Source organism: Anas platyrhynchos, chromosome 21 (genome assembly GCF_047663525.1).
Source record: "Anas platyrhynchos isolate ZD024472 breed Pekin duck chromosome 21, IASCAAS_PekinDuck_T2T, whole genome shotgun sequence".
Classification (NCBI taxonomy): Eukaryota; Metazoa; Chordata; class Aves; order Anseriformes; family Anatidae; genus Anas; species Anas platyrhynchos.
In genome coordinates, this window is record NC_092607.1 from 11,706,905 (window position 1) to 11,778,993 (window position 72,089).

The window sequence follows — 72,089 nt, forward strand, 5'->3', positions numbered from 1 at the left end:
CAGGTCTCACAACAAACCCAACTGATGACTCAGGAAGCCAATTTATCATTGTATTTAGATGATGGGTGCTTACAGTGTCCAAGATTTCTAAAAGAAAGAGAGGTGATATATATTTGGCCTATTTTTTTTTTTTGTCCCTACTATCTCTTTGCAACTTTGCAAAGTGATTAGATAGCCCTTATCAGAAATAAACCACATCTTCCAGAAAATACCAGGCTGTGGCCTCCCTGCTGCTGATAGTGGGTTGGGTTTAAAGAGGACATAGTGGTTAATGTTTTTGCAGTTAGCATGTGACTTCAGCCAGAGGGGACACACAAGTAAGAAGAGAAAGGGGAGCTGTGTATCATAGGGCACTGCCGGGGTTGCCGAGTGCAAAAGGCAGAATCATTTCTGGCCTCATCTAGGCATGCTTGAACCCAATAGAAAGGAACACACCAATTTTAATGTTTTGCAAACCACCATTAATGTGCATTAAGATTGATAACAAACTTTACAGAAATATTGTTGTGTTGCGTGGGTGATGGTGTGCACTTCTCTGACACTGAGATTCATGCTCAAATAAAGGAATGGCCCCAGCTTAGATGTTAGGTCCAGGTCAGGATGAAACCCATGCACAACTCTTTTCACCCTGCTAATGATTTTCTTGAGGCATGGTACAGAAAGGAGCCATAGGATGTTCCAGGCAAATCTATTGTCAATTCTGCCCTGCAGTTTAGATGCAGCCTACAAAAATTACTAGTTCCACAGAAGAGACTTTTATTCAGAAGAATGTTTTCAAGAAAATTTCCTTCTTCATTCTGTAAATGAGTTAAAATAACTTTTTTTCTGGACATAGCCAAGAAAACATTGAATGCTGCAGCTAGACACTGAAAACTTAGCTTTTTCTTTTGAACAGCAAACACAAAATAAGAGCTTTGTTAAGTACCACTGAACTAAATTCATTTTACAAATGGCACTGGAACTGCAGTGGGTATGATTATCACACGTCACCATTCCTGTTGGTTTGCCAAAGACAGAGCTTGTATAAATAGAAGCTGGGGTTTTGGTCAAAAGTAAAAAATGAGCTTGAAATCCTGAGTCATAAGAGGTACAAGATAGGAAAGGTATGGGCACAGAGCTGAGACCTGGAGGTGGTTTGTAAAACAGGAAAATTATTTACCAAGTATTAGTAATAGCTTAAATATAGTGTCATATAAATGCCAGTCTTCGTAATGCTGGTGAGACATAGAGACTAATTTTTTTTTTTTTTTTTTTATTATTATTATTTTTAAATCAGGCTGGGAATTCTACGACTATCTTTATTGTATTTGTGGACTCTGCAATTTCATATGAAAACACTTCCAAAGAATGATCTTGATATCTATCCAGCTCTGTTTCTTTTGAGTTATAAATAACTGGTAGGAAGTACCAAGCGTACCATTAGTTTATATAATATTTAAACTAGGTCAGTGTGCAATGAACTCTTCAGGTAACGGAGTCCAGTAGACAATTATTGCCTGACACTTCAGTTTTCTATTTGGATAATTTGACCTTTTAATTGAGCACTTAACCTGAAAGTTTACACAGTTCAGGGCTGCTTTGGAAAAAAAAAAAAAAAAAAAAGTGTCACACCTCTAGTATATATATTATTCTCCAAATTTCCAATTAAAATTTAAAAAATTGGAAAAAAAAATTAACAGTTCTCATGTAACTGATGCCTGATGACAAAGCTCACAGGAAAAATCCAGGGTTTTTTTTTTACTTCAAGCAGAAGTGACCGTTTTCTCTGGCAGGGCAGAGTGGGTCACGTACTCACTTCAGTGTTGGGATAGGCTGCACTCTTTGGCCTCTTCCTTATCGTGTAAGAGATTCGTGCTGTGTATTTGTTCTGCATACCCACAGCAGACCCGGTGTGAGCTAGGTTTGCCGTGCTTACAACAAACAAGACAGCATTTCGTGTTTTCCAAAAACTTGATGCTTTCCTGGAAGCACCGCGTTCACTGTGTCTGTGCCGTCAGTTCGCTCAGCAAATTCCTAAGACAGGACTGGGAAGAGGGGCGAGGAGCACCTCAGAGCCTGCCTGCAGCCCACTGCCCCCAAGAAAAGGCATTCCCAAACCTGGGCTGGGCACTCCTGTAAGCGTTTCTGATGGTCCAGATACTGCCTGGAGTTGTAGGCTGAGCTGCATACCTAAAGCTTGAGACTGGTTGTAACAGAATTCTGCCGAAACGTTTTGTTTGTTTGTAAAGAGAAGCCACATCCTGATAAAATATAAATATTTCTTGTGTACTTTCTGGGACAGCTAGTTAATTTTATGGCCCTTATGGGCTGCCCAGCTGGTAAAACGGGCTGTGACATAACCAAGGAGCTAGCACAGGGTTTCTGAGGCCTCAAATTCCAAGTTTTTTCTTTTTTAAAATTTATTTCCACCTTGATATTGTCTAATACAAGATAAAGGTTGAGACGCAAACTCTTTTTCTTTAGATCAAGGACTGCTAAAATCAAGGGCAGTGCTCTTACTCATAAATAAACTTGATAATCCCAGTAAAGTCTCTCATCGATTCTCTGAATATCCCAGTTCAGATCACTCAGGTCATTGCTGGTAAGGAGGAGAGACAAACTTTTGCAATAAGTTCCTATGAGCTGGTAGTCAGTTTCTACTAGCCTTTTCTAGCTAGTTGCCCAAGAAAATTAAAGAAAAACGCAAATCAAAATTTCCACACTTCTGACTACCCCAAGATTTTTTTGGCTGCAACAAATCTGGGCTTGGAAAACTGTGTGCAACACAGAGATAAAATGGGCAGCAGGGAGAAGAATTGAAAATGTAAAAACATACCCAGGGCTTAGTGTGTGGGATTTAGGATGCTTCTGCTTTGGCTGTAAAACTGAGAAAGATGGAGGGAGAGAGAGAAAAAAAAAAAAAGAAGCTTGACAAAATCAGTTGTAGCAGAAAATACTAAGTGAAATTATAGGGGATTCAGGAAAAAATGCCTGTGGGTGATAAGAAAAAAATAGAGATGATCATTTCCAGCACAGCTAGCCATATCCCCTTTACCATCAAAAGTAGGAAAATAACATTATATATCTGGGAGTGTGTATATCACTATAAGATGAAAGTATCCTCTGAATGGAGACATAAGATTTAAACAAAATTAAATATAAAGAATCCTGTGGATCAAATATAGTAACTCTAGCCTCCTCCTGCTGGGGCTGGTGGCAACAACCACGTATATTTCCTTGTGCTTGATCAGCTTTCTTTAATAATAAACCATCAACTAAACCGTACATGGACAACAGACAAAATGACTAAAAAAACACTTGTCAAAGAACATCACGTAGCTACATTCCTTTTTTTCACATACCACTAATAAATAACTTACACTGACTTTCCCACTGGGAGTCAGGGTCCTTTGGGCTGGCTGAGGTAGGGGCTGGGAGCACTGAGGGGCTCCCAGTCCTCACCCAGAGGCTGAGGGGTTTTAGCAGCAGGACTGCACACCTCAGTGTGTTCTGCTCGTGTCACATGCCATGGTGCACCAGTCTGGTTCCCCCTGCTCCTGCCTTGCTGTCCGTCAGCCCCATGGGTGAGGGCTAGATCCACTCCTTAATTCAGCAGAACTGGAGGAGCCCCTACAAACTAGCAAGGGAAAGTCGTACTCTATGTCTCCAGCCTAGCCCAGAGACACAGCCACCCCAAAACGTGCACTCCCACTCTTTTGGCCTTTTCACCTTTACCCAAGTCATGGTATCTGTGTGCTCTGGCTGATAAGAGCTAGTGGAAACCTTGCTCCGAGAGTGCTCGTGAGAAAGAATGTGTGACTTGTCGGTGCAGGGAAGAGCAACAAGTCACTCTGTGTTTTTATTATTGGTGTCTTATCCTGTCCAATTTGAAAAAAAAAATAAAAACAAAAGATACTTTATTTCTTATGTGAACATAAATATGGATTGATGCCCCTAGCCTTACAGGAAAACTGGGGGTGTAGAGAGATCAAAAGGAGGGGAAATCCGCATAGGCCTAGAAAGATGTTGGTATTTTTTACAAATAAGCATAAAATGCAGCCAGATGATCAAAGTGGCTGAATTAGTTCAAATATTATTCTTGGAACAGAGTAGCAAACACTGCTTTTCTCTTTCTTCATTAACTTCCAAGTAAAAATACCATTAGACATGAGAGTGTCATGTGTATCTGAAGTAAATACAGCTTTCCTGGCCTGTTTTTTTATATCTACTATTTTTCCTCTTTTCTTATTAGGTGAGGTGGCTGCAGTGTGCTGGTTACCCACCAGCTGCTGCGCAGTTTGGTTTATGCATTTTTGGTTTACACATTATCTTTGTACAACAAGGTGTCTGTGAGTCATCTGGATCTTTTATCTCCTCTCGTGGTGACCTGCTCCAGCTCTTCAGACTCAAGCAAACTCCTAACAGAGCAACATTAAGAAGTCAAGGAAAAATTTGCAGCTGAGACTTGTAAGCTTGAATCTGCCTACAAAGGGCTGCTGAGGTGTGCCCTGGTGAAGGCACCCATCCCCACGTCCCCAGCAGGATGTCCTTGTCCCCACAACCCCACACCACGGGTTGAGATGGGAGCCCTGTGGCTGTTTGGCACCACAGTCCTGACTATCCTGGCTTTGGTGGTAGGGCCAGCACCATCCGGGGCAGGTTTGGCACCGGGGGGACCCTCCTTCCTGCCTGGGCATCCTGTCAGGGCTCTCCTTGTTTTGTGAGTGGATGTCAAGTCATAAAGTTCACAGGAGCAGATCGCAAAGAAGCGTGAATGTATTATCGTGCACCGTGAGACAGGTTACTTTTTAACGCTTTTTCTATTAATAGTAAAGCACCAGCAAGAGGTCAGGAGAGCAAGTTCAGCCAGTGCATTTTTCAACTGAAGGAAGCCAAAAATAGACACAAAAGTCCAATCCTGATAAAACTTTAATTTATTTAGTAAAAAAACACATACTATACTAACTCTGTGAACCCTGGAGGCACTGATCCCTGATACTAATTTGCTAGTTCTTTGGAAGCTATATAATAAATATGGTGTTAACAATGCAGGTGAGCATCACCTACCTTATTTTTAACCTCTCTTTTGGTAGTACATCCAAAATAATAAACATCTAAGTTTTTTTTTTTTTTTCTTCTACTTTTCAGCCTATAAGCTGAAATGAAGTTCAAGAGTGTTTTTGATATATTTTATTAAGTACAGTCAAAGTGAATACAAAGCACCCATTAAGTCAATTCTAAAATAAAATAATAATAATAATAATAATAAAGTGTAATATTTCAGATTCAATGTTATGAAGCTGCCAGTATTAATGCTGTGACTGCAGTAATCCCTGGTTTGGTATGTGCTGATGTAGCTGACAAACTAGCTGGTCCAAAGTATATTCCACTTAAGATTCAAACCAACATTTTCTGAACACTTTCAAACTCACAAGAAATTCAACAGATATTTTCAGCATTCAAAAAGACAAGATTAAACCCGGCAGTATACAAAGACTAACCAAAATATTGTTTTACATATCTGAAAAACAGTTAACCACAAACACAGAGAAAATAACATCAGATAAATGAAAGAGAAATTGCAATAAAGCACTCAACCCAATTAGCAAAGCACAATGAGGTAGTAAATTGTTGACATGAGGGAAGTCCTTCCTCCAGCTGGAGCTCAAAGCAGTTGCAGAAAAAGCTTTAGAGATGGCATTCCCAGATACATCTTACTTCAGGCCTTCCTTCACAGTTGGCTGTGAAGTTGACTCACTCAGCAAATGAGTTTTGAAATAATCCTCTTAGGACAAAAGAATTAAGCAGGTGACACTAAGCAGTGTCACAGGTTATTTCAGGAAAATTCTTAACACAAGTCAAACCAGTTTAGTGGAGAAGTCTTAATGGATGTGGAGGGATTTTTTTTTCCTGGAGAGGAAATGTACATCACCTTAACTCATCCAACCTTGCCTTATCACATGGGAATTATAAAGGAGCTGTCGTCTGTATCACTGGAGACATTCAGATAAGCTCAAAATTAAAATTGCATTGAAAAGAGAGTATTTTAGAAAGTTTAAATAACTTTTCCATGCAGCTGAGATGCACAGGTCTTTGGCTGGCTTTCCAGTCAGCAGCCCTTATCTCCTGTAAATAAGAATCCATGATAGATAGCCTCTCACCCAGTAATTAATGTCACTACAGCACCTTCTGTTTTTATTCAGTTGTAGACCATCCAAAGATATTTCATCTCAGTGGGAATTCTTAAATGTGGAGTCATGTCTCCATTCTCTTAAAATTCAGTCAAAAACGGGGCCCAAATCTAATGACTAAGAGGTTATATTAGTAGTAGTTCTCATACAACTGTTTCTTTTTCACCTGAACTTTCAGAGCTAACAGTGAACAACGGAGCTATATCTCCTGAGATGTAGCTAGGATGTGCTGAACAGCACAAATATTTGGCATAAGAGCTGCTCCAGATCTCTGGATCCACTCTTGATGGTTTTTTCTCCATGCCTTTTTAGAGGAAGAAGCAGTGTCCAAAACAAAGAGCAGAAAGGGCCTGGAAGGAAGGAGTCATGCTGGCCGTACCCCATCTTCCCCCAAGAGCAGCAGTTGCAAGGTATTGCAGAGATTATGAATCATCGCTTTGTCTAGACACATTTTGCTAATTTTTCTTCTCCCTGAGGAAGATCAAAGAGATTTTGTGTGGTGCATTCCTTTTTTTTTTTGCATCTCAGCTACTGGATGTCGCTCATGAATGGTAAGGTGTTCATACTCCTTCAGACACCAAGTTTCTTGGGCAATATCTGCACTAGAACAAGCATTCTGGTCATAACTTGATAGTCCAGTCATGGACATGGGCAGAATATGTTACCTCTGCTGCTCTGCCTGGTTTTGCTCAGCTTTCCTCAAGAAAAACAGTGCAGGCTGAAAAAGCAGCTGAGAGAATGCCAGAAAGTGGGCAGTTGACTGGAACAGGCACATGGGGATTGTCTGGGAGCAAAAGGGAGGGGGAGTCTGACAGGTAAGCACCGGTGGTGAGGATTGATTGAACCTCGATTTCTATCCAGTCATAGAAGGTAAAACTGGGAAGGTGCAGCATGAAAAGAGAGGATGATACTCTGGGGCAGAAGTATCTTACTTGTCAGCAGCAGTTAAGAGGCCAGGTTTCCCCCATGAATGACACAGTCTGATTAAAGTGTGATCCTCAGTGCCAGGAACCATACGAGCAAAGCCCCAGTTCTGGATTCACAACCAGAAATAACCCAGCCAGGCTGGTGTGCACACCCTAAGACAAGAGCATGCAGGAAAGGGAGCAATATTTCTGAAGAAGCAAGTGGTAGCCACACACCAAAGCAAAGTGCAACCTTCAACAGAAGTCTAGTGTAAGGTTGTCTGATGAATACCCTTACTCGGATCAGTTAATGTATTTTTTATATATATAGTATTATTTTTATTTTTTCCATCCTAACTCAAATAGGTTTGTGCGGAGCTTTGCATACATTTGCAAGCACTGTTAATAAATTCTCAGACTGTTTCACCCGAATCTTCTGAACCATATGAACAGAATAAAGCTTCAGAAGGCAGGCTCATTATCCAGTCAATAGAAAGTCTGGTGTGGATGGAACTAAACAGACCAAGAACATATCCATAGAGCTGTAAAAAGTACCTGCTCTTTCCACACACACAGTATCAATAGTTAAATCACCAAAAGTATAATTTTAGATGGGTGCCACTTATACTGCAGTCATTAATGAAGGAGGAAAAGACTGTGTACAGTACAGCTTGCAAAGATCTAAATGTCTTTGGGGGAAAGGTGTGTTCTAAAGCAGACACAAGGGTTTCTTGGACACTTGATATTCAGAGCAAGTTTATTCAAAGTTTTTACACAATCTCATATTCCTGAATTGTGCCCGACAACAGTGTGCCTGAAGATGTTTGGATGGAGCTCTGTTTAAAATCAAAACATTCCAAAAGATTTAGCCAGTTTCCATGAAATAACCTTTCAAAATGAAAATGAAGAGCTGTTGACACAATAATCTCAAAATCCACCAGTTAGGAGCCTGACAAAGAAAAAAAAAACATTGTCCAGGCATAATTTCCTGTAGCAGCCCTGCTGTTTCTTCAAAACAATCTTAAATTTTCTAAAAGATTTATTTTCTCAAACCATAATATTTGTATTTGTCCTGACGTATTTTCTCTACCCAAAACTTGATTTTGCTAAGAAAATCTTTCATTTCATTTCATTTCATTTCATTTCATTTCATTTCATTTCATTTCATTTCATTTCATTATCCAACTACAAAATAATTTCAAATTCAAAGATTTTTTTTTTAAATAAATAAATAAATAGCAAGCCTGGTTCCTATCCTCCCAGTCCGGACAGTGAGGTGTAAAGGCAAGGAGCTGTCAGCTGCAGTACACCTCACACTGAAGTACGACATAGCCTTATCAAGGACAGCGAGTGAATGAGTGTGAGCATGGACAGCATCAGGCACGTGGCTTTATGGGGTTGTATGGCCACTGCTGTGAAATTTTGAGCATGCTGAGAAACCTTTAGGGAAAGAGAGGGAAGAGAGAGATGCAGGTGCTTCAGATGGTGCATTTTGTTATGCCCATACAAGCATGCCCCTGTGCAGCTGCGTCCTGCATGTCCCAGCTCCTGAGCCATGTCCCCCATTGTGACACTGCTGGGTGCATGGCTGGGAGCTGCAGGAGCTGCAGGACTCGTGGGAGCTGCAGGAGCTGTGGGAGCTGGGTGGATGCTGCCCCACTTGCGGGCTGTGCCCCAACAGGATCACTCAGGCGGCTGGCTGGGGCAGCCAAACACAGTTCCCATTCCCTTTCATAATCCCCATCATTCTTGTACACGATTGCACTGTGTTGAGACAGGCGTGTTAGTGATTGCTGTGTGATCTGCCTGAACACCCTCTGCTTTGACTTCCCTTATGAGCATGTTATTTCCATTACACAGAATTCACGCCTTTGTTTATTTGCCCAGGAGCTCCATTTTTCCCCAGAACTGCCCGTTGCTCCTTCTATTGTTTTTTCCTGGATCCCAATGACTTCTGCCTATATCCCAATACTTTCCATGCCCTCAAAAATCTGTTGTTTTTTTTCCATTGAACCACTGTGCACCAAACACAGCCCAGGCAAGGCCTGGAGGAAGCAGTGGCTTCCCAAGGGGCTGTTGAGTATGCAGAAAAATGTGTGCTCTGCTTCTCTAAGGGCAACTGCCAGAACCCTGCTGTTGGATCAAAGCACAGATAAAATATTTGGCATCAGCCATATCCCCCTGCAACACCTCCACCTGCAGGTAGTATAATATGCTATTTTTAAATATTTGTTACATTCATTTGCATCTACACATAAATAAAACTTTTCCGCCCCACAGTGAAAGGTAAATGTCTGCACACTGTTAGCTCACAGCTGGCTCTTTGATTCCTCAAGCAATGAGCTGGTCTGGTTTCTCTTTCAATCCTGCCTTTGGGCAAGAGAAACTTTGCAAGAGTTATGAATCAACTCTATTTCAAGCTTCCTGGAAAATGGCCTTAAGCACATCTTCCCATGCATTCGCTGACAGACTTTGCTCTGAGTGTGCCTCTTTGTTGGAATTTTGTTTTGCCATGGTTCAGCAACAAGGACATATTTTCCAATTAGTTCTTTTGTGATTTGTTCAAAGCAAAGGGCAAGTTCCTGGAGATTCTCATGCATTCAAAGTGAAACTTTGTCAAACAGAAAAAAATAAATAAAAAAATCCTCTTCCATTTACTTTCATTTCACCCAAGTATTTAAGAACCTGAGGATCTGCATCTCAAATTGAGTGGCCCAGCATGTGTCTTTCTCTTATGACTTATCTGGAGAATCAATCCCTGAGTCATTCTGTGCCTACAGACACAGTTACCTCTTTCCTTTGACTTACACAAAGCTATACTATTGCTAAAAAAGAGTGGCATTGTCCTCTCCAGTGCCATGGTCTCAGTCCATAGGTACATGTTCATGCCACTTTGCTAGTGTTGACTCCAGCAACTTTGCATCCAAAAGGTGAGTCAGAGCAGTTCTCTGATCCTACTAAAACCAACCCTGCAAAAAAGTTTTTGTCTGGATCAAAGTCTCATGGTTGAGAGAGGTCAAGACACATTGTCATGAGAGGGGTGGAGGACAACAACCCATAATTAGCCTGTGAACCCACAAAGTTCTCTTGGGGTGCAACCTTCCCAGTGCTTTTATTGCAGGATAAATAACCACATACACAAAATTCACACTGCTCCCCTATCTATTAATCTGAACTTGTGTGAAAGGCTTCTATGGTCCTTTCCATTTGGGAAGAGGCTGCAGATTGTAATTCTGACAGCTAGTTAATGCTAGGGAAGCATGGGATGTCTAAATCAGTGGTGACAACATCATTTATAAAGAGGTCTCAAAAAAAATATAACCATATATAATATATATCCATATATAATATAAAATATATCCATATATAATATGGCCTTCATTCTTCTTGTAACTCTGCTGTGTTTTGTCTCCCTGAAGTGTCTTTTTCCATCTGCATTTAAATAGGTATTTAATAGGCAGGTAGGCTGAGCAGAAGCCTCCACAAAGATGCAGTACTGCTTCTAGAGTTAGTAAAGCTGATGAAGCCATATTTCACTTTACTACAAGTGTTTCCATCAGCCTGCATTCTTTATTAGTCCTTTCAATAAAATGTACTTATACATGAACTTTGAAATATTCAGTTTTTTTTAGGAAGAGCAAATGCCCAATATCTTATGGAGCTGAATTCCCATCAAAAGTCTTGAGTAACATATCTTTCAGCTTCCTGTCTTTTTTTTTTTTTCCAAGTGGGTTGCAAGAAAATAATATGGTTTTTATTATTTTAATTAACATTTCTTTCTCTTTTTCAAGCTTTGTAATGGATAAATTGTGTTTATTGAACTCTGGTACAGTGCGTACAGTGCACTGTTTTGAATTGAGCTGGTTGCCATCAATAACAAAGTATGTTTGGATTCTTATTTAGAACAGTATCTTCATTTCACTGAGTAAATCATTCTTGGCCAAAAATTACTTTTTTTTTTTTTTTTTTTTTAAGTTTAATGTTTATTTTAAAGCTTCTCTTCTGGGAGGTATACTTTTGACCAGTAATAAAATGTGACTTTTTGATAGATTTTTTGATGACAACCCAGAATTAATTTGCATTATCTAACAGATTTCCGTTCCTCTAATGATTCATCTACATTCTTCAAAGCTAAATTTCAGTCACAGGTTGAAGGGCTGAAAACCTCTTTCCTTTATAAAGTCAATGCAATCCAGTGGCTGATCTTTATTGTGTAATGTTTGGTTCACGGAGTTTCTTGAAAAAAGTCATCAGTGAAACACTCTTGTAAGATGCTACAGTAAATGCATGTTTGTTTCTGCCTGTAAAAATATTCAAAGAGAATGTTGGTTTCAACTTTATTTTTAAACAGAAAAAAATCTATTTTTACAAAGCGAGAAATGAGAGTTAACACCCAGAATTAATATCTTATTTAATATAGTAAAGGTATTCTATTGTTGATCAGGTAACATTAACAATTCAAATATGTGAAGTATTAAAAAGAAAAAAAAATGTAACAGTTAATTTTGTCATCTTTGAAGTTACTTAAAGATTTCACAACTCTGCAAGTTGCACAACCTGCTTCCATCCAGTAGAAAATCCAAGATACTTCAGAGTTTAGTCTTTAATGATTAAAATCACCTTTCTCTAGCATTTCAATATCTTGTATGTTTATTGTAAGGGAGAAGCTACAGTGGAAGCTGCCATATAATAATATGTCCAGGTTGTCCATTCAACTGAGAAATTTGAACCAGTGTGTTCAGTGACTGCATACAGAACATCTTCTGTTTTGTTCTCTCTCTCTCTCTCTCTTTTTTTTTTTTTTTTTCTGCCCCAGTGCTTTGGAGCTTTTCACTTGGATTGAAATAAGATCAATCTTTTGTGTGTCATGAGGAACATTGTATATTTAAAGCTTTTTGTTTCCATTGCTCTGACTTTCAACTGTAGCCAGAAGGAAGACGGGATTGCTCTGGAGTACCAAAACCTGACATCTCCTGAAATGAGCAAACGACATATGTGAGCTAAACTATCTTAATTTGTTCCTAAAGTCTTCCTTCTTCTGCTTATGTTCTGCAGATCCCATTCAAAATGACTAAAATTTGGATTCAAGCTGAGGATTTCTCCTATGTTTTATGACACATCATCAATTTAATTCTATCTCTTTGCACCCTCGACATAATGTGTGTGATGACAAAGTGCAGTGTGTATCTGCAGTTTGTAGCTGAATGTTCCTGGAGAGCCACCAAAGTAGCTCCCAGTTTTAGGACTGAGGATGCCCTTTGGCCATGGATTGAGCTGGCTCTTGGCTGAACCCTGATCAGATATGTGGGTACCTTTGCCCTGAAGGGAAACTGAGCTTGATGCAGGCATTGACCTCATAAACAAAACTATTTGTGATTTCCATTGGTGTAACTGAGATGAGATTTTTTTTGTTTGTTTATGGTAACTGTGTTTTTTTTTCCGGTCTAGACAAGTGTAACCCATATTGTCTGAGAATGCTTTTTTATTTTTTTAAATACTTCCTTCATTTTCTTCCCATTAAATGCAGAGAACATTTTTCCTTTCTTCACCTTGAGCAGTCCAGTGCTGCTGAAAGTCCATCTAACAGTGAGGATACCCTTTAGTTTAAGGTAAGCAAAATCTGCACCATGCCTCTGCTTCCCTCCTATCTCTATTTCATGTGGAACACAGTTCAATAGCAGGATGAATCAGATCATAACAGTGATTTATTTGATTTACTATCAAGTTTCTGGGCACCTAAGTTGATAGCGGAGGGTAAAGTATCAGGTGTGTGCATACCAATTTGGGAAGACCGGGGGGTAATTCTCATACTCAGAGTTCCCCTTTATGGCCTTGTTGTGTTGTGTTGCCTGCCAGCGGCTGCCTCTGCTGCCTTTCCTTCTTCTCTGACACGTAGTGCCTGGAGTTCATTCAACACACTTAACAATTAAAGGCAAAGAGTTAGAACTTGTCGGGAGGAACATGCCCAAGAAAGCAAAGTATAATTCATCCTGATTATAAAATGCATTCCATTCCACACTTGTTTTGACATTGTCCCTTGGAGAAAAATATTTTGTCTCATAAAGAAGTCTCATTGTTGCTTTCCTTGTCAGGAGGAAGATTGCTCCATAAGTGTTCAGCCCTAACCAAACCCTACAATGTAAAGATTTCTAAACCTCCTTCTGGAACGAAATACTATAGGTTAAGTTTTACTGTTTATGTTGTTTTATAGCCACAGAATTCTGATCATACAGCTGAGAGGAGAGAGATCAAAAAACTACGATCAAGAGAGGAAAATCAGTGTAGTCAATCCTCTGCTAGCACAGGAATATAAAGGGATATAGAATACAGTGTCCAGAGAGCCATTGTCTGAGGTTGTAGTGAACTTTCACATCAAGAAACAAGAAAGAGATGAACAGTAATATTCATATAGAGAGTTGGGTTGTCTTGAAACCTGTACACTGAAATACACAACCACATCTCAAGTGTGGTCTCATCCACACCAGTAACACTCTGCACAAAGCATTTGCAGGCACTGATTCTCTTGTGGCTGATACCAGTTTCATGCTTACATTTCTCAGTGTCAACAAATGTATTCCTGGTTTATACCTTGGAATGTGAAAGGGATGAAAGTTGTGCAATTGCACTGAACTACAGCACAAGAGAGCGGAGAACCAACAACACTGAGAGCAGAGACCTCAGGAAGGCCAGGCCACATGCTGTTTTTGTGACAAAACAATTTACCAGCAGTCTGTGATTTTTATTCTCTCTAAAGTTGATACTCAGAAATCCCATATAATAAATTTTGGTGAGTAATTATAATGCTCAGTTTCGCAAGGTAACATTAATACTTTTTCCCAAGACATGCATGGAAAGACACACCAAAAAAAATTGAATACAGACGCCCACACCATGGTATATCATTCCACAAATTATCATAACACACACAACTAACATAAGAGATTAATGAGACTGTTGCAGTTTCAACCTCAATAGGCTCTTTTGTTTAAATCCTCTGAAGTAAAAAGGCAGCATTTTCTTCTAAAGCTACACCCCTTACATGAATTTTCAATATCCTTGCCACAAATGACATGCTGGAAACTGTTAAACATCCTCCCCTTATAAAAAGTGATAATTACATCAAAAACCTACACATCCATATGCAGTCCCACAGAGGTCAATGTGATGTTTCGCATATTTAAAATTAATCATGTGCTGAATGGTCCTCCTAAAATTTATTCTTTAATAAACTTTAGCTATCAACAATTATTAGAAACAATTTCTCTGGGCTCGGCTTATTTTGCCACATCAGTTAAAGCACTGACAATGGCATTAATTCTGCCTCTAGTTGTTGAGAACAAATATCCTTGCCAGTATGGAAAAAGTCAAACTAGAACACATTATCTGTGGTTTAATCGGAGCATTGAAAAGTTGTATGTAGAGAATGACTCAGAAAATGCTATAGAATAGCTGGTTTATAACAAACAGAACATATATGAAAAATGCCAGATTGTCAGTCCTGAAAACTGGCATTTGCTCTCCCTAAAAAAGCACAGACTTGGCTCCAACTTTGTCTGTATCATTCCCACCAATACGCCTAAAGCCTGAACAGAATTAACTTCCTTTTGGATGTGTAAACCTAGTTCATTTCCTTGTTGAGAAAGTTAATGGGGAGGCCAACAAATTCAATTCATTTTATGATCCAACTACTTTCCTCTAAGCAGTAACTGTAACAAATGGTAGCAGTGAAGTAATATTGTCCTTGTCCTCCAAATTAGTAGTTTTGACAATGCATAGCATTTCAAAGAAACAAAGAACCAAGATGAATTTATCAATATTTAACATAAATAAATTCAATATCAATATTTAATATTTAATATCAACTTATTTAACAATAAGTAAGTTTCCTAGACATTTATTAATCTCAGAAACATCATGCTGCTTCTCACACTTCTGAAATATGAGAATACAAAGACCAGACATGTTCCTTGATGTGAAATTCTGGCTTGGTCATTCATTGTCTGTGCAGTTTGATAATTACCTATTTCCTAAGTAAATTGCTTTGGACATTTACTTTGAGGTAGCAGATTAATGAAGTTCTTTGAAAACTTCAGGAATCTGAAAATGCACAAAGCTTCCGGAACAAAATTTTCCAGATCAGTGTTTTTTGTACCTTTAGAAATCAAGAAGACAGCACACATTTGTACAACAGCTCATACAGTGCTGGTCAACACCTTACAGAAGCGCTTGTGTAGGTCTTTGTGTCCACTAAATCTAAAGAGTGAAATTAATAAGCAGCCCAGTAAACACGAACCTGCTATTTAAAATACAGAAGCAATAAAAGATTTCGAAATGCCTGATTGCTAGACTGTCAAGGTCAGTTCAATTTGATAACACCTCTTCTCTTTGGTTGTCTTTAAAGGTTAAATTAAAACATTTTAAAGCAATGTGATATGCCTCGAATTGAACAATAATCCTGACTTTCTACTAACACTTGTTTTATACTGGCACAGTTCCATTGCCTCTAATGAAATAATATTAGTTTCTAATACTATAAGAAGAGCCTTGGTGTATATTATTAATTCCATAGCAGCTTGGATAGATGTCCTACACGGACATGCACGTCAGCATGAGCTGCCAGCCCTATCGAGCAGTTGGATGAGCAGCTGTGCTCCTCAAGCCTGCCTGCCCCGGGCTCCCAGGCACAGTGCTCCCGGCTGTCACATTGGTTTCAGCCGCACAAACTGCACCCTCCGTAAAGTACACATTACAATATGGGGTTCAGAAAAGTGACATTTTCATGCAGCACTGTGCACTTTTTGTTACACCATCATTCATTCAACCAGAGGGAGGCTTAACTTGGCAAAGACAATGTGGTTTTGCTGACTGTCAGCTCTGCTCTTTGAGGAACCACCAGGCTGTCTGTCAGAGTGGCTTTTATTTTTCCCCCTATACATCATTTCTTTTGATCCTGCAAAGGTTCGAATTATTTTCATATTATTTTCTCAAAACTTTAGATTGATTTTATCTTGTCATAGCGCAAGAGAAATGTAACAACCTCATCCCTGGAGCCCACAGTGCTGTGCATGGTGGGGAGAAACGTGTTCAGACTGCAACGGGGATGCAGAAAGCCCTGTAATGCTCGTGTTCACTGATGCCTGATAAGATTACACCAAGGGAAAGGAACTGTAGGGAAGGAGTTACATTCAAGAATACCCAGCCTAGCCTGGACTGAAGGAATAGCAAAAAAATTAATGGCACAAGAGGCATTGAGCATCAAAGATGTGTGCTGCAGGGCTTTACCCATATACTTGCAACCTGGGATCTGCATGCCCAGGACTGGTCCTGTACCAGGCAGTGCCCAGCACCCCCTCCATCAGGAACTGGGCTTGGCAAGGGTGAAACAGGTCCTGGAGGAAAACCTAGACTGGAAGTTCTTGTGGGGTTAGGTATGGGATTGAGTCAGAAAGCTTTAATAGAAATCTGGGATATCATGGGGCACTTAAATGGTGCTTAAGATTTCAGTCTACCATGTTAAGAATCAAAATCTCTTGGAGTCTTTGGAGGCTATGGGGTATAGCTATAGGTAATGCACTTATCATCATTTAGCTATGTAGCCTTTGCCTTCATACACTGCTAACAGACAGAACTGAGCTTGTGCTGGAGCTGTGTTTGTTTCATCAGTGGTTGATGTAAGACTTATAGGCATGCAGATGTAAAACACCAGATGAACAGAGTACAAGTTTTCTATTAGTCTCACCCCAAGTTTTTTCTTGTGCTGCAATTATACCACACAAATCAAGCATTGAGCAGTTTAAGCTCAACGAAGCATGAGAGAGGGAAATATCATGGCAATTTTTTGTTCAAGAAGTTACTATGAAATACACATTTTTTTTTTTTTTTTTGTAACACAATGAAGACTTTTATTATAAAACTATGGTTGAATATTTATAGAAAATATTTTTATTACAAAACTGGCTGTTACAAAATTGTCTAGAAAGATTCAAATAATGCACAGATTGCTTTACACATACTCAAACATGTAAATGCATGAAAATATATGACAATAACAGAGGAAAACAAACAGGCAAACAAAACCACCCTAGAAGACAACAAATGCTAAGAATTTATATTATTTCAGAATATAACAAAGAAATCATTCATGGATTTGTATATAAACTGTCACTTGAAACTGCATCATAGGAAAAATACACTTGTGGCCATAATAGTTAATATACAGTATTGTATATGTAGGGCAGTGACAGTTTTAACCTTTAGATATAGAAATATCTGAACATTTAGGTATTGAAATCTCCACCAAAAAAAAGAAAAAAAAAACAACACTGGAAATATTTAGATTCCTTATTTCCTGTGATGCTTTAAACATGCATTTTATATTACTTATCTGCTGAAGGAACTATCCTGTTAGGATAATCATCATTTTATAGTGGCAGAACCCATAGGATTCCAGTGATTCCATTAAAGGATAAGGCCTCGCATACAAAAAATAATAAAAAAAAAAAAGATAAGGACTAAGCAAGTTTCTTTACCCTTAAGCTGACTTCTTGAAGCTCTTCAACCCTGAGCTAACAGGAACAGAGCAGTAGTGATTGCTATCCCCCCAGATTTCCTCTATGATACCCACAAACTGGAGATGAGCTTTTTTCAGGCTAGCCTACTGAACAGCTTGCGTCTGTAATAGTTTCCCTGTACACTAACAACCATATCTAACACTCTATAACTCACAGCAAACTCCGTCCTGCACAGTCCCTCCACTGCACTAAGCCAGTGTATTTGTGTAGGTATATGAATGTGCAGACTATTTTTCTTTCCTTTTAGCATTGCCAAGTACAGCTGAATTAACCACGTTTTCCAATAAAACATTATAGGAGCTTTTGTTGGTACTGTTTCTGTTGTTTGAGGCATGTGTGTTGCAGTTTCTCCACCAGTTACCACAGGTTTTGGCTTTCCCAGTCAATATATATTTTGTTCAGGAAAGGCAGCAGTAGAATTCTCATTTGTCAGTTTGCAAGCTGTATTAAAATGAAAAAGAATGTATATTGTGATCTTTTGCAGCACATATGTTTTTTTGTTAAAAGTAATGAAGAATGATGGCATTTAATAAGTCTCACATTGTGAGAGCATAGAAATACGAGTCTAAGTGAATAGATGACTTTAAATGAGGTTCAAAGAAAAGTCTCATTACTCAGGAGACTGTTATGCCCATACCTTATCGCCTGTGAAACGCAATGGGGAGCTCCCGGCTGGGAATCAGTATTCCTGAATGGAGTGTTTCCACTGGCTTATCATCCGTTGCCACTATTTGGTATTTGCGAATGATCTGAAACACAACCATTTCAGTTAGCATGTTTTAGCTTCCACATCTTCTGATGAGATGAAGTATAGAACAACCACACATTGTGTAAAAGATGTTATGCGAGGAGTATTTACCCAGCAAAGGGCCAAGTGAAGCTGCAGCTCTGCTAAGCGACGTCCAATGCACATCCGCTTCCCAATGCCAAATGGGACATGAGAAAATGGATTTATTGAGTTCTTCTGAAGCCAGCGCTCTGGTTTAAACTGAGTCCAGCCATTAAAGTATTCTTCATTGGAACCCAAGGCATGGGTATTTATCATTAGTACTGTCTACAAACAAAGCAATAGAGACAGTCTCAACTTAAAATTGGCTTAGAGCTACCAAGTGAATCAGCTTGTTAGTGGAAAAAAAGCAGCAGTGAAGGCAAGGCATTTTTCTCAGAAGGACTCATGCAATTCTCTGGAAATTAATCCAAACACGGGAAAGGTCATAGCTTCTTCAGAAAATAATTGAAAATTTTGGAAGAAAAAACCTGAAATGGAACACCAAAATATTTTTGGCCAAATAACAGTGCAGGCAGCGATAGTTTTCCCACTTAAGAGAATTCTTGTCCTGACTTTGTCACTTAGGCCTGATGCCAAAATCCATCCTTTGGCAAAGTCATTCTGGGACTGAAATTTCCAACTAACTTCAATTGTTTATAGGATAGTTAATTGATAAAATATTTTAATAAGATAAATTAATTGACTTACCCCTTTGGGTAGTACATAATCTCCTAGAACCATTTCTTTGTCAATAGTGCGAGTGGTAAAAGGTACGGATGGTGTTACTCTACAGTGAAAGAAAAAAATGGGTCAGATTTCTAGCATTTTTTCTTCCTATATGTATATTAAACAACCCTAAATAACGAGGCACACAAAGTTAGTATGCAATAGCTGGTAAAACTTTGTGGTCATGTTGCTTTCTGCAAGTTATTTGAGAATTTTACCTCATGGATTCTTTCAGACATGCTTTTAGGTAAGGCATATTTTTCAAGTTCTCAGCACTTGGACTCTCATTAGCAGCCAAAATACTCTGTATTTCCTGAAGAAGTTTCTGCTGAACATGTGGATTGCGTGAAATGTTGTACAAAGCCCACAGTAAGCTATTGGCCGTCTGAAACAAAACAAAAAGAAATGTAAGGTTTCCAACTAGTGACAGAAAAAAGAAGTTACCAGAAGTTCAAAGACACATTTATAGTTGGCCACTGCCTTACAGTATTTTGTAAACCTAATGGATTAGGAACCATCCCCCAGTCGTTCTCTAGGAATTTAGGCCACTGAAGCAACTGCAGCATTAGCTCACTCTCAGGTTTTGTGTTGGTTCAATTATGGAAGAAAGCAAGGACGTTAACTTTAAAAACTTTCTACAAGGAAGTTGAATTTACCGTTTCAACTCCAGCAATCTGGAGCTCTGTGATGGCAGCATACAGCTCCTTCCTAGAAAGCTGTCCTCCAGAGTAGATGTCGCACAGAAAATCCTCATGAGGGTTTGCAGAATGTTTTTCCAGCCGACAGTCAATTGAGTGCTTGGCTGAGGAGGGAGTATCAGGAGGTAATCAATGGAAAATAATAGTTAAAATACTACAAAAATTAAAAAATACATGGCTCACATGCAGGATTTTGAAAGAGGATACCAACATATGCTCTTTTTTTCCAATAAAAGAGCATTGTGCTGAATAAATAATGGTGTTTTCATTTAGACAAGTAGCCACCAAAACAAAAAACAAAGAAACAAAAACCAACAAAACAAAACACTGTGAACAGAAAGAGTTTCTGTAAGCTGCTGGGAGTTCACCATTCTAAAATTAGGAAAGGAAATCAGTGATGTGTGAAATGACATACTTAGCAAACAGAAATACAAGTCTGTAAAATTTATTGGCTTGGATTTTCAGAAGAGATCAAGGTGTTAATGAATCAAAGAACTTTTAGTACTTAATTTCCTGAGGGGAAGTGTAAGCTTCTCATTTACTATGGGAAGGCAACAATAGATTCCAAATGTTATGTACTTCTTGTATTTAAACATAGCAAACTAGATTTTACCCATCCTTTCTCATCAACACCCCAATTGTTAAAACCAATTCCTAATTAAGGAACTATTCATGCCAAGCAAAGGCAACAAACTTTTTTTTTCTGAACAAAACAGGTTTAAGGTGTCTTTCTTAACAGCCATAGACTAAAAAGCTATAAAACATGTGCACAAGTGGCTGGCATGACTAGAACTCCTGAAGTATCAATTACTCAAATACCTAAGAAAAATATACCTCTCAGCACTACAATCATCTGAGTGCCACATCTGAGTGCCAAAGTTTTTCTTAATCTTTAGCTAGAGCTATCACTGTCAAATATATTGACAATATCAGCTTGCTTCATATCTGGAGTTAGAGTAATTTCTGCAACCTTGGAGGCTGATTCATTTTAAATAGACAGGAAATGTTATCAAAAAGTCAAACTATACCTTATGATTTAATTTTTTTTTTTGTTTTAAGACTCAGAATTCTTTTCCAGGTTGCTCAGAAAATCTGTTTTTTCTTTAAGCAAACTGTTACAGGTAAAATTCTTGTTTCTCAATAGCAGCCTACAAGAATCATCCTCTTTATAACTTGTATACCTTGCTTTAGAGACATTTATACAGTTTCCAGTGATTTATGACAAATTAAACTGGGCTCTGACTTTACTGGTTTCCAAATTTCTGGGGGTTCCCTGTGGACTGGGTATTGCCACACAAACAGCACTAAGTGAGAAAACAGTGCTCCTATGCTTGGAATAGGTCTGTAGTTAGCTGCAGGAAAGGTGTCTTAATCTGAGCTGGAAATAGCAATTAACAGCATTATATGGCAGTAACAAATATGAAAAAAGTTAATTCCAACAAGAGGGAAAGAACAGAAGTCAAGTTTAAAGAACTAACCAGTTTTAAAGATGTCATCCCACGCTTTAGTATGAGCTTGCCAGACTTTTGTGTTCAGACCTTTGTGAAGCTCCACGGGGGTCACCATCATCATTCCAAAAGTAGCCATCATCTGTGGTGAAGAAAGTTTTTGAAATCTTTAAAATCTATTTGTAATGTGAACAAAATTAGACTGTAAAGTAGGAGGTAATTTTCACCAGGTAAATCCTACCTACCATACTACCTATTTTAGGCACCTGTTCCAGAAATGAACAAGCCACCCTTTGGCAGTGCCTCTCACCCTTGAAAACAGGTAGAGCTAAAAAACTAAGCTAGACCAGATGCCTCTCTTTTAGCTGGGTAAAAATAGGGCTATAAGCATCAGAGGCCAAGTTGCAGCAAGATGCACAGCAGCAAATCTGCATAATCCCACACAACTCCGAGTCACCCAACAAACAGCAGCATTGCGCAACAGGTGCCTCGGAGGGAGAGGAAAGTTAACCAACCAACCCGACTACTATATTTCTGGGATTACCCTGTTGTCTACACAACCGTTACCCATACAGGTTTAGGCACTTCATAAAAGGGACAGTCAGATGCTCAGCACTAGCTCTGCACATTCAAGTGTGGCATCAGGTGTACAAAGCTGCCAACACACATGTAACACAGAAGCTTGAGTTTCTTTTTTTCCAGGTGACCCATTTAAACCAATACCCCCACAGCAGCAGAAAAATCGGTACAGCCCCAGGTAAAGACTCATCCATACCGTTTTTACAGCCTTGATGAAATTCAGACTTTCTTCTTCTACATCCTGCTGTAGGAGACCAAACCTCTTTCCATACAGCACCAGGCAGATACCTGTTGTTAAGCAATATTATTATTCACCCTTTCACTTGTATAATTTAGTGTCCACCATTTATTTTCAGGCAGTGGCTTTGGTTATCCTTCTGAAAAATGTTCTCTGTCCTATGACAAACATCTGTGAGAACAGCACTCCAAAATACCTTCTGCACATTCGCCCCATTCCCAGAGCACTTTCCTCACAAATAGAATTCACCACTGATCTTCACACGTGAGCAGCAGACCATTCTGCCAAACAGGGGTGGCATATTTGGAAAATAAGCTATTGGTCAACCCTACTGACAAGAACCAAGTTGCAGGAAAAGAGGGGCTGAAGAGCCTGTCTAGTCCAGCATCTCCTAGTTCTTTCCACAGCCAGAAACCACTTGCTAACACTGGCAGCATCCCACAGCCCACCCGTTCCCACTCACTTTTAAATATAGTATTTTTCTGAGCCGTCGCTTCCTATTTTTCACTTTCCAAAAGCAGCCATCACCACTGACAGTGGAGAGGAGGGGAAAAATACCAACCAAACAAAACACTACACATACTTTTAGGAACTCATTACACAGGTTGCCAGATGAGCCAGCCACAAGCAGGCAGGTCTGGCAGAGCTCACTCAGTTAAGCACTTCTCCTGACCACCCTTCCTTGTAGAAACCACTGCTGCAGCTTGTCCTGCCCTGTCACTGCTGGCAGGAGGCTCCTTAGCAAGCTCTGAGAGGTTTCTGAAGATGAAGGCTTCTGTCCAGTGTTTCTCAATCTCAATGCAAAACGTTTTAATTAGGATTTTCCAATACTTGTCTACAATGAAGACTTCCTCGCTGTTATTGGGTCCTTTCATTGATCTTGTGCTGCTGACAGTTAACAAATATCAGACAGAAGTGGTCATGGGCTACCTGATCTCACTCTGGAGAAACGCACTGTGATACCCCCAAGTTTTGGATTTAAACCACTATTAATATTTGAAATTTCTTACAAGCCACATAGGTAACTGGCCAGAACTGAAGAGTTTGTGTAACAGCTAATGATTTTTACATATATTAATGATCCCTGGCTTTTCTGCAACATAATTTCCATGATACTTTAGTTTATAGTTTGGAAATAGTTAGTTTACAGTCATCACTAATTAGACTTCAACTGAAATGTCACTGCAGGTACAAAATGCATACTGTTCTCAGGCAAAAAAAAAAAAAAAAAAGACTTACTTTCAAATGACCATTTGTTGAATTCTGAATATACGTCTTCCATTTGTCCATTGTGGTTACAAACTTCATCTATTCTATACATGAAGTCCTCTAGGACCTTCAAGTGGTGGACAGAAAAGAGAAAGGAAAAAAAAAAAAGATAACACCAATAGATAAAAATCCTATTTAATTAACATTTCAACTGTGCCTTAAACAGATGGCAATCTTGCATAAAATACATGTAGAATTATTTATGTTTCCTGTTCCTTTAACAGTATTGTTTACTGCTGTGTTAATGTAGGTTTGGATTTTACACTGCTGATGCTATTACTGTCTGTACTTCAGTGAACTGAGCTTTCTTCCACAAGAACAAAATGCTTCAGTCTGACACTGGGATAATGCTGGAGCTTCACAATTTTAAAACAAACAAACAAACAAACAAAAGAAAACCACTTAAACTGTTTCTCACACTCAGTGAAGAATGTGGATATTAAAGAGGGAGGTGAGGTATTCCCTGGCAGGAGGAACCCAAAAATGAAGAGGTAAAGGCAAAAAACACTGAATGCATGAAAAGTAAACAAAGCCTCTGTTTGCAAGAGCCCATATAATTGTGGAATAATCTTACTATTCTGTGGAGGTGGTGAGTCTCAGCTATAAATTTGTGTGGTCTCACATTTGGTCAGACCCGATAATCAGTTTGCATTCATTATTCCCCGGGGGATTTCAGAGCATTAATTCATGGTTTTATCACTGCAGAGCAGATGAGCAGCAGCCCAGGTGAACCAGGCCGCTCGGTCTGCTTTGTTTTTCCCTAAGTTTCCAGGGCCGTGGGGGGAGAGAAGGAATGTGTCAGCACCTCATTGATCGTGGAGTCCAGTTTCACAACTTCGCTGGGCTTCATTAATTTCTTCTGGAAGGCACTTCTCACCCTCTGCCAGTCCTTTCCTTCCCTAGGAGGAAAAGGATGAATTAAATTCCCTGGCTGCATTAAAAACGGCCAGGCTGAAAAGAGAGAGAAATGATGCTTTAAAAAGAAGAAGGAAAAAAAAAGCAAGACGGATTAGAAGACACCCCCGCAGCATGTGCAACAAGGCATCCCCGGCAGCACCTTCACCGCAGCCACAGGCAGAGGAGTCCTGGGGGGGTCCCGGTCCCTGCGGAGTTTTGGGGGGACTCCCGGTCCCTGCCCACCCCGAAATGAGCCCCTCCACCACTCACAGGATCAGCAGCCCGTAGCCCTCGTCGCGATAGTCCCGATAGGCTTTCCAGGGCTTGATCTCCAGGCGCTGGGGGCAGGAGCTCTCCCGGCGGTACAGGGCTTCCAGCAGGCAGGGGGCTGCGATGTGAACCGAGTCGAAAGCCCCCAGCTTCATGCGGAAAATCTTCCCGAAGCGCCTGTGGTACTCGGCCTGGGGGGCGCAGAAGAGACCATCACCCCCAAACCCTAAACACGGTGAGTGCGGGGCGCTCCCCAGAGCCCTGCCGAAGCATCAGCATCCCCATCCCCAGCATCCCCATCCCCATGTCCCCCATCCCCATCTCCCCCATCCCCATCTCCCCCATCCCTCCCTCCTCCTCACCAGCGTCTCATGCTGCCTCTTGAGCCCCCCCTTCCAGAGGACATCGGGCAGGCTGCCCATCAGGGGCCAGCTGGGGGGTCCGGGCAGGGCGGCCAGGGGGTGCCCGCGGCCCCGCAGGGCGCACAGGGAGGAGGCTGCCCGAGGCTTCCCGGCGGCGAGGCTGCAGGTGAAGGCGGGATGCCGGAGGAGGATGCTGCGGGCTCCCATCGCGGCGGTGACAGCCTCCCCATCCGCCTCTATGTATTTATAGAGCGGCGGGGAGGCTCGCTGGACTTTCATCGGGGGCCAATGGGAGCCCTGGGTGGGGTGAGGTGGGGCCGGCTGCCGGGGCTCGGCCCGGCACGGGGAGGCTGCGGGGCAAGGGGTTCAAGCAGGGGTGAGGCGAGGCAGAGGGCGCCGAGCCAGCGCCGCCACCCGTGGGGGTCCCCGGGGGCTCTGCCGTGGTCCCCCGGGGGTCCCCGGCCCCGCGGTTCTGCGGGGATCGCCGCAGGTAGCGGCCCCCCCGCTGCTCGGAGAAGCTGCCTGCACGGCTCCTGAACCGGCTTCTGTCTCTGGCTTGGGGATTTGGGAACTTCTATTTATTTATTTATTTTTCCCGGTGCAAAGTGGTCGGGGTGCATCTGCAGGAGGAGGGAGGGTGGGTGCTCGCAGCGCGCAGGTGACCGACCACTTTGGTTTTCCTTCAGATTCTGTACTCTGAAATGATGGACTGAAAAGCGAAGGGACCGAGGAACAGCAAGTTTTGGCAGTTGGGCTGCTCCTGCCCCATCTGACTAACCACCCACTTATGAAAAGGGCATGGGAGTGAATCACCTGAGAAGGCAAAATTCCCTTCGCTGTTAGTGTTGGCAGCCCTTAAATTCTGACAAAAAAAAAATAAATAATCATTTATTGCCACAAGTCTCTTAACTGGAATCTGCACAGTAACCCTCGGACACAGCCAAAGGGTTTCAAGCTGAGTGAAGGCAGAAGAGGGGCTGGCACAGATCAAGCAGCCCAGGACATCTATGCTCAGCTCTCTGTCCTTTCCCTGCAGGAGAAGCCAGACAGGCTGTGGATCTTGCTGCAGGACAGAGCTACCCGTAAACTGGAGAATGTCCAGGAAACACAGGTATGCTACTGCGAGAACTCACTCTACTCCTGCCCCACACTACCTTTTCCATCTTGTTCCAGTGGCATTTGTTGACTCAGCTCCTAATCCCCTTTGTTTAAGTGTCTGATGACAAGATGTGGAGTGTGCAGATGGGTGTGTTAGACACGGGACAAGCAGAGAAATATACAGAAGGTGGGCTTGGCACTGAATCTGAGACCCAGAAAGGCACGTCTCAAAGTCAAATTAATAACTAAAAGACAAAGGTGGCAGTGATCAACACATGTACAGAAGTGTGACATCTCACTGAAGAGAGTTTCGCTGATTTTTCTACATCCTTTCCCTTCCTAGTGATTTTCTTCTATGGGATCATACCACATAGTCCACAAGGTCAGAGCATTTCTAGGTGGGCTTTAAGATTAAAGCTGGTTCAAGCGGATTCAAAGCTGGTTCATTTTACGGGAAATATCCCAACCAGAAGTTGTTATTTTTGTGATTTGTTTTTTCTGAACCAGTTCCACTAAAAGCACATCTTGCCTGTCCTTGTCAACTGAGTGCAATTCAGACTTGGTTCAATGATAAGTTCTTCTGAGAAACCAGATGAGAAGAGACAATCTGTGTGCTCTGTGGACACCTGTCTATTTAAGGAATCCAAATGAACCCACGTGAAGGGTCACAGCTTAGTGACTGTGAAATGATCTCTTTAGAGGAGTCTGGAATAGGCAAGTCAAGACTAAACTGGGCACAGGTCAATTTTTCCATGTTTCTCACTGCTATGAGGAAGAAACCACCCTGTTAATACGAAATCTGTTCTATTAAGCTGTTTTAAAATTACTGAATGGAAAAGGTTTTATTTAACTTCTGTGGTCGTGATGTAACTCTCTGGCAGGGAAGCTAGTGTATCTGCAGCTCAGTTAGGCCCGGAGCTGAGAGAGCTAATGATTGCCTCAATTTCTGGTAAAGTGCAGTTCTAAGGGCATTTGCAGCCTTTGCTTCTTCCTCCCCTCCCTTTTAAAAGATCTCAAAAACAAGCCTTTAATTTTCAGTGAGATATTTCATGTGACCTTTAGAACACATCAAGGGTACTTTTAACAGTAAATCAACACCAGTTAGCAAGGTTCTTGAGATGAATTTTGGGGCCATATCCTCACGGCATGAGGTGACCCCACTGAAGTATGTGTAAGAGTGAGGATGTCACCATGTTCCACAGAGGTCTACCCAATATTTGCTAATAATTCTAATAGCTAGAGCCAGCTGTGAATGAAAAGCTCCCTTCCATTTTACAGTGCGGCAAGGAGTATTTCTAGGTCAAAGAGCAGAAAATATCTGAAGATCAAAACTAAATAGGGAGAGGGTGAGATTTGATTTCTAAAGTGCCAGATATCAGGAGAGAATGTTCCTTGAGAAATGATCTGCTAGTGTGATGCTTCTGTAGAGAACCTGACATGGATCCTTGTAGAGGTACAGAAAGGCTATATGTTTTGTAGCACTTAAAATATTTAATTGGTACCTGAAGTCCAACTTTTAGAGCTGCTTCCAAAGCAGAAGTAATTGCTAGTCCTACCTTTTGGGAAACAACAGTAAAATATTCTTTAAATGTAGCATGGAATTTCCATCAAGCTAAGAATTTCTCACTGGGATGTAGAGACTGAGGTGTGATTGCAAATCTCATGGAAATGAAACAGCTTGACTTCAAACACATTGTAAAACTTGTCAAAAGCATGGAGCTAGTGCAAAGTGAACCAACTGCTCTTCATTTAATATGTTTCAAATATACTAAATATCACCAAAATAACCTGTCAGTGTCCAAGAGCTGTGGATTGGTAGTGGATCTCTTTCCTTAATACCTGTAATTCCTGTTGGTTTGTTTTGTGACATATTACACAATTCCTGTCTCCTGACCTCTACTCTTTTTCCTTGTTGGAATAAGCTTTTTGCTATTTTGACCCTAAAAATGTTTCCAAAGTCTCCTGTGCTTTTTAAAATGCTACAACTTAAGTGTCATAAGAGAACGGGTAGACTACAAAGGGAGAATCTCTGTCATAGGGAAGGTATTTCACAATGCTGGGGAAGATACGTTGATTGCAACTTGTAAGCTCTAGTGGAAAAACAGTGTTGTTATTCCAGTTTTTCTGCTCATGTTTGTTTATACACTTCTAAATCTGTGCCTCTTTCCATCTGAGGATCTTAGAGTTTTGTAAATACTGATGAATTTAACCTCAGTTTAGGAAATGGGAAAGTACAGTAATTCCCATTCTACAGAAGAGAAACTGAAATGAAATAGAAAATCAAGACCTCAAATTTACTATATAGATTCTCAGTGTAAAATGAAAGCAAAAGAAACTGATATTTTTTGCTCAAACATAGTTTTATAACACTAAAGTCTTCTAATTTCATTACATTGTAGATGACTACACCTACAAGAGGACAATAGAAGTGTGGAAAAATAGGCCTGCCAAGCAAACTGAGAACACGATAATCCTCAGAGAGGGATCCAGAAAAGGAGATGAATAGCTCAAACTCCACAAGCCAAGGAATCTTCTAGCTGGCCATGACCTGTTTGAAGTATCTACCTCTGCAATAAACATTGCGACATTCAACTGTGAAAGGAGTTTCTAATTAGTAAGTACATTGTTCAAGAAAATTAAGAGATTTATTGACTTAAATTAAGCACACTTAATGTTACTTTACCAAAAAATAAGTTTATTGAAACTCAAGAAATTGAGGTCCATGGCAAGATGTTCTGATAGTCAGCTTGGAAATACTCAGGACATAATTGGCTTTTCCCTTTTCTTTTGATAACTAGAACCACTCTCTGGTTTTCATTTTCTTGTCTCTTTTAGCAGTTTTGTCCTCCTTGAGCAGGGAAAGGAATTGTTGTAGCAAAGGATTTATGCATTAGGATACTATGAGGATCAGTTGATGCACCAGACTGAATTTTTCTCTTTGGACAGAGCTGACAGAAGTCTAGAAGTTTTCTTCACCTTCTACACAGCCCTGTAGAGAGACACGTCTCAGTTTAAGAAGCAGTAGAATTTAGCATTCTGTCAGAAGATTTTATTTTTCAGATCATATGGTTCATGTTCAAGAAGTAGGAATTTCACTAGTGGATATTGTGCCAGGGAAGTTGATACAGGAAATCCTGGTTTCTTTTTACTGGTCTTCAATACCCCCAGGGGGAAAATGAAGGAATCCAGTGTGAACTGAACCCCCCAGGACAGCTCAGAACTTCCTGAGTAATAACTGCTGGTGGATTCCTTCATACCATACTAGTTTAAGACAAGTCCCGGTGTTTCTCTCAGTCTTGTTTCTCCCAGATGTTCATAACCCATCTTTCTCTTGTTGACTCCCATCCTATCCTTCTCCATTCTGATACTATTGACAATCTTAATGCATCTCCCTATATTTTATATTTGTCTGAGTGAGTATGAATGGTTTTTTTTTGTTTGTTTGTTTTGTTTGTTGTTGTTGTTGTTGTTGTTTTTTTTACTTGCAAAACGATGTATATTTATGGCTCTAAAATAACTGTCAATTTATTGCTGATGTTATTAGCATAGCATGATGTTATGCATAGAACAACTTAGAGGACAGAAAAAGGTATAAGGTATAATGTAAATAGTATTCTCCTTACCACTGAAACAGAGTGACTTATCCTCTTTCATGCTTCCTAATGATCCATGACATGTAAGCACTGTGCACTTAGGTTTAGTCTGTACTGTAACAATTCACTTTAGCAGTATCAGCAAAAGCCTATAGATTATGCAGAGATAATACAGATTCCATAAATTACCATTTTTTCCCCCTGTGGTATTGTTAGTGACTTTAGGTGATGTATCTGAGAAATCAGGCTAACTTGCATCCACTTGAGGTTAGACCTGCAGAGAGTCCTGTGTAAATACATAGTATCTAGATGGAGATTTATGAATAGATCTTCAAGCCACAGAGGGCCCTGGGAAGTATTAGGAGAGATTGTGAAAGATACTGCCTAAAATCTACAGAAGAATTTGGGTGGTTAAGTTTTGCCCAAGATTCAGGCCAAAGGAATCTTTTAAATTGTGCCACTTCACATGGACATGTGGAGTGCTAGATCTGTATACTGCTCAAAATGTAGATCTTCAGGCATCCCCAGTTCAAAAGGCACCTAAATTCTATAAGTATTTAAGTTTCCAATTGTAAAAATCCCTAACAGCTTGCATGGTTAATGAGATGAATGTAAAATGAGATGAATGTAAGTAGCTATCTGCATCCTGAGACAGTGATTCTTAGTGATTTCTCCCCATTGGGAAATAAATTTTAGCTCTGCTTTCAGAAACAGTGTACTTAAGAGCAATAGTGTATATTTGCACTTAATTTTTATATGCATTTGTACATGTGATTGCACAAGTGAGGGTGTATTTAGCCTTTTGCTAATGTATTTTACAGGTGTATGTTGTGCTGTTGCCTTGTTCACATGCAGTTAGTGTGGGCAAATTAGCACTTGTGCTGTGGTACTGAAAAGCTACAAAAACAATTTCAGTTCCAGTGGTCCTGATTCTACAACGTAAGTAAGTAATCCAAAACTGTTTGCCAAAAACATGGAAAGCTTTCAAAAGCAGGAAATGTTGAGGATCCCGAGTATCCCTTTAATTCAAACAACACTTGAAATCTAAAATAATGATCTATACTTATGAACTGAAGCTTTTGGTTGCTGTGTCACAGTCTTAACTGCCTGGAAAAAATGTTATATGACTTCTTGAGAGAATTTGCTGAGTTGATTATACAAACACTTGAATCAAATACAAACTCATGCAATTTACTGGATTTGTTGACTAAGCCTGTAACATTTGCACAGATTACTCTTTTTCTTTCGCTCCAATGCATGTGTTTCTGCTGAAATAAACCTGACATCATATCAAGTCTTTTGAAAGCAAAATCTTACTACTTGCTAAGACTTTGAAGGCTCTATTTCTGATTTTCAAGTGTCTATTTTTATGATATGCTACTAGACAGTTTGACAAAGAAAAGTATTGTTCCTGCACATTAATCTCGTTTATTTAAATATACATATTTATTTAATTATTTATCTTATTGTTCCTGAACTGGAATGTTATAGAATTTCATAAGGCATAATTATGTTAATATAGACTGTCATGTTATTTTTGCTTTATGTCATATTATATTTCTAGAATTAGAGTTTCATAAATAACAATATCTCGTCTCTAAATTCCCCTGAAATACCAAGATAATAGGTGATGCTCTCATGAGGTTAACATCTTGAACTCTTGTCAAAATGCAGGAATGGTTTAGGGGGTTGTGTCAGTACTATCTCTCCTCTGAGCCAGTTCTGAACTCAAAGTCCCAACCTGCTGTTAGCAGCTTTTGTGTTGTTTGCTGCTAATGCCTTCTGAATGATATACAAAACGGTGGCTATTTGCAAGTCTTCAGAGGGGAGGAGTGCCAGTTATTGGTGTTATAGTCATCTTGCCCAGGATTACAGTTTTGTAGTAATATCTGGTCACTAAATTAAAAAAAAAAATGGTGAATATAACGGAGATTTTACACATATATATTTATATGTATATATTTATATATACATATATATATTTACCAACTACTATGGAGAACTGCTTTGTTTCATCTAGGGGAACAATCTGGGGCAACAATCCTTGCCTGTGTCCTTTAGAGTATTTTCTGATGAAAGACCTAGTAGATATGTAAAAGATACTATTAATCCAGCAGTACATTTCTAAGATCACAAAGAAAAGAGTTTGAACTTTAACAAGTGAACTGGTGTGAGCCAAGTGCATTTTGCTTCCTTTGTCTTTATTAGAGCCATAAGAAAATATGAAATCTCTATCTCCCTTTACCATTAGTCAACCAAAAGGCACTTGGGCTATGCTTCACTGAACTCAATACCCTCTGGGCCACATCCTGGTTACTCTTATTCATTGCTTTTGCAGGGATTAGAGCAGACTGCATCTGCTCATCAGATAAAGCCCTTGCCTGAAATCCTACTGTTTATTTCAGTTCAAATGCCTGGCCACAGTCCTCTGTAGCGAAGAGTCAAGTTTCCTCATGTGTATGACTACTGAATGCAACTCTTGCCCTTGGGAAAACACTTAATGTATTTATTGCTGTCTTTGGTAAAGTATCAGATGAGGACATCTGATATTAGGAACATTCTTTTCCAAAACTCCACTGTAATTCTGCCAAAAAAAAAAAAAAAAAAAAAAAAAAAAAAAGGAAACAAAAAAAGACAAACTTGTGCAGATTAAAAAATAATGAATATCAATACAGACTGGATACAGTACTGATAGATCTGAGTTTAAAGCCATTCTCCAGATTCAGTGACAAATACATTTTTAATATGGTAAAAGAAAAGAATCCTGCAGCGTCATGGTTAAGAAGGGAACTGGACTTTATTCCTTCTTATGTGTGTTCTTCCATGAAACATAGTGACCATAGAAACTGGCACTGACAGTGCTGCCCTTAAAACTGTTTTTACCTGTACAGCTGTGGATGAAGACCTAATTTCAGGTACTTTGTGAGCAGTCTTTGTTGGAGATGAACCACTGAATTTAAACAACTGAACAAACAAGATTGATATCTCAGCTGTATGACCTGCATAGCCATGAGGGACTTCCAGCACGGGCCATTAAAAGTACCTGGTAAACTGAGAGATGTTCCACCATCAGAAACATTTTTGGAATGAGATGGATTATAGACTAAGAGAAATACATAGCCAATCTTTTGGACTCTTGTATATTCGCTGTTGATATCAAGATGCCAAGTAGTGGTGAGGAAGGCAGGGTTGCAGAGATAGCCCTCTATCAGCTGTATACCTTTTATTTTAAATCACCATGAGGCAACAACTGTTCTGCTGAGCCGGAATTATGAGATTATAAAGTGCCATGTTTATTGCATGGTACATGTCCTACATGTCCTTTCGAGGTAGGTGGAATAAGGTCTTCTACTGAGCTTCACCAGAAAGGGGTTTCCCAGCAAAGGGGAATCTCTGGCTTCTATCTCTGGCAGAAAGAGCCAGCAGAAACTCCCCTCAGTTTAATGGGTCCAGCTGATGCTGCAGAAACTCTATAAAGCACTACAGTGAGGGCAAAGAGAAATATTCTTTACAGAAGGTGAAGCTCAATTTCCCTTTATTTATACTGGCCCCTTTATTTATAATGACCCAATTAAAATAGTACAACTTTGTGTGGCTTTTGCTAGGAGTGATTGATTTTATAAACGCTACATCTATACAAACCAACTGTTTAATCTCTATTGTGTTTTCTCATATCTAATACAACTTGTATTAACAAACATTGTTGATGTGTGGGTGTTTCAAGATGCTCAAACACAGAGAAGAGCTCTTCAGGGAAACTTCAGGAAAAAGGGTAAAGAGTTTGGGAATTCAAGTCAATTAGGCAGCAAAGATCATGGGAAGACTATTCCACTGAGCCATATTGCAGAAGGCTACAGCAAGTAACATGAAGGGGAAACATGAACAAGAACTCCAGAGAGGACGTAAGATGACAGGTGCGGAGGTTATACACCATAGAAGGCATCCCACCAAAGTGCAAGGTGAAGCTAACTGTGCTCACAACAACAATGAAGACCAGCACAAGAAAGGACAAGTACTTTTATGCAACTGAAAGAGAAATGAGGTCACAAGGTTCAATGAGTTTATCTTACTCCACCACTAGATGTTTGCACTCGTGCACTGTTTTCACTTTTATTTACATAAGAAAGGTCTACAGTAAGTTACTCTTGGCAACATGCTCACACCACAAATCTTGCCTGAGCATGTGGGAGAAAAAGATTTATTTTCAAAGCCTTCAAGTCATCAAATTCTTATGAAATCCACTCCTTTTCTCTTGAAGGAAATTACATTGGCTTGGACCTAATGTGCATTATTCACTTCATCCACCCGTGGAAATAATAATGGTTTAGATTACATCTTTTCATAGTGGGATCTTTAAAAAGAGAGAAGATATCTGACTTAGGGAAGAGTAGAATGGCCAGAGAAGAGAGATGAGAGTTGATTCTTTGAGAAAAAGAGAAATGTATGAATTAGGATTATGTTTTCTCATAAGATAAATTATTGTTAACATAGTTCTCCAGGGAGAACTTTTGTGATTAATTATTCTTTTTCAGTGGGAAACAAGTAAAAATTATGCACCAAAAAAAAAATATTACAAAAGTCAGCTTGAAGCCCCTCAAAACACTTTTTTGTTTGTTTGTTTGTTTTCAACTAGTCTGCAACAGGAGTTTTGAAAGGAATGATAATTCTGAACTGACAACTTTTTAACTAAGTATTCAAAAGAGATTATTTTGATAGCACTGGAAGTTTCTCCCTCAGCTGATTTTTAAGCTAGAAGCCTACTGCACTCTTTCCCACAAGTAGTACTGACCTCCTTACATTTACTCAGCAAAAAACAGTTACTGAAATAGAGGTCCCAAATCAGCTCCACTCTAGCATGAAGCTGAACACTGTTGGTGTCAGCCCATGGTAAATAGGAACCCAAACTTTCCATTCTTGCATGCTGGCAGTAGGGTTACTATAGTGTTCCCATCTCTGATGGACAAAGCCAAAGCTGAGGGAGGATGGTGTTAGTATACATGCTAAGACTTGAATGGAGCATGCTGTATTTCAATTCCTCATAATAAGGCCTAATTGCAGGAAATTGTGTTTATCCTTATGGGCCCCAGCACAAGAAAGACACGGACCTGTTAGAGCAGGTCCAGATGAGGGCCACAAGGAGTATCAGAGAGCTGGAGTACTTCTATGAAGACAGGCTGAGGGAATTGGTGTTGTTCAGCCTGGAGAAGAGAAGGCTCTGGGGAGACATTACAGAGACCTTCCAGTACCTAAAAGGGGCCTACAGGAAAGGTGGGGAGAGACTCTTTCAGAAAGCATAGTAACAGGACAAAGCATAAGGGCTTTAGACTAAAAAAGGGTAGATTTGATTTCCGTATTAGGAAGACATTCTTACTATGAGGGTGGAGAGGCACTGGAACAGGTTGCCCAGAGAAGCCAGGGATGTTCCATCCCAGGAAGTGTTCAAGACCAGGTTGGTTCAAGGCCAACCACATCTAGCAAAAGACGTCTCTGCCCATGGCAGGGGGGTTGGAGTTGGATGATCTTTAACATCCCTTCCAACCCAAACCATTCTGTGGAATAGGCTGCCTAGGGAAGTGGTCCAGTCACCAACTCTGGTGGTCTTTAAAAGACGTTTAGATATGGTGATATGGTTTAGTGGAGGACTTATTCGTGTTAGCTCAGAGGTTGCACTAGATGGTGTTGGAGGTCTCTGTCAACCTAGATGATTCTGTGATTCTGTGATCCTATAAAATATACATCCATTTTTCTGTTGGGCATTGTCTTCTATTTTCTTCAGGGATCTCATTTTGAATGGATTTTAAAGAGCTGTTGGGGAGCAAGGATTCTCCAGTAGGACTGGATTCTTCCTCAGCAATGGGTTCTAATAAAATCCAATGATAGTACCCTGTTCCTATACTTCTGTTCCTATACTTCTTCTGTTCCTATGCTTCTCATTAAAACGGCCATTGGATAAAATATATCTTGAGTTGTTTATAATTCAAGCACAAGAAAGGAGGTAGAAGATGTGAATTTGGATGCCACCAGGCAACAGGGAAGTGTACACCAGTCTCCCTTATCAGGGATAAGTGTTCTAAGAACAAGATTTGCGTGCAATCAGGCTATTATGCTTCTTAAAGCATAGCTTGAGAAAGAAAGGTTATAGATTTTGCCTTCAGGAAATGGTTTTGATCTTTGTACTCCAAACTGATGGAGGCAATTCTCAGCAGCTCTGAGAAAAGGTTCAGCAGTTTTGGCTGCCTGGGACTGAATGTGCTGACCTCAGACATCTTCTTGCTCACAACACTGTCTGGCTTTCTTTGTGACACTTCAAACTCTCCCCAGAAATTGCTCAGAGATCCATAGACCCTAACCCAGATTTCTGAAGTTCTTTCTAAAGCCAGGCACCCTAAAAGCACCCCTTTCAGGGCCTTTACTCTCTGTACCCAGGTGCTTTCTTTGTATCTGGCTCGAATGGATTTCAACTGCAACTCACAGGAACACATAGCAGAAAGATGAATCACAGCAAAACACCTGAAGATATTTTTGAAGACCTTTCTAAATCTCACACTGCAGGATTGTTGCCTTCCACACCTGACAACAGTGTTATCACTCAGAAATCTCTGTAGCTGATGTGTATTTAAATTTCTGAAGCCTCAGGTACCTGGGTACCAGAGATACTGATCATTTTTTTTTTTTTTTTTTTTTTCAGAAAGGCCTTGTCAGGCTGAAACAGGGCCAATCACTGAGCCTCAACGAGTCTTGTCTGAGCCACTCAGCCACTGTTTCCAATACCAGAGGTTATGACAGCCTCCATCAGTGCAAATTCTTTAGAAGATCTTGTCAGCGTGGAGCTCTCCCTGTGGATAACAACCACATGCACCCATTCACCGGGGCTCTGGGCTTTTGGATCACGGGCCGCCCTTGTACCGGCTGCAGCTGAGGATCAGGAACGTGCTGGTGCCAGCACTCTCCCCCGCAGTTGTGAAATGTTATGATTATCCCATTTTTTTGTTGTTTCGTAGCTGCGAGAGAAGCTAAATAAACTCAAGCATGTGGAGGCAATTACACCGTGCAAGCGCCAGTTTCTGTTTAGAAACAGCCAACCAGCCAGTTCAGCTTAAGAAAATATAAATACATATTTATTGCTGCTTAAAAAGTCCCTCCTCAAAGACTTGAACTCGAAGGCCTCTTCCAGCAAGGGCCGGCGGGGTTGGCTGCGGGGAGCGGGCCGGCGGCCCCCGGCGCCCTCTCCCGGCTCCCCCTGGCGGCAGCGCCGTGGCCATGCCCCGGCCCCGGCCCTGGTTCCTCGTCAGCTCCCCTCGCCGTGCTTGGGACGTACCAAGTGCCGCGCGGAGGGGGATTGAGCGTTGCCGTGCCCTGTCTGCGGGCAGCCGGCCGGCTGTGAGGGCTGTAGAGGAGGGTGTGAAGCCCCAGACTCCGTTGTTTTGCCGCTGTCGGGCGGTTTTCTCGTTTTAACTCGCTTTGCCACCCGCCGTGTCTCTCCTCTGCGGGAAGGGTGAGTAGTGCAGCCCCCCAAGATGGCCGCCACCATGAAGAAGGCGGTGAGTGGAGTCGGGCTGTGTGGGATCCGTTCTTGGACCCTTTGCGGCATTCTGGGGGGTCTCCGGCTCCGGCTCGGGGCTGTGGTGGCCGGGGGGCTCTGTCCCCGAGCAGGGCGGGGATTTGCAGGCACGGGTTAGGCCTTCCTGGCGGCTGGGGGCCCGGCGTTGTTAGCGCAGCGCTGTGGCAGTCATCAATCGTGGGGTTGAATGTGCAAGTGTGGGTCTGGTTACACGAGATGGGGCCCGTGCTGGTGCGGGGTGTTGTGAGGTGGTAACAGGCTTCACCCCCTCTAAATGGGGGTCATCCTACTGGTACCGTTTCTGTGGGCCGAGAGCCTGTGTGAGGCCCGGTTCTGTGGGAGTGAAGGCTCCCACAGCCAGTTTCCATGGCTTTGAAGTTCCCCCATAGCAGCTCACAGCTAATTAGTTAACATAAAGCGATGCTGCTGGCAGATTTACACAGATAGGCTACATCGTGTATGGCAGTGACCTTGGAGAAATGTGTGCAGTTGAGCATAGAGAGCTGTCAGGGTCACGGCCTTTAGCATTAGGATGCTGTGGATAGTTGGGGATTGAATTGCATGTAGCTACTAGCTCTGTCTGGCTTAAATGTGAACATTGCTGATGTCCTTGTGGAGGCCTTTTAAGGAATCGTGTATAAGCAGAATGTAGTAGCTGTAAGATTTACTCTTCACAAACTTAGCAGGAACAGTCTTGTAAGATTAAATTTAATGTAAGAAATTAAGTCTTCATTTGGATCTAATCTTTGCAGGCTGCTGAAGATGTCAATGTTACTTTTGAAGATCAACAGAAAATAAACAAGTTTGCAAGAAATACTAGCAGGATCACTGAGCTGAAAGAAGAAATAGAAGTTAAAAAGGTATACTTGCTTTAAAAGTAGAAATAAGAAATTGACATTTTTTATCCTACTATTTTTTCTGTTCTTTAGCAAAATTAAAAAAAAAATCCTTCATGACTGCATGATACAAGTGAAATTTGTTTTCTTTATCTCCCTTTTCTTGATGGTTAATTTTTCTCTTAATGAGAGTTAACTATTGTCACAATTCCATTGAATTTAATATTTATTCTAAATTATATCTCCAGAACTACTTTATTAAATGTACTAATACACTGGCAGGTGGGATCTTTGTCCAAAGTGCAGATTCACCCAGTTCAACTGATAGCACGACAGTGCATCCGTTGAAATAACTAATGTAGGACAAAGTGGTCACCTTTCTCCTGTCTTGACAAATAGAAACAACTTCAGAATTTGGAAGATGCCTGTGATGACATCATGATGCTTGATGATGGTGATTCACTTCTGATACCGTACCAAATTGGAGATGTCTTCATTAGCCATTCCCAAGAAGAGACACAAGAGATGCTGGAGGAGGCAAAGGTTTGTCAGCACAGAAGGAATGTCCTTTACTGTAGTGGCCACTGTAGAGTGGTAAACATTGCAAGGGCATGTTCATCCCTTGAACAACTTTTACTTAAATATGATATCATATAATACCACATGTTATTTTCCTTCCAAATCTGGAGCCTGTTAAATCAGCAACAAGATTCAACAAAGAAATCTTTTGATGGTTTAGCTTTGTGTCTTTTCTTGCTCTTGACAAGCAGTCTGTTTAGGTCAGGGATAACTGGGTTGAGTGTTTTTTTTTTTTTTTTTTTTTTTTAATACCTGGTTTGTTGATGTCCTGTAATGGTTCATTAATACCCAAATGCCATGATGCGATTTCATCCCAGAGCAATTACTAATAACTTATCATAGTTACTGTTAAATACATATAAATTTGCATCTTCCAACACAAAGTTCTGTCTCATAGCTAGTCTACAAAATCTTGTGTAACTTAGAATCTCTTTCTTGAAACGTTCTATGAACATATCATCGTTCACCTGTACAGTTCTTAAAATATGGTATATTTATATTTGATATATGATTTTGGGAAGGGGGACATGCACGAACAGTAATTCATAATTGGACTGTCAGTATACCAAGTCATATTAAGTTTTGTTTGGCTCTCTAGTAAGGCTTACAGTGTGTCTTGACAAAAGGTTGGTAAAGGGGTACCTTTTAATCATTTATATGTTGCTGGCAAATACGACTTTGCTTGCTCTACATAAGAAGATGATTTTTTTTTTCTTTTTCAGAAAAGTTTACAAGAAGAAATTGAAGCATTAGAATCTCGAGTGGAATCAATTCAGAGAGTGTTATCTGACCTGAAAGTTCAGCTCTATGCAAAGTTTGGAAATAACATAAATCTTGAGGCTGAGGACAGTTAAAGGTTCTTTAACTATATCATAAACCTTTTCCTTGTTTTATTAAATATTTTGATAGCTCTTCTCTTCCAATAACATTTTTAAAAATTCCACTTCTTTTTTTAACTTTCCTGTCTTGGGTTCCACCTATTTAATGAGAGCTTTCATATTTTGGTTATTGCAGTTATTTATTTGTTCAGGAAAGCATTAGCTTCATACTGTTGATAAAGCACCAAGAATGGAATATATGCATTGTTTATTAAAGTAATAAAGTCAGGCACATATTGTAGTTTCCTTGGTCTTGTTTTTCAACTAATGAAAATACTTGAAAAATACAAAAAAACAATGGAAATGGGTAATTGTTGATTTGCACTGTATTGACTGCTTGTTTCTCTGTAATATTTAGGGCATGATTTCAAATTCAGCTGTGATGCTGCTTAACCTAGTCTGAGCAGTTCTCCTGGAAATACTAAATCTATCCTTTGTCTTTCAATCTTAGCTCAAATGTTTTGAGGCCAAAGAATAAACTGGATAAGGGAATCAAGCACAGCCCTGGGCTGTTTTGTTTTTCCAAGAAAGATCAGTGCCTCGGTCGTTTCACAGACAGCTGCATAAACCCTATTAGCTCACTGCACAACGTCACAAGTTGACAGGGGAGGAAGGAGGGCTCTTTAAAGCTTGCGTTGGTATTGAAGAAATACTTTTGGAACCACAGTCTTATTCAGTCATTTACTACTGTATATTTGGGAACAACAAAAGATGTAAGTCAGAATGGTGAGTCTTAACCTCTTTAAATTTTCCTCAACAATCATTTTCTGAATCCATGTTTATATACTGAATTAGTTCTGGAATTGTTCATAGATGCTGTTGCTATGTCAGCACCAATCCCTGGAATTATGCCTCCATCACTGTGTGGAGTTGAATGTAATCTTTAAATGCCTTTAATTGTTCACTTCTTACATTCTTTAAAAATTACTCACTTTAATTGTCTCACTGTAATTCTGCTTATGGTCTTTTGTCCACTTTATATTAATATATTGTTCCATGTAAATTTCTGTTTGTTATGACTTTGTTTTTTAACAATTAACTTTTAGCATATTTAAATAATCTTTTTAATCTATTCTCTAAAACACTGTGGACAGAGAAAAATTCAGGTAGCCAAATATTAATCTACTATCATTCTTTTTAATATAAAGGCTCAGAGTATGAGGTGTATTTTTATAAAGTGATTAATTCCTACTTATGTCTCAGTTGTGTAGTAGCTCTTTTTCAACTGTGAACATTGGAGAAAAAGCAACACTTTTGGTTTTCTACTGCTGAAATAGTTCTTTGAACTAAGGAATGATACAGAACTTTGTTTTCAGTACACCTGAGAAAGGATCTCACTGATGCATTGTTATTTCCAGATTACAGCATTGTAATGCATGTGGTTGTTTATGTAAGTTCATAAATGTTTCATAAATGTTTCAGATCAATTTTAGCGCAGCAATTAGTGAAGATGGTATTCAGCAGAGAGGATCTAATACCCCAACACAAGCACTTGTATTACATACAATATAAATCACCTGAAGGCTGTAAGTCTAGGAAGCCGTGCTAATGTTCTGTTTAGCCCTGGAACTTCCTAACTTTCTTTTCAATAGCATTCCAACAGTTCATACACTTCTGCTGCTGGATGTGTGTACAAATACCTGGGCTGTAACTACAGATTTCTAACTTTGATTTTGAACTGATGGCAGTTCTAATTCAAGCCTATGCCTTAGCAAAGAGGTTATGTTGTCATTGTTGTTAGTTTCACCTCCCTCAGCCCCCTTTCTTCCTTTACAAGTGACTACTTATGCTATTCTTCTAGGTAAAATGGATTTATGGTAACCGTGGCAACTCTGCTGCTTTATCTGCCAGCCAGCATTTGGAGCAAAACAAGTGTGTTAGACCTTCAAGGAGATACAGTTGTTCCTGTACATAACTTCTGAACCTCTGCAGTTTTCTGAGTTAGGCAGGAGTTTGGCATCAATCAACTTGGAGCAGTTCTCGATTGACCTAGAGCTGTTACTTTGTATGCTAACACCAGAAGAAGGTCACCAGTTATTTAATAGCAACTGATAGGAGTATTGTGAATTTAGGTGGCTTAAGTCTGCCTTATTCTGCTTTCTCGAGTGTAGCTCTTACTCCAAAACTCTTTCAGGAAAGTGCATTTTGAAAGCACAGTAACATAAGGTTACAGTCTCAAGAGGTGCTGGTATCTTGAGTGTTCCCCGCCCCCCCCTTAAGCAGCCATTATTTATTTGGTATTGTAAAGTAAAGCAACCAATGCATTTTATGTTCATGATTATAAAACAAATGAAATGTGAAAGACTTTTTTCCAGTTTAAAACTGAGTTAGTAGTGATGGAGTTTGATCTACAATGAGAAGCATCCAGCAGATGGCATCAAAGAACTGGGAAATCCATTTTATGGTGAGCTCATTCCTAGGCTTTGAGGGCCAGTGCTGATTTTAGTGAAGTGAAACTTTGGCTGGTATCATTCTCATTAATTTATTGATAACACTTGGAAATTAACTTCTAAGAGACTTCTGTGCCAGCTCTGTGTTCTGAGCATGTTCATGGTTGTGTAGCTTGTAGGTTTCATCCATTTAAAATTATTGTAATTTGGAGACAGGCATAGGATGGATATGGCTTCTTTAAAGGAAAAAAAAAAAAAAAAGCAGCTGGCACAGTTTAAACGTGATGCTAACGGCAGCTGTGAATCAGATGAGGACCTTAGCTCACTAAAGAGAGCCAAAGGGAGAATGCTGGCAAGGTGCAGAGAGTTTGCATTATTCCAGCTGTTCTTCAGGTATCATAGAAATAGAATTATCCATATATGTAGCTGTGGCGTTTAGGAAAAAGAAGACTGTTAGAATATTCTTGTGAATGCCAAAGGTTTTTCCTCTACAGTGTTTGATTTCTGTCCCTTGTCACATGTATGTTCACCTTTGATAATCTAGGTGCCTGTTTGCACATGTAGGGGCACGGTTTCCTTGTGTGCTTTGGACACTTGCGGTTGCCAGAAACTGTACAACAAACTTTTTCAGATTAGTCTCTGGATTTTTGTAGTTTACAGAACATTCTATTTCAGGCTGTCTTTTTCTATTTTTGTATGCATAAAATAGAACATGCGGGAAAGTTTTTTGTTTTTAAGTTGTCATCCAGGAAAGTAATTTGCAGATTCTCAAGTATTTGACATAGTCCTAGTTTTTCCTTTTAATAACCTTTCACTATCATTGTGAATGTATACAATTGTTCTTCAGTTGGCATTTATTGTATTTTAGTTCCCCATTTTCTAGGTACTTTTTATTTATGGTACTTTGGAAATTTCTGTTATCTCTGATAACATTTGCCTTAGAGTTATCTCGTTAAGATAATATAAATCATCACATGCTCCACAAAAAAGCCCTGCTCTTCTATGCACCTCTGTATGTCAGCAATCACTGGCAATATACATCTTTAATGCCAGTGTTGGAATGCAGATCATTTATTGTCATTTTCTGTTGTCAAGGGAGTCACATTTGTAACGCATTTCAAAGGTGAAATGTGTCATAAAAATGCTAAGTATTTCAATGTAAAGGCTTTGTTTAGAGGGTTAGGACAATGATCTTCTAGGGATTTGATTGAATTAGCTATTCAGCTCAAATTTGTATTAAAATACAGAGTCCTTATTGTTTTTGTTTTGGAAGTCATAGAGCCACCAGAGGCTGGCGTTCCATTTGCGTGCAACAGTTAAAGCAGGTCAACTGGTGAAACTGCAGACATTGGAAAAACAGCTCATTTCAATTCATGGTGTCAAGGAGACTTACCAGTTTTTCAAAATAGACTCTTTAAAACATAGTAGAACACAGTTGTTATATTTATTATATTTTTGTGGGCTTGTTTTTGATTCTTGGTCTTGTCAGCTGATTGTAAAATTACTGTTTTCTACATTATGATCTCTAGCATAACCTTCTTCAGTGGAACCTTTGTTATTGTTCATCTGGTTTTATATAGAAGATCATTATTGTCTAATAAAAGTGGGGTTGATAATTATTCAATAATTATAGGAAGTGGTGTGTAGCTGAAGTGCAAATAATTTTGTGTTATTGTATATCACTTCCAAGAGCAAAAAGAGATTGAATGCAGAATACTGAAGCTGTATTTTATTTAGGAACAAAAGAACTGAAGTAGTTTGGTTTGCATGAGTCAGTGGTTTGGATCATTTATCTAATGTTACTCAAATAGTCTGATTCATGAAAGAGGAAAAAATTTGGATGTATAGGCATGATAAGGCCTGACAGATATTATTTACAACCAAGTTTGTCTCTATATTGATTGGATGAGTCATGCAGGAAAAAACAAATGATTGCTGTAATTAAATGTTAGCTGCTGATCGGACTGCACAGAGTGCACCAAACGTAGGCAAAACTGGCTGTGAAAGATTTCCCTCAGCAAGAGATGAAACAGGTTTACAGTTAATGGGGAGTGGATCCAGCTGTTAGAGTTGTATAATAAGAGAATTTATAAACATGAGTGGAATAACAGCCATTTACTGCAGGTTTAAAAAAGTCTTTTTTCACTGTTGCTGTCCAAAGCTGCTGGTTAGTACACTGTGACTTTGATCTCAATTTATAATCTGCATGTTTTATTAGGTGTCCCTCTATACACATGCCAACAAGCCTCATACTGGGAGATGCTGAGTGGTGGGGTGGAGGGTCATAATGCACATTAATCAGAGGATTGGTTTAGGATAACCACTGTGATGTGCTTGGGCACTGTTACCACTTGTACAGGGGAAAGGAGAAAAAAGATGCACTTCATGCTGAAATACAAGCATGGGCAGTACTGCATCTGGCCATCTCCTTGACTTGGAAGAACCAACTAATCATGCAATTAAAACTGTAAAATAAATGTGTGATTAATTCAGAGCCAAAAAAAAAGTAAATAAAATCCATTCCCCTTAGCTGTAATGAACTTTGAATGGATCAATAAGAGATGTTGCCTATAAATGCAACTCTCCTGAAAAGTCTCATCTGCTCCCCCTGACTGCCTCTTCATTAATGGGTACATGTACATTTATTCTATACTATTTATCAAAGCAGGCCACAAAGTTGGTTGTTATGCATCAGTATGCCAGTTACACGTAGCTGGAGTATATGAATGAAGTTGTGTTGCATCTTATTCTGTTAATTGTGTAATGACAGGGGAAAGTTCTAGTTCAGCTTTGAAAATGCTACTGTTTTGGTCTTTTGGTTGTGTAATAGAACTGAATTAATGAGCTATTGTAGCTTGCATTATTATACAGGAACTTTTTTTAAAATTACTTAAGGCACAAAGCAAACATGGAAATTTGCAACAACTCAGAAAAACAGTGATTTACATTTCAGAGGTTGTGGTTGGTTTGGGAAACAACTGGGTAAGAAAGATCTAAGAACTGACTTAAAACTTTCTGTGAAAAGATGACACCAGCAACATTTGAAATTTCTACATTATGTTCTATAGTCAAGAGAAATGCGGTATGATTTTCTCTTTACTGTTCATTAATGATTTGCATTCTAGCCATCTCTAAAGGGGTTCTGATTGCACAGAAAAACAATGCTTTGGAAAAGTACCTAAGCCTCAGTTTTCTTTTTTGTGTACTTGTGTAGATTGCCTTAGTTCATTGCTATTGCATTTGAACAAGATCCATGTGTGTGGAATTAGGGGTAGAACCACAATGAGAAAACTTTCATTTTTGTTTCCCGTATAGTCTCCTGGGATTTTACATTGGTGTTGGTACCTTCATTAAGTCATTGGATTTCATGGTATCTGAAACATTATCCAATGCAACTGGATAGAGACATAGAGAAAGCTGTGGCATTCTGTCTAAATTCTTCCTTTTACCCAGATGTTGAATTTTACAGGGTTTGTAGGGAATCTTTTACGGTAGTTAGGAAGAACAGATGATATCTTTAAACATCAAGGCTTTCATAAGATCCTAAGCAAAGCTGTCTCAAGTGTAAGTCATTAAAGAAACAGCAGTGCAGAGCAGGAAGATCCTCAACATTCTTACCACTTTTCCCCATGTTTAACATTTCAGTTTTGCTGAGAGTTGGCCTCTGATAAACCACTATCAAGAGCCCCATACATGGCAGGAAGGAAGTGAAGTGAATTAAACAAACTTTAACACCATCTATAATATGGTGAATGTAAGACCACACATGCAATGATCTCTGCTGTAGATGTTATTAATGCAAAGTCTGCAAAAGTTGGATGTAATTTGCATTAAGTAAATGGTTAACAATTTTCCTAGATGTATTAAAATTTACTCGAAATCAGTACTAAAGGCTGTGAGAAATAGCAATTTAGAACAAAAAGCAGTAATTGGCTTCATCTCTTAAGAGAACAGGCAGAAGCAGAAATTGAGGCAAAAGTGACTGGTAATATGCATACATACACACTTTTATGCTTCTGACATATAATTTTCAAGATTTTATTATTATTTTTCACAGATGGTAAATCTGGAAAAGCACGTCATCACTCATATTTTCATTCTTCCCTGTGGTTTTAAAAGGGGTACAATCAGTAGGCTAAGCAGCATTACTGTGAGAAGAAAGGACACAAACATTTTATAAAGAATAATGAGATGAAAAATACAGTAAAGCCTACAACTGTTCTTTCCTTGATTATTGATATTGAGCTTTATTAGAACATTTAAAGCTTGGAAGAGATTACAGTCATAGTACTGGCTACCATGGAAATGCCACTCCAAATGATAAACCCTTTAAGAGTGACACTGGTATTTCAGAGGATATCACAAGTAATTATTCAAGTGAGAGTAATTTTTTTAGCAGTTTTTTGAAATTGATTTATTTTTCTCTCCCCGTTTCCTCCTGTGTTTTAAAAAGAACTAATCTTATTTCATCTCTGTACTCCTATGAACCAGGTATTTGTAAAGCTTATCTCAGCTATTGAAAGCAGTATACAGCGCAGTGGTGGCAGCTAAGAACACTGCTATATCCCTAGTGACTGCAAAATGTTAGAAAAGAATGATCATTTCTTAATTACTAAGAGGAAGAAAATTGTGTTCCTTTAGCCATTATTCAAGTATGAGTGGAATAGAGCCAGACTGCTGTGATGTCCAGCCTATTGTAGCTATAGACACAAAGCACATGTAGTTGTCCTAGTTTCAACTACTGTTTATCTGAATCAAGAAAAGATGGATTTTGAGTGTGAAAGTATGTTTAGAAGAGCTGGAGGTTTGTATACCTGTTTTTTAAACCAGACCTTGCAAGGTCCCACCGTGTTTGTAGAATTAGATTGGCTGGAGACCTTAGAAAATACCTAGAGAGAATTGAAGTTGGAAAGGGCATGTAAGGATAGACTATGTGGTACCTTGGACTAACAAATTTTTGGTGTTTCTAATTATACAGTGGGGGTAAAATGAATACTTTTAAGGATATAAGCAGGAACATAGGTCAGGCAGTTTTGCTTTCACAGTTCAGTTTGCGGGCAAAAAAATACCTACCTGCAGAAGAGAAATGGTCTGTAGCACACTGGAAGTATCTAGATTATAGTCTAAGGAAGTTTGTCATAGGCAGCGCATGACTGAACACCATGGGTTTTACAAGACAGGGTTTTGTTTACTGAACATAAATAAAAGTGTTCTTTATCGTGTATCAAAGTAAGATTGCAATAGGGCTTTAGAAGACAGTTCTCTGTCAAGCCTAAAGGGACTGTTAGTAAGACATAGTCTGCTTTTTGGAGATAAACTCTTAAGCCTAGCTGCAAGTATCAAATACATAGAGCCATAACAAAGTAATATTTAAGGTTAGAATTGCAGTTAAGAAAAAAAGAATCTAAATTTACAGGTTTATCTATTTTATCATACCTTTATCTGGTAACTTAAGAGAATTGAAATCTATGGATTTAAGTGGGAGGAATGGACCTTATTGGGTGGAATTCCTTGCTGGTATTAAGCAAAATCTCTTTGTAGATAATATGAACATTGGTCTGAGAGTTACCATCATACAGAATTGAGAAAATTAAATTGTCAAAAAAGAAAATCTTCATGGAAGGACTAATAATTAAACCATTACCAATCCAATGAAACCAAGCCTTGAAGTGCAAATAAGACCTTGAGCTCCTTATATTCTCAGCAGAGGGTAAATTCCAGCTATTTAACCAGGAGTAGAAGGGACAGGTGTATTCTAAAAGTTCAATTTCAATGAGAGTTTTGCCTGGCATGTACTGTGATAGCTGTCTAGACAGTACCCACTGAGGGCTCAAAAATATTGCAAACATTCTTCTTGGGGCATAAAGTACTTCTGATTTATTTTCATCAGCCATTTCAACAGAGATTATCACGTGATAACAAAAAACTTTAACCTTGCCTCTTCAATTATGGTAAATACAGAATGGAGATGCTTTAATAATATGCCTCCTTACAATTGAAACAGATGAAGAAAAGCAACCCCATGCAAACTGTTATTAGAACTGAATAAATCATGATGAACAGTTTATTCAAACACATTGTTACCCGTTGTGTTCGCAAATTTGCTAGTAAGAGTAACATTTTTTTTAATTTGATGTTTATTCATGAAATATGCTAAATAATTCTTGGTCTCCACTGCCACATGTCACTGTTATTAGGAATGAGAGATTTTTAAAGCAACGTGTTCGGACACAAGTCTCATGCTATGGATCCTCTTTCAATGACAGCAGCAGCATCTCATTAAACTACGCATTAAGTTGATTAGAATTGGGGTTTCGATAAATGACAGATTTTTTTTTTTTTAATCTGAAATTTATTTTTTGGGGTCTAGGTGGCTCTGTATTGTTATGTCTTGTTCATAGAGAGCAGGGTGTTTCCCCTTGTCTTTAGTTTTCCACTGTGAATAATTTGGCACTTAAAATAGAAAATTGAAGTGTCCCATTTCTCTTATATGTGGCTGTTGTTCTATATCATGAAGAGATGAGCAAAGGAATAATAATGGAAACATTTTTAGCAATATCCCCTTTAAATACAAGAAAGATTCATTCACTAATATAACTACAGTAACCTTTTCCACATTGCTTCTAGCTGCTGCCATATTTCGTTGTTGCTTCTTCATTTCGTTGTTGCTTCTGGTCACTGTAATTCTGTGTAGGTGCCTGGTGAATCAGCGTGGAGCTGAAAGATGAGCACAATGCAAATTCTGACTCACTACAATGTTAACTGTTCATTTTGATAGGGTGCTACAAGAGTATCAAAAAGCTTAATTTCTTATTTTCTGAACATTTAAACAAAATCAGTATGCTCTTGAAAATACATAGTTAAATAAATTGTTCATAAAAACAATTTTTAGATTTATTTTTCTCCTCAGATTAGCTGAATGCATTTACTTATGTTTCAGCTATTTGCAAGGGTGAATTAGCTGATGTTTTCAGAGCTTTGTAAAGCATCATGTAGGTGTCAAGATTTTAAATAATCTCTCGGCATTTATCACTATATTTAATAGGTTTTCAATTAGAATGTCAATTAAAGCTGATTTGTTTTAAAGAAACAGACATTTTTAATTGCAGCGTGCACATTCAGCCTTGTATTTAATTGCAACAAGATTGCTGAAATGCTGTCTTTATTCATAGATGTACAAGGACAAAGCTTTTACTCAATTCTCTGCAATTAGGATGAAATAGGAACATTGTCTCAGAAGGTGCAGAAAGGGAAGAACCAAGGAGCAGATTTCGTGACCCTGCTGTCTGCATGGTTGTGATGTTCTAAAGAAATCTGCCCCAAAACAGGATCTAATTCCCTTGTTTTGTTGTGTTGAAGTCTACAAACAGGCTCAAGAGAAGCTGGAATTAGTTATGGTAGCTAGAGCTCCCTCTTCTGCAGAATTCCCCTACTGTGTTGAAATTCTGCATAACCAACCTGACTAATGACTCAGAAAAGTGCCATTGCTGCAACAATGCTGCCAGGGCATGGTGCAGATCCTTGCTCCCTTTCAGTCAGCTCAGTGCTACTTGTGTGGACAGAAAGATGGTGACACTCTAAGGCAAGAGAAGTGTTCATTTTGCTCATAAGGCTAGCATAATCTGCACTACCCATGATCCTACCTCTTGATCCTCCTGGAAAGCAGTGGTGGTCTGGAGAAATGGTTTAAATGACTCTACTTGGGCTATACCATCTTGTGCCCCAAGGGCTAGAAAGGCAAGCTCCAACCCTTATATTTTGATCGAGCAAAGGCATGAAATATGTGTGATCCCAACATATAAGCAGTCCTGCTGAAAATCATAGGACTGTACAAATATTTCAGACGTCTGATAAAATGTTGTCTTAAGTCAGGTGTTTAATATCCGGTATCTAAAAACTAAAGCCCATATTCACTATTATTTCCTTTCCATCATGATCTTAGATCTCCCTTTGCACATTCTACCTGTATTTTCTTTTACCTTGGAAAATACCACGTGCTATGGAGGCTGTCTGATTTATACTTCAGATTTTTTGTCTGCTGTAAAGCAGCACATCAAGTTTTAATATGTCATCAATCATCACAGTAAATCTTATCCTTCTAGATATTATGATTTGAACACAAACTGCAGTCTTTGATGTTTTAATACTGTAATCCCCTTTCCAGCTGAAGGAAATGTTTTCAAGGTATCCATTTTCAGTTTTTCAGTGTTAAACACAAAAGCTGGCCTTCACTAATTGCAGTTAGAGGAAGTGTACCTACTGTGACATTTCTCATAGCTAGGGATTTTAAGTGCAGGTTTGGAATATAGCATTTTAAGTAGTGACACTGATGTTAAGTCACTGATGTGATGGGAGTTGTCCTGCAATATTGCCTCACAAACACAGGAGCCTGAGTTTGTCTTAGTGAGTTACCTCTTGTCCGCTAAGCCAGGCTAACCACACGTGGCATTTCGCAAAAGGAGGATAAATTGTTAGTTTAAAGCAGCAGCAAAGCTTCTTCCATCAGTCATTCATATTAAAAAACACTTGACTTCAGGTTAATTTTCTTGCTACTGAGGGTCAGTATTCTCATGTTCCTTTAGAAAATAGTGGCTGAACAGTGAATTTGTAGGTTATTTGGACAATGCACAGCATGACATTATGAATGGTAACCATAATGGTGGTTCACTCCTGCATGAGTATTTTAGTACCTCTTTTTCTGGAAGATCTGATGTTAAAAAGATGGAAGTGATTTTGAAGCAGAATGTGACAAATGTCTGGACTTGTGTGCCATACGCAAAATAAAATAAAACAACAAGCTTTTCAGCCTCTTCTATAATTAAAGTAAACAAGGCAAAAATAAACCCAGAATGGAAAATAAATTGAGCTGAGGATATGATTACACCTAATTTTCATGGGCTTGATGTCATTCTGCATTCACAGTATAATTCCCCTTTAGTACAATTGTAAACACTTTCTATTCATCTGGTCATTGATTCCTCTTATCCTAAGGACCAACTTTATACACAAGCACCAAGAAAAAGAATATGAACACCCAGCCCTCTCTATGATAAATGTCATACATGTAGGGAAAAGCTACATTTGAGTGCTTTATATCCCCTGCTGTTAAATTCTTGGCACACACTCTGAATTTAAGCAAAAAAAAGATAGACCTAGTCTTGTGAGTCATTTTCGTGATTGATCTAATTTACCTTGAAGGTTAATGTATTCTAAACTAATTCAGAGATTAATAACCACTTAAAGATATATGAAAGACATTTAACTGTATACAAGACGAGTGTTGTAACCTAGTTTATTATCTCTTCAATGACTTTGGGAGTTTGTTTGAAGACATTTAAGAGTGATTTGATTGTTTGATACAGAACAGCAGGTGCAAAGCAAAAAAGGTATTTTCAGGGCTCACTAGTTAATTCTGAAAACAAGGAAGTAATTGTATCTGTACTACATATTTCAGATGAATTATCAGCTTGAAAATAAATGTCATAAGTTCTTTCTTATGGCATTTTAAGTAGTGTCTTCATTAAACTTCTTTCAATGATTAAATAAGTGGTTGGACCACAACAATGCTAGATCTACATTCTCCTGCCTGCTTTTGACTTCTAGGACAACAGAATTGATGACGCTAGACATTTTCCTGTTTTTCCCCCCTGAAGAAACAGAATATCAGTGCAGAGGTTTGCCTTTGTCTCTAAGGGACTGTGTCAAGCTTAGGTGTTGCCATTTTTAAACAAACCAACACAAGTCTGCTGTTCGTCTAGTAGTTTTGGATATGGCCTCTCTGCTGAAAAAAAAATCCAGTAATTTTCTGGAGAGTGTGTGTCTAACCTGATAGAGCTAGCAGACAGAAATATGAGACAGTGTTGCATATGCCCAGGTGCTTTTACTGGGCTGCCATCAGCTCAAAAGTCACAGACATTTTCTTGCGTTAGAAAATGGAGATGCTAGTTGTTACCTAGGCATATTTCTGCTTTGACCTGCAAGTTAGGTTCTCCAAGAAAAAAAATCCAAAACACCTGTAAAATTCCTTCAGGACCCTAGAGGCTTTAGCATGATTTGGGCAGAAGAGGATTATTTCCCAAGAATGCGACCAGACACGGAATCAGATGCAAGAGAGGAAAGCACCCACAGCAAGTTAAAATGAATAGCTGTGACAGTATCAGGAGATTGTTCTGCGGTGGGAAGCCCGGCAGATGGTGCAAGCTGATCCTTGTACTGATGGGCCAGGCAGTGGTTGTGAACACAACTGAACAAGCTACGAAGTTCTATAAAACACTGTATCACATTCCTTTGCTGATAACTGCACCACAGAAGCAAGTATGCACACAGAACATCTTCAGAGTTGTTATGAGCTTTGTTTGAGATGTATGGACTCATAATAAACTTGAAGGAAAAGGATGTTATGTGTGTCATTTTGTATATGAGTCTGTTGTTAGTCATTATAATTCATAACATATGTTACTTGTGAAAATTTTTGTTGTTTTAGAATTGTGTTATTTGGAGCATGTTCTCTTGGACAAAGAACTGTCATATAACATTAGCACAGCCCATCCATCTTTTGTATTTTTATAAAAGAAATAAAGCTTGGAAGCAATATGGTATCATTCTCTAGATTAAATTAAAGGTCTGCAAAGTGAATACTTTATCTAATTTTATATACAAGAAAGCACAGACTTGCTGCTGATAATACATACAGCTCAGGAGAGGATTCATCTGCTTACCACACTGTATTCAAGGTAGGAAGCTTTCTCCAAAATCATTTTAGAGCATAGCAGTCTTCCAGGCAGCTGAAACCATGAACATTACAGCACACTTCATGGGGCTGATCTTATATCTGGAACAGAAGACAACTGCTTTAGAAGATTGCCAATTCAGATTTTATTTGGTGAACTGGAAGAAGGAATACTGTCTGCCAGGGCAGCCAGATGAAAATCTTAAAAGTAATACTGAAGCACAACCTAAGGTAACATGAAATTGCTGTTGACAGCTGGAAAGTATTGACAGCAAAGACAGCATGCTGCTGTTCAGCAGTTTTATTGCAATGATTTGGTCTGACCTGCAATATGTAACCGATACCAAAGCAAGGGGCACTGAAAACTGACAGGTTCACAAGGCAGAGATTCCCAGATTTTCTGACTTAACACCCTATCCTGGAAAGGAAGAAAAGCCATCCATATACTGGGCTTTCCAGCATTCAATTACCCAAGGTGCAATACAGCAGTATATTGTCTGTGATTCTAAAGTACAAATCTCTGTAAAGGCATTGAGGATTGCTGTGTCTCAAGATGCAACAAAAACTCTATATGATGCTTATCATAAATCTCTTCAGATGTCACTGTTCACCTCTGAAGACTGAAAGGAAACTTACATCTCAAGGACACCTCATTTTTTTAGTCTTGCAGTGATCCAGCATTATTCTGCACTTCGAGCTTCTCTTTGCTTTTGTGTTGGTATCTTGAATAGTAATAGCATCTGTAATAATCCAAGTATCAGAAGATCTGTCGTTTCTGCTTCCATTTTATGAACAGAGTTTTTGTTGTCAAGAACATCTTAATTTATCAGTCTTATTTTTCCCTAGAATATCAATTTAGTCTTGATGGCAGTTAAACTAGATGCATTTAAATCACTTTTTAAAGTGAAGATTGTGGAATTCAGCTGGATACAAAAGCAAACCTCTTTCCACTGTCAGAAACATGATGAAATTGTACCTTTCATTCTGGCTTTGGTCATCCTCCAGATCTGTTTCATACTTTTGGGTTCCTTATAAAAAGCACTCAAAGTTTTTTATGAATAAATCATTTTTTCAGTGAGAAAAGGGCAGATTTTTCTGAAAGTGAGATCTATTTTATCCCAGTTCTAATGATGTGATAGTAGCTGGCACCATAATTGCGACATCAAAGTTTCACTTCTTAGGCATTACAGACCAAAAAAAAAATACTTTCACTGTATCAAGAAATTTCAGTGCCAGATGTGTTATAGTAAGATGTAAGACTTTCTTTAATGTCTATAGACTTTGGCTCAAATTCTCTTATTTAGAGTTTTCTCAGAAAAGTTAAGCTGCATGAGATCTATTCACTAATCTACATCTTGTACTTCTGATATTTTGGCGTTAACACCAAATAAACTTGACTATCGTAGCTTCCAGTTTAAGTTCATTATTTGACAAACTCTGTAACATTTATTTCCTTGGTGACCAGAGTCATTTAACAACTTCATTAATAGTTTTGTAGTGTCAGGTTCAGAGAGCCGGTTGCTAGGATTGATTTTCTGTTTGAGGCCAAGTTTTTTTAATTATGTTAAAATCTCTCTCCCTTCAAGTACAGAGCATTTTATATATATATATATATATATATATATATATATATATATATATATTCCTTTTTCCTATATTTTCAAAAAACCAAAGCCAGCTACACAAAATCCTGTGTCTGTTGCTTTAGTTTAGCTGTAGGCATTAGGTCCCTTAGGCATTTAAGAATGCTAGTTAAACAGAAAAAAATAGACTTTTAGTTACAATAAGCTCACAATATTTAGCAACATGAGGGTGCTATTTACAGGGATCTCCTACGTCACCAGTTGTGTTGATAGATCAGAAAACAGCATACCTGATATTTTCTGTGAAATAGAAAATTACTTCTTTCTTTTTCTTTAATATCTGATTTGCGTTGGTATCTTATGTCCATGGCATTTTTTTCTGCCTAACTTAACAGAGTGATTCTGTAGTTCTTATGATTAAATGTGCAATTAAGGCTTAAGCACTATTAGCACAAGGGATTTTGAAATTAGGATGGGACTATAACATTGACATCAAATTTAAATGTCAGCACTACTGAAATAGAAAGTGTGACTTTCATCTTTCAGTTAAGAGCTATGTAACTCTGCCATGCAAATTGCTAACGGGTATAAAGCATGATGAGGCATCAGGACTCAATGTACCCAGCAGCAGTACTTAGCAGACCTATAATGGATTTACCCACAGTAATTTTTGGAATTATGTGTGTGCTGACAGCATACAAATGACACAGTGCAAATTATATTATTTTAACTTGTTTATCAACTTGTCATCATAGCCCTTTCCTTTTTTTTCTTCTTCCTACAGTGCTGCATTGTAAATCTGACTCATGCAGAGAAAGTCACAAAGATGCACTGGCCTGTCTAGATTTCAAGCAATATTATTATGAGAAATACATTAATTTGTCTGTATGGAAAGGATTTAAAGGCTGTTGCATTCATTTGTTACCAGAGATTGAGCACTTAGTCACACAGACTCTGTTCAGCAAGAAAATTATCTCTTCTTCTCAAGTCCATTAACAGTACTTGAGAAATATAAATATTGGAGGATATTAATGACCATGACATCTATACCTGATGTATTAGCACCCCAAAATATGATTAAGTGCTAGGTTAATTAACATTTTTTGCTATGATACTTGTAAAAATGTAGTCATTTTTTAAAGCTAACTGAAACTCCTAGAAAAGGACAGTGGTCTGGTCTGGGTGAGCCATTGTCCTATTGATTATTTGATTATTTGTAACAGCAACATATAGCACACCCCAGATATGTCGCACTATATAAAAGAAAATGCTGAAGGTAATATATTGTTATTGCAGTAGTAACTCCATGAACTCCTCCTCTTACTAGTTTTCTACTGCAAGCAAAACTTTATTACAACAATGACAAAGAAAAACCTCTATCTTCCTTTAAAAGATGGGAACTTGAAGTGTAGAAAAATTAAAGGTCAACAAAAAAAGAGTGTAAAAATACCTTTCATTAAGCAGCCTTGCTTTTCCTGAGATCAGGAGAGTGGAAGTGGAGCTTTTTAGAAATTCTGGCCCTCAGTGGCTTAGCCAAGGATGCTCAGAGGACACATGGCAAAGTACAGACCTCAGGTCTCTCAAATGCAGTCTTCAGGGCCATCCTTCTCTCTGGAAGTTACCTTACGTCTGACTCGTTGTGTTGATAGACTTCTAGAGACCAGAGGAAACCAAATAGCTCTGAAATAACATTTTCATTATGAGATCTTTTGCTATTAATTCTTGACTCAAAGTTTTTGATGAGTCTAGTGGGAACTGAGTGAATAGGAGTGGGAGTAGGGTTTGCAAGGTCAGGTGGCAAGATGCACATCTTTAGCAGATTACTCAACTGGCCCAAGGAGACCTCAGATTTGAAAGAAAATCCTGGCACGTGACATAATACAGTGTGCAATTAGTTATTATGCAGGAAATCATTCATATTTTTCAGTAAGTTTTTCTGCTTAACTTCTCTTCTTGTTTGTCAGATTTCTGTTAATGAAATAATCTCCATTAATATGAACAAGTAGTTTATCCTATATTGCAACAGGAAAAAAGGGACAAGATTGGTACACTCTGAAAAGTATCTTTCAGAATAGCAGTTCACTTGCCTGGTGGCTGAGTTTACTGTTTAAATGTGAAACAGTGGTTCCTCTTGTCTTTATTTATTCATTTATTTATTTTGGAGGGGCTTTCCTCAACAGAACCACTGTAATAGCAGTTGTAAAAAAAAAAAAAAAAATAAAATAATGCATCATCCCAGCACTGGAACATACTTCACAACCACAAAGACATTAATTTCACTATACCTCAGTGCATTTGTATTCTGCAGTTATTAATGGGTTAATGGTCTGTACAGTTTTAATGAATAGAACATAAATGAAGAGACAGGAAAGGATATTAGAGTGAAGTCCATGAGTGAAAGCTTTAATTAGACTCCCATCTTCAGGTCATTAGCTGCATAACTACCTGTGGACAATATAATAATTATTCTCACATGATGTTCATGAATTTGCTTTTTGTTTGGATTAGTAAAATGTTAATGTCATTTCTATGAACAACTAAACTCACTGATGTGAGGTCTATAAAAAAGTGCAGTCAACATACATGACTATGGCATGTCTTCCTCCACCCCTCATGCTGTTACAAACTGGTTTTAATTAATACATGATGACTTCCCATTAATTTTACTGCAATTTGGAAACCATATCTGTGCAGGGCCTTGCAAACAGAAACAGCAAGCATTTCATTTTTTCCATGAAAAAGTGTCCTGAAAACTGATGTTTCATCACTCTCTTAGCCAGCATCACAGTTAGGGAGTATTTGACTCCTTTGACCTTATGGTGGATCTGTTAATTTGTAGATTAGAAAGGAGAGAAAAAAGGGAGATAAAAAGGTGTGCAGCTAATCAAAGCAGAATCACCATGCTGTTGGCAGATGACCTGATTGTGTTGAGTAACTTGTAAGGGAGCGTAAAGCATAATATGATTAAACTATTAGTTATATTGAACATTTAAAAGTATCATTTCTAACCCAGGAACTGGCCTTGCCAGACAGCTTAGTCTGAATTTAGAAGGCTTGCTGAAACTATTTCTGAAGCTCACTATATTAGATCCATTTTACAGTACACCTGTTTCTATACCAGGGCAATCGTAACACAGTTGAAGCAAATACCTTCTCATCTGTCTCCATTTTTTTTTTTTTTTAATTTTTCCATTTAAAAACCCTTTTCTGTTTAAACTCTTATTCTGCCTTTGTACCTAAGAATTTTGTAATGGAGCTACAAGTTAATCAAGCTGAGTACATCAATTCTGACTACAGTTAATAAGGCATTTGTGTAACACCAGTGATTCAAACAAGTCCCATTGGGAGTTCTACCATGCTTGCTACAATTTATACATATAGAAAAGTATTCAAGAAGGAAACTGTGGGTATTAACAGGAAGTTAATTATGATGAAATTAAGCATGTTAGGCTTTATTCAAGGACATTGTAAACTTCAGTGGCTAGGTTTTGACCCACTACAGAGAATATTTATCCTGAAATTATGGGGTTCAACTCCCAGCTTTGACTGCACTTTTAAAGTTTGACAGCTCTTATGTTAGGCAGAGGAAGGATGGGAGGAGACAGGAATTGTTTAGTAGGTTACTGAACTGATTATACATTTGTTATGTGCGTACTGGAAGCTTATATGAAAGTTTAATATTAACCATCTCCCATTAAAAAAGAAAAATCAATTCATAAGTTATCTTGACATAAAAAACCCACTGTGACCAAATACCACTTTTATTCTTTTGAGACTTTGTTCTGCCTAATATTTATGGTTCTGAAAAGCTAGCAGTTCAGACAGCTGTTTTCCAAACACCGTGGTTTAAGTCTGGAGATATTTTGCTCTCTATCATTTACCTGAGAGGTTCTGGCTGCTACAGAATTCATAATGGTTCAGTTTTATGCTGACTTTCTAATGTAGCAGATGCTTAAGAACACTGCTAAAACTTTGAATAGAAAAAATATACACTCTCAGGAAAATCCCTGGGCAGAGTTAGTTTGAAATTCTATGACAATTAAGTTCTGAATCTGGGTTTTGTAAATCAGAACAAAAATAAGTTGCAGAGAATTACAGAAGCATCATTTTTAAAACTGATTCAAAAAACATTATATGAAAAATAAATTAAAAGGAATATCCTCTTATGTTTATCTATTTGATATCTCTTGGGGGTAAAGCCATTTGCAGCGTACAGACATATCTGATGTAGCTGACTACAGAATAAAATAAAGACGTAGCTGTAGCATATAGAAATATAGCTGTCTTATGTATCTGCCTAACATAAATAACAATAACAACAGAATGACGTGAGATTAGCAGGCTCCTGAGGGAGCCCTTTATCATTCAAAATGTTGTGAATCAATAGTGTAAAGACTCAGATCAAGAGAAGCTTAAAAATAAAGAAAACAACCCACTGAGATGAGAACAGCCACACACTTGGAAAAACATAAATAATTAGTTAATTAATGAGGTCTTGATAAGAGAGACATATTGGTCTGGCCACTAAAATATCATGGAACATAATCTATACACTTTCTATTGTTTTTATTGCTATAATTAATTCAGTACACATGCACAGCTCACTAGTGCTAGACAGGTGGTTTCTGCAGCCAGCTCCCACACAGTTATCATCACATACTGTGGAAGCTGAAAAGCTTGTGGAAGAAAGCTTTTATTATAGCCAGCCTAATTAATAAATAAAAACAAGAAACAGTTTATCCAGCTCAAGTTTTAATTAAAGGAGTTGTTAATTCTCGGACTCCCTCTGTTCAGGGCCTGTTCAGTTACACACTACATTTCTGCTGAGGCAGAGAACTCTCCAGGCTCAGAGAACTGGAAAATAAACAGAATGGCAGTTATGACCCCCAAAACATAACACGATTGGCTTCACACAGCAAGTAAATAGAAAAACTGCTCTTACCAGCCTTCAAATCCCTCTCATGCCCAGTTGTCAGGATGCTTCTCTTGAAAAGATCATCTTTTCCATACTTTGCAGTGAGGATAACTCGAGGACATTTCTTTTCACTCCTGTTCACTCCCTTAGTAGGCCTGACATGCCCATGAAGTAAACTTGCACTTTCTGATCAGATTTATATAATAGCAATAGCCTGTTAGTACTCTAAGTTACACTTCGGGCTTATTCTTTGTAATCATATACTTAACACAGAATGTAGCTAGGCCTCTTGTGTATCCCTAACATGGTTTGATTTGTTTAAATGGGTTATAAAGGCAAGTAATTCATCTGGGAGGTGAAAAGTGACAGATGTTTTGAATTGGGCTATTTCTCACCTAGTTAAGCATTAAAAAAATATTAATGACCAGTTCCATAAAAGCAATAGTATGATATGCCTCAAAGTATTCTAAGTAATGTTCATAAGTTCAATTTTCAGATCCAATTCTGCAGACCAGTAGACCAATAACCGTTTTAGGGCATTTTAAAATGCTGATGATGGCCCAAATAAATGGTTTTCATTAATGCTAGAGAACATTTTTAGACTGTAAATGAAGACAAAAATTGTATTAGAAATCACTGTATTACTCAGGGTGTACAACAGCTAGGATTTCAAAGAGTTAGCTGTTCAAATACAGGTTCCTTTGCCCAGCCAAATTGTGTACTGGGTGATAGCACAAGATGCTTTCCTACTTGCCTGTACATTTAATCTGCAAACAAACTCAGACACAGTGGAGTTTGTTGTTGTTTTTCTCTAAATTCAGAACCAAGGGAGGATGCAAATGTTTCTGGAATGAAAACGTAAGTAATGTTTATGGACGTAAAAGGAAGTAGGTAATAGGACATGGTAAGAAGCCTTTGGAAAAACAACGGTTCTTGTGGCAAAAAGAATATACAGGCTTTCCACTGCAGCATGCTGCAGAGAGCCAAGTACTGCTGCTACACGACAACAAAGCGTTTCCTCTGCTTTGTACCTGCCAGCTCAATGGATCAGGCTAGGACCAGAATCATAAGCATGGCCTCAAAGACATCTGCCCTCCTGGCAGTTACTGTTTGTAGAAGCCAACCAACCCCTCCCATATTGCCCAACCCCTTGCAGAACAATCCAAGCATCCCTGCATCATACCCTACCTTCCAGAAAGCTGTTGTTTTGTTTGCCATCACACTACCTTCTTTATCTGAAGCAAAGATTTTTTTTATTTTTTTTAATTAATTAAGCTTCTTAATGTACTAAGATCTGTGTAATGTATTAGTTATATTAAACAAATAAGAAGTGTTTACTTACAAAAAAAATTGAAGTCAAAGTGTTATAGAACAGTAATTTATCACAGGTTTTGGTTCAGTGGTTCAGAATATGAAGTATAAGAAATATTGAAGGGTTCATTATACAAGAAAACAGGCTTGAGGGGCATAAAATTAAAGAAATTGGACTGGTGGAGTAGAATCAGTTTGTGGAAGCTGATTTAATTTCATTACAATCAAAAGGCAATACCTAGATTTATCAGGAAGCAAGCATATTTTATTTTATTTTATTTTATTTTATTTTATTTTATTTTATTTTATTTTATTTTATTTTATTTTATTTTATTTTATTTTATTTATTTTATTTTTATTTTTTTTTATGGACAAGCAGCATCTGTAAAACATTTCTGGTCTGGTGATAAAATAGAATGGCAACAATTTTGGGGAAAAGTATGACCCAGAATAAAAACAAAAATAGTCATGTACCCACAAATATGGTCATACATAAATGCATAATTTAGGATGATCATTTTTGTCTTCTTTTTAAAATTACAGAAGCAAAATATCCCATAGGTTATCTGAAATTGGTGCTGGAAATTACACAGCCAGTAAATTCCCAGTCGGTTCAGTTGTACTACATAATGAGCAGATCAATATTGCTTGGTCTTTAAAATTTCTACTAAAAGTCATATCAAACATTTATGTTTTGATGAGCACTAATTGTTAGATTTTACAGCTTAGGCCTATGTTTTTAATTCCTTTGTGCCAGAGGGTGCAGTTAGTGTGGATTTTATACCCCTGACTGAACCAGCAGATGCCAGACTGGCACCAGATCCCTTTGATAATCACGTTGATAATCCAGTACTTGACTCCCCTGCTTGAGGGAATGGAGCACAGCATACTCAGTTACTCCAGCATCTTTTTACATTTGGGGAAGACTCTTCTGGGCATTCAGAGTTCATTCTGGCTGAAAAAAAATACTAGTATCAAGAGAACAATGCTGAAACTAGAGGTTAGTTTTTTTCCCTAATTTGAAAAGCATCTTTGTTGTACTTTGTTTCCCCACACCTTTACAATATGGCTTCTTTTTTAGAGGCCTAAAATGATTTGGTTTTGTTTTGTAATAACATGAATCTGCATGCAGTTTCAGTGTGCAAATTCTTCTACACGCAAGTACAAATGCTCCCACGTGTAACTGTTTTATAAGTGTGGTAATATTCTCTCACATTTTTTTCATAGTAACCTTGGTTTTACTAAATTTGGTAGAAGTTCTTTCATGAGTTATGATAAATGATTTGAAGGAAGCAAAGAGACAAGTAACTTAAGCACTAAGTATAAATAGTAAATATGAGCAGCCTTAGGTAAGATTAGGCATTTCCACCTCAATATTCTGGTGTAGAGAACAGTTCAAACAAGGACCAGGAACACAGAAGATGACAGGGCCTTGGTAAGGACATTGAGGATAAAGGAGATTGTTGCAAAAAAATAAAATCATCATGGGATCTTTAATATCCTGAGACAAGAAAAACATTTGCTGCTTCACATTCCTAAAGATATTAATTATAATATCATCTTCATAAGCATATTTGGAGTTTTATAGATTCCAGGTCAAAAGCACACTTAGGGAAAATATACTGAATTCAAGGGGAAAGCATAGTTTAGAGTACAGCTCTGTTTTATAGATTAATTTATTGTTGTCATTTGTTTTTTTAAATAAAATGCTACATATGTAAAAATTGTCATGACTCAACCCTGCCAGCGCTCACTTAACACTGAGAACTAATTGAGTTTGTACTGTTATCACTTCTTCACTCTTCCTTATTCTTTCATGCAACGAACTTAAAGCATTTTGTAAGCATTGCATAATTGTTTATTGCATCATCTGATGCTAGAAATTTTTCCATTTGATTTCTTTGATCTTTTGTTTACAAATTACAGATTAACAAACAAACAAACAAACAGTTACTTCTCTCAAGGTCACTCAAAACAGTAGAGAAGAGCTCAAAAATTACAGCTCCCAAAACAACATGTAAGCCAATAGACCATATTCTCTCCACTGGATAATATTGGAGAGGTTGCTTGGCAAGAGTAATATATATGATTAGCATTTATTTTAGGTATCTTAAAGAGACTAGTTTAAGAAAAATACACTAAGGGTGAAATTTTTGGAGAGGTTCCAAACCTGCCTGATCCATTTTTCTCTACACTTTTCATGTGTAATTGCACTTGCATGCAAATAGCATTTGAGTGAATGCAGAGATCAAATAAGCTGACAGCTCACATACAAATCCTGTTTGCCTCTAATAGAGCTATGGGGCTATGTATTTGCATGCACAAATATATAACTAGTTTTTAAATATGTACTGAAGTTAAACTGAAATCGAGTTGTATCAATCACATTCTTAAAAGTTAATCATCTCCTTAGGTCTCTTTCTATAAAGGGAAATGGTATATTTTGAAATTATCCCTGATATGTTTTTTTGTCATGGGTAATCAGGAACTGAGACAATTTCAAATACTTCATCCAAGGAAAATAATTGCGCATGGAGCCAGGTCCTAAAACTAACCTTTCACCTCCATAGCTCTGTTGGTTACCTGAAGCAAATGTCAGGCCTGAGGTTACTGGCAGGATTTATGATGACAGAAACTAAAGCAGCAGCCAAAATATTCAATATACAACCTTTATTTTAATAAAACACGCCAGCCAGTGCATGGAGAGACAGCCTATGCAAAGTGATTCAATTGTAGCATCATCTTCCCATCAATGGGGAAGAGTCTCTGATAACTAGGGTAACTGCCAATTGATTAGAGTCTTTTCATAAAATAAATTTTGAAGGAAAAAACAAACAAACAAACACAAAAACAAACAAACAAACCTTCCTTTAATGATTGTCCAATTAGTTGGTGCCATAATTTATAGAGTTAGAAGAAGTGGTTAACTTAGAATGACCATTACATTTTCCTAAGCTCTTTTTGGTTTGCTGTGGCTTTGGGAAAGAAGTGATTCTCCAGACAATGTAGTTTAGATTAAGATACTTCTCTATCACGAACTTTTACCACATCTCCCCTGACTTTATCATCCAAGTTATGTCCATGAAAATTCTCTTCTCTATAAGTTATATTTTGCCTTTAGTTACTTCAGCCTGAAATTATTTTTCAGTTGCCATTGAGCTGGGCATTGGAGACCACATATGCAATTAAGTGAAGCAATTAAAAATTAGAATCAGGTAAAATTATCCAGGTCATAATCTGAAACGTAAGGAGATAGGAATTCTCCAAATTATAGCTACCTTTTAATTTGACTTCAAGAATAACACAAATAGGAAGCACTGAGAATTTATAATTCAGATGAATGGAGGATAATGTTGAATATAAATTGAACATGAAGTACAGGTGATGTGAAGCAGGAAAATGGGGAGACTAAAGTTAAAAGAACATATAAGTCAAAGTAAAACTCTTTTGTAGGCTATGTCTTGTGGATTTGCATAGTCTAATTCTGCCTCTGTTTTTCTCTTTTTGCACATTTTAAAAACTCTCTTCTTCGATCCAAGACAGAGGAAACAAGCACAAGTCAATCCTTGGTGAAAAATGTAGCCCACTAGAAAAGAGAATGAAAAGGCTGTTTAAAAACAAGCAAGCTGGAGTATATTCTTTTCAGATACACTGATTTTCCCTTTTCCGTTTAAGGACAAAACAGCATGCTTACTGTCTGAATTTTAAAGAGATGCAGCTGCGTCCACAGATGTATAACTTCCTACTACCCGAGTTGAGCAAACAAGAAAGAAAGCAGATCCCTGAGCCTCAACTCTTTCCACGGTCTGTTCTGCTCAAATTACTGCTTTTTGGCCACAAGCCACAATAATAACAACCCTTATTATTATCTTTGTAATGGAACTTCCTAGCGACCAAGAATAAATTAAGAATAACTCTCAAGAACTTCAAGAGAGAAGAACTTCATAGTTCTTCAAGAACTTTGTTGCCACTGTTTCTGACCTGTCTGTTGAAGTTGTAGCAGACCTCATACCTGTTTAGGAAGTTTGGATAGAAGAGAGATTTTATTTTGCTTTTTCTATTTGTTACTTGAATCTGAAACATTATGTTAATGAATCTGATCTGTTTAACATATACAGCACAGGTCACATTTTCTAAGAGCATCTCTAAGTGAGAAGGTTTAATGCATTTATGTTTTTTTGCATAGTGGAAGGCATGCATAGTTGCTTTAAGGAGAATACAGAGTTTAAAATCAGCTTATTAAACATAATAATCATTTAATTAATATCCTAATTATATGCTACTAAGTGTCCTACATACACTTGTAGAAATCAAATCCATTCAACATCTCCAAACAACATAGAAGGACTATTTTAAAGTAAGATGTATTTGTACTTAGTCAACTCAAGGTAAGTGAGTTCAGCTGAGCTTATAACCCACCCACTGCCTTCATTACAGTCTCTATAAATTGCGGTGGGATAAGCTACTAAAGTTTTTTTTCAATACTCCATTTTTTATTTTCTGAAGATATATATTTCAAGATCCTGATGTAAGTTTTTTTTTGTTTGTTTGTTTTAAGTTTGGTATAATAGAGTAGTATGCTACTTGTTTCCTTATGGTGGCTGTTTAACTGCAGCTTTCCAGCCTTACATAAACAGAAATACCAAATCAAATTCTTTTTATGTTTTAGCAGGTACAACATTTTTTTTTAAAAGATGTAGCTTATGTCTTGGATGCGATAAAAATTTCCTTCATGCTTATGATGATTTTGAATTCTGTCACTGATGTCATCTGTGACACTGATGAATAGATCAACTATTTATTTGCAGAGGCTTTTGCAACAAGTCTTAGTAAGATGCTTTGTTACTGAACAGTTGTTTATAAGTTCACTTCTATAAGCTGTCTTACTCTCTGAATTGTTAAGAAGCTTCTCTTAAGTTACTACTGAGGTTATTTAGTCTGCAGTTTGTGAATTAGAAACCAAAAGAGTAAAACTAACAACCTGACTGTGGGGGAAGATGGTTCCAGATTATTCAGTCTGCTCCGTATGTGGTCGTGATTTGCCTTATCACGACATGCTAACAAATGTCTAAATATAAAAGTTTTCAGCTAACTGCTTCATACTGCCTTACACTTTAAGCCTAGTAAGTAGTTTGTCTCTGCTATCTAAACCCTATATGTAAAATGTATAACCCTTTCTTACGAATTCCCCTGTGTTTCAATGATCATTGGGATATATATCCTGATACTTTGTATGTGTGTTCATCAATACCTTAAAACCTTGATCAAATAAACCTTGACCAAATCTATCAAATTCTTAAAATAGAAGTGATTGGACTCTGAGGGATATGGAAGCAATACTTTCCACACATCTCAGCAAGGCGTTGTTTTGCTGACTGAAGGCAAAGTGTTTCTAGATTGGTTTGTACATCTGAATTCCTAGTGACATGGGACTAATACCACTTTGCAGTCATGGTGGCATCTAGAGTTGTACATTCAGATTATGGTTGGCTCAAAGAGTGGAAGACTTGAATTGTGGTAATATGAAATAAAAATGGATGGTATTAGAATTTAGCATGTGCTTCAGCTGCCTTGTTGGATTTCCCTCAGTCATAGATGGGATCCTGTATTGCATGTAGGACAAAAATCTGTTCATTTCTAAGTCTAGAGATAGAATTTTAAAACCCAAACCTACCAGACTTAAAAGATATAGTAGAATGATATAATAGAAGCTGGGAAAAAAAAAAAATGGAGGGGAAGTTGCCTGTATCATAGAGTGGGTCAAAGTAGAGCTAGTAAGATGACCTAAGACTCCTTATGTAACTTATTTACCAACTATACTGATATTGGGAATTATTTTCAGTTCTGCAGTGGAGGCCTAATTACTCACTCAGGCCTCCATTGCTAGTGAATTATGAAGCCATCTGTATCTCATGAATATAAATTCCATTCTCTGCTATAGTTATATATAGTTATATCATTAGGGGGATGGCATATTCCATATATAGAGAAGCACAGAGAGACATTCCTCTCTTTTAAAAAACAGGAACAGTTTTCTGGCAACACAAATGATTGTGTGTTCAGAAAGACAGATTATTTCATTTTACTCCTGCTGACATGCAATATGTCAATTAACATATTAACATATTTTTAATTCAGCAGATTGATTTTTGCTTTTCCTTACTTTTAAGTAATTCATCTTTGTTTGCTGCCTGAAAGAAACGTGGCATATTTATTCATCCCCTGAGCCAAAATAGTGACCGCTGCATGTAGTACTTTCTCCTATCCACTCCTATTTTACCCCCAGAACTAACAGTGCTGTAAGCTTTTATTCTTTGGAGACAGGAAGCGTAGCAGAAAAAATGTGACTTCATATATTATATAATGTTAAAGTTTCCAAAAAGTCCAATGCCTCATGTATATAGGCCATCTGATGCTTCATTCCAGTTTTTCCCTGCTGAGTCCATCAAAACTCACAATGGTACAATTGAGCTCCAGCCATTATGCTTGAGATGCACTATCTTTTGAAAAATAACCTGAAGAAAGGGCTGTCTCTGTGCAGGCTTTTGTGTGGGAAAGAGGTTAATGACACTAGAAGCTTCTAGGCATTAAAGTAGGAGGCAGGGAGATGGAATTCTTGGCTGAAATTGCCTGGTTTGGGGCAAATAGGGAGCTTGCTTTGGACCTTGTGTCTTGAGAAGTGTGAAGAGGCAGATTTATCACTTCACAGGACATATGAAAAAGGAAACTGTCTCTGCTCTCATCTGCAGTCCCTTGAAATGTCTGTGCTGCTCCCAAGCCTTTAAACTTGTTTATCATTGACTCACTAAGACCAGTATTGGGATGATATTTTCCAGGACAGATTTCTGAAGCTGTGCATTGAGTAGGAACTGAAATAATTGGCCTAATTTTTCAGAAGTGACGAAGATCCCACTGACATCTTCATTACATCCTGAGACATTTAAGAAGATAACACCAGGCTCCAACATCTGAAAATCCTTGCCTTTTACCTCACCAGAGATTTTTACCTCAGAAGGAATTTGTGAAGATTACTGTGCTCCTAATGCCTTTTGAATTCCTCATTTAAAAGGTTTTGCAAGTGAAGAGGAAGACAGCAGCGGTGTTACAATAGTGGCTCTGTTTACTTTCCAGGTCAAAAGCCATGCTAAGCAATCAAAGATACTCTAACCTCCCCCCAAATGTCTGGTTTTAAGGGAAGTACAATCTGCCCACAGTATTCTGTGTACAAACAGCTGCAGGTTCTGTGATAAATGGTATTCTTGAACTAAATGTTACAGCAGTAATGCGGACTATACCCCTGCATAAATCTGATTTCAAAGGCTTGATTATAGCTTTTTTTCCAGACCTAGAAACTAATGAGAGGTGACTTGTTTCAAGTGTGAACAGAGCACACAACTGAACTGCTGTCTTTTATACAGTAAAAAGGTTATTAACTGTAAATAGCAACAATGAAATGAATATTATCCCCAGTTTTCCAGTCAGAGCATCAGCTATATATGTAGGGCTTTATTTCATGTCCACTGAAGTCAAATGTTTCTTTCCATTGCTAGGTTTGCACAGCCAAGTAGATCATTCAAATGCTGAAGCTTCTAAGCCAGTTTTCATAAACTACAAGGAGAAAACAAAGGCTGTTTATAATCTGTCCATTAGTTTTTCTCTTCAAGTAACAGAAAACTAATAAACATCTATGCCTATCACTTTTCTCACTTTGTTTGCATTACAAGCAAACCACTCTTTTAGACACTTGAAAAACCTAAGCACTGACTCAACAACTGGCTAACAATTTTGATCTGAACCATACTTCACTTTGAAAAGCAATTATGAAAGTTCTTGACAGATGTAATATTCTAGCTCTAATCTTATTAGTAGAGGCAGTAATGGTAAGACATGTTTTAGACTGGATGAACTTACTGCCAAGGCTAAACTATTTATTTTCAGTAATACTCATTTTTCAAAGAGCAGATGGTTTAATTCTCTGAAACATCTGGTAATAAATAGGAGACAGAAAATCAGGTGGGGAATGAAATAACTGTTATCTACCCTTCAAAATTCAGCAAGGTTTAAAGGTATGCAGGCATTCCAACCTCAAGTAAGATTTCTTCTCATCAGACCCTACAGCTTCAAGTGGTATAACATAATGAAGTCTGTAAAATAGTCACCTTCAAAGCTGGTCTAAGGAAGCCATGAGAATACTGAATTTAGATACTCAAAATACCAGAATATTGGATTTTTTTTTTTTTTTTTGTGTTGATTAATCAATTGTCATCTAGCTTTGGAGAAATTGTAAAGTTTTAACTGATCACTTACTGGTTGGGTCTTACAGAAGCTTACTTCTCACTGCAGTGATTGATTTGCAGCTTTTATCCGCAGTATTTGTGCTGACTATTTGGTTAGGTGGAACCTTTTTAAACAGTCTGGGGTGTACAGAGCATAATGGAATGGCATGACAGTCACACATTAAACAAAAGCCATGAACTTCAAGACCTTGAACTGAAGAGTCCACCTTTGTTGGCTATGTTAATGCCTCCATGTACGACCTCCTCCAAAAAAATAAAATATGTTATGCTTTGCATGTGGCCCAAGGCCTAGCTGCTAGCACTGATACAGTTTGGGAAATTCTAAGCAGACTTATTTCCTTCTGATTAGGCAAATAAAAACATCCTGCAGTGAATTCCAGCTGCATCTGTTTACGACTTCTGTTTGCTGATGCTCCCCAGGAAGCCCGTAAACATTGATTGTGTGCAATTTATACCTTGTTTCATGAAAAACAGTAGATGCTGTCAGAGGTTTATTTGCAAAGGTTTGGGAGTGTGTGGCGAGGGCCTAGGATGTATGAATGGTGATTGCACTATTATGCAAGAGAATTGTATGTACTGTTATCTGTGGGCATCTTCTTTTTATATAGTCATAGAAGATTGATTAGTATTTTTCCCCTCTACCTGCAGGTTTCTCCTATTTTTGTTCTTCTTGGATCCTAGAATCCCGCATGCTGATGCTAGCTTGTCTACCATTTTCCTTTTTCTTATTCCTTGTCATGCAACTATTCAACTATACCTACAGTTCTCAATCCAGCTTCCACTTTAATCTTAGTTTGGCAGAAACACTGAACAGCTCCCTGAGGATGTTCCTTCATGGATTCTTGAAACGTCTACTGTCTTGAATACAGGATCATTGAGCATTAAGCCATCCAAGATGGGAACTGTCTTGTTTTGAAACAAGTTATTAGAAGCAATAATTCCTATCTTGTATAACTTCTGAAGAATCTCAGAATGCTGCTTTGGCAGACATCTATTTCTGCTTCATGTCTTGTCCCTCTTGATTTAGTGGTTGACAGGGGAGGGTATTGCTGGTACCTGTTAGGACATTGATGTTGCTTATCCAGTTCCCGACTCTGTCCTTTTGGTAGCTGTGGCCCTGGTGAATGTGCTTCTGCCATGGAGTGGAACTAAGTACTGCACACCTATATATTAGCAAGAGTCAACATGTAGCTGTAAATATTTCCGGTGTAGAACAAACCATAAACTGTAAACCATCTTTCTGAAACACTGACGGTAGCTGAATAGGGCATTTTGCAAAGCACCACAGACCTGTACTGGATGCATTGGCAGCGTCGTGGTTTCCAGGAGTAATGGCATGTAGCTTTTTGGTTCTAATCTGCACAGGAATAGACTTCATTCTTGACATTTTCATGTAGTTGTACATTTAATAACAACTTGCTAGTCCAACAACTTACTAACATAAGAGATCTGGCCTCCTTCATCCCCTTATTAATCAAATAATGGACTGGAAAGGAAATGGATGTATCTATTAAAACTTTGCTGAAGCAGAAACAATTAAATTTTTCTGGCTCAGGAACAAAGACTAGCTTACTGTGAATATTTGGCAGTGACAATAATCCACTCAAAGTAATGAATAGCACAGCCTGGATTTTAACACTCAAGTGCTATTGAGGTTCCTTGAGGATTAGAACAAAACATGGCCTAAACAATATCGATCATCTCATCACTGTAATCAAATTCATGCAGGTAGTCTGATGGTGCAAAATAAAGCTAATTTGGAAAACAAAAACTTTTGGAAATTAACTTTAACAGTAACTGTAGTTTCCTTCATTGTTTTTAATGAAGAAGAAACTGAAATCATGCTTTATCGTTGTCAGGTCAGGTGTTCAGTATTACATTACCACTTGGACTTGTTCTTCACTCCTGTTTGCATCTTTATTCTAGTTGGAGATTTGAATGTTCAAGAGCCTGGCATAGTTCATTTTCACTTTTTTATTTTGCCACTGTAGAGAAATATGTAGGAAGCAAGAAAATTTCTTCACTGATACTACTCTATTCAGTAAAATCTCATTACTTGAGAAAGTTGTACTTGAATCATTGCCTCAGTGGAAATTCAATGTGATTATGTACTTTTCTGAACTAATGTTCAGAATATTTACTCTTGAAGTATTGTTCATGCTGAACAATCAAGATTCAAGGTATACATTTCCTTACAGTGTATTCTTGAAATTTTATATTTTAGTTATATTGATCTTTCATAGTTGCTTTAATATTACTATGACTTGCTGTCCAGGAACTGGTTTGTAGACAGATTTAGAGAACTAATGTGCTATCTTTTTTTTTTTTTTTTTTTTTTTTTTTGGAGCAGAGATAGCAAAGCCAAATTTTAATTCCCTTTCAGCAAGGAAAAAACAAACGCAGACTGCACAGTTCTTGCTGTTCCTTTTTGCCAGTAAACCATATGGGAAATTGAGCAACAATCTTATCTAGATATTACCTGCCTTACTGACCATTCAGTTCTGTGAATTGTATTAGTCACCATTTCAAACAAATTTAATCTAAGGCCATTAAGCTAGCAAAGACTTTCATTCCATTTTCTGGTTGCCTTTCTTCATTTAACAACACTCTACGAAGGAAGAGTAGTTCAACCTAAATAATGTTTCCCTATTGAACATGTGTCTATGTCCCCTGATAATAAACAAACCTGGTAAAAGTGAAGATACTTTATTGTCCATTAATCTGAGTAAGACACAAACATCCACCTGTGTTTTAATCATTTATTCAGATGGGGTGTTAACACTGCTTCAGATTACTTTTTCACAGCTAACTCAATGGATTAGGAAATGTTTAAGAAAATGAAAAAGAGATTATTTGGTTTTCAACAGTTCTATTGAGACACTACTTCAGAGAAGGGGTCAATAACACCATGGTTTCCACTATGTTGGTTAACTGCATCTCTGTATTCTTCCCACTTGGATGACAAAACGTTTGTGGAGTAGGGCAGTGACACACCCAAGTTTTAATAGCATCATGGGAAGTAGGGCTGAGAGAAGATGTCAGCTGAATTATGTGACAAAGGTTATTTGATTCATTATTCTCAATTTAGGGCTTTCATAGTTGGGTGCCTGTTATAAAAGGAGAAGGAAATTGGAAAGGGTAAGATAGGTTCAAAATGAGTTGCAGTAGATTAAATTGGGACTTTCTCTGCTTCACTATTCTCAAATGCAGTTTTGAAGTGCAGCATTTCTTCTCCTTCTTCCTGAGAGCTAGAAAGAAAAATGGTCTTTAAATTGAGTAAGCCTAATTGCTATGAGGCAGATGAACATGGACCCAGCAGTAATTTACACTAACGTACCAGTGGTGTGAAGTGCATTTTAGAGTTCTGTGTGAGACTGCACAGACAGGCTTCACTGGGAGGAAAGTTCCTGCTGTGTA

The 72,089-nt window shown here is 38.3% G+C and overlaps 2 protein-coding genes and 1 long non-coding RNA gene across 5 annotated transcripts; 2 read left to right on the plus strand and 1 right to left on the minus strand.

Annotated features, from left to right (window-relative positions):
• Nucleotides 1–16,999: 16,999 nt before the first annotated feature.
• On the minus strand, nucleotides 17,000–25,146 carry CYP24A1 (cytochrome P450 family 24 subfamily A member 1). Its single transcript, XM_027473075.3, has 12 exons — nucleotides 24,903–25,146; nucleotides 24,541–24,731; nucleotides 24,179–24,272; nucleotides 23,344–23,440; nucleotides 22,063–22,154; nucleotides 21,318–21,429; nucleotides 19,798–19,943; nucleotides 19,360–19,526; nucleotides 19,124–19,202; nucleotides 18,506–18,700; nucleotides 18,284–18,395; nucleotides 17,000–18,087 (listed from the first exon to the last, which is right to left on the minus strand). Exons 1-11 carry the CDS (start codon nucleotides 25,107–25,109, stop codon nucleotides 18,285–18,287), a joined length of 1,491 nt encoding a protein of 496 aa, XP_027328876.2. The 5' UTR covers nucleotides 25,110–25,146; the 3' UTR covers nucleotides 17,000–18,087; nucleotide 18,284.
• LOC139999194 (uncharacterized) lies at nucleotides 24,594–36,507 on the plus strand. 3 transcript variants are annotated; one of them, XR_011804410.1, is made up of 5 exons: nucleotides 24,594–24,775; nucleotides 25,589–26,013; nucleotides 28,400–28,614; nucleotides 30,415–30,536; nucleotides 36,282–36,507. It is a non-coding gene; the product is annotated as an uncharacterized lncRNA (long non-coding RNA). The 3 variants fall into 3 exon arrangements; XR_011804411.1 differs by having other exon boundaries at nucleotides 25,939–26,013; XR_011804412.1 differs by lacking the exon at nucleotides 24,594–24,775 and adding an exon at nucleotides 25,247–25,392 and having other exon boundaries at nucleotides 25,939–26,013.
• A 370-nt stretch (nucleotides 36,508–36,877) lies between these two features.
• PFDN4 (prefoldin subunit 4) lies at nucleotides 36,878–39,688 on the plus strand. The gene is made up of 4 exons (XM_005010425.6): nucleotides 36,878–37,134; nucleotides 37,907–38,014; nucleotides 38,390–38,533; nucleotides 39,292–39,688. Exons 1-4 carry the CDS (start codon nucleotides 37,111–37,113, stop codon nucleotides 39,421–39,423), a joined length of 408 nt encoding a protein of 135 aa, XP_005010482.1. The 5' UTR covers nucleotides 36,878–37,110; the 3' UTR covers nucleotides 39,424–39,688.
• Nucleotides 39,689–72,089: the final 32,401 nt, after the last annotated feature.

What these genes read in the sequence shown, in the direction of transcription:
- CYP24A1 (XM_027473075.3), bottom strand. Translation starts at nt 25,109, where the DNA reads ATGGGAGCCCGCAGCATCCTCCTCCGGCATCCCGCCTTCACCTGCAGC. An exon ending in TCATCAAGGCTGTAAAAACG is followed by an intron (nt 21,430 to 22,062) that starts GTATGGATGAGT and finishes TCTTCACCACAG; the next exon opens with ATGATGGCTACTTTTGGAAT. An exon ending in TGTCTGAAAGAATCCATGAG is followed by an intron (nt 19,203 to 19,359) that starts GTAAAATTCTCA and finishes CTTTCACTGTAG; the next exon opens with AGTAACACCATCCGTACCTT.
- PFDN4 (XM_005010425.6), top strand. Translation starts at nt 37,111, where the DNA reads ATGGCCGCCACCATGAAGAAGGCG. An exon ending in AAGAAATAGAAGTTAAAAAG is followed by an intron (nt 38,015 to 38,389) that starts GTATACTTGCTT and finishes CTTGACAAATAG; the next exon opens with AAACAACTTCAGAATTTGGA. An exon ending in AGATGCTGGAGGAGGCAAAG is followed by an intron (nt 38,534 to 39,291) that starts GTTTGTCAGCAC and finishes TTTCTTTTTCAG; the next exon opens with AAAAGTTTACAAGAAGAAAT.